This window comes from Topomyia yanbarensis, chromosome 2, assembly GCF_030247195.1.
Source record: "Topomyia yanbarensis strain Yona2022 chromosome 2, ASM3024719v1, whole genome shotgun sequence".
Taxonomy (NCBI): Eukaryota; Metazoa; Arthropoda; class Insecta; order Diptera; family Culicidae; genus Topomyia; species Topomyia yanbarensis.
This window is the reverse complement of record NC_080671.1, coordinates 146,952,577-147,024,665: the sequence shown is the minus strand read 5'-3', so window position 1 is coordinate 147,024,665 and position 72,089 is coordinate 146,952,577. Positions and strand designations below refer to the sequence as shown.

The 72,089-nt window shown below is 38.5% G+C and overlaps 3 protein-coding genes across 4 annotated transcripts; 1 reads left to right on the top strand and 2 right to left on the bottom strand.

Moving 5' to 3' along the window:
• Window positions 1-16,546: 16,546 nt before the first annotated feature.
• Window positions 16,547-51,271, bottom strand: LOC131681667 (CCR4-NOT transcription complex subunit 1). 2 transcript variants are annotated; one of them, XM_058962613.1, is made up of 12 exons: window positions 50,693-51,271; window positions 44,432-44,677; window positions 32,514-32,694; window positions 28,137-32,455; window positions 27,912-28,067; window positions 20,135-20,764; window positions 19,725-20,078; window positions 19,110-19,667; window positions 18,806-19,047; window positions 18,530-18,743; window positions 17,433-17,581; window positions 16,547-17,357 (listed from the first exon to the last, which is right to left on the bottom strand). In XM_058962613.1, exons 1-12 carry the CDS (start codon window positions 50,792-50,794, stop codon window positions 17,261-17,263), a joined length of 7,248 nt encoding a protein of 2,415 aa, XP_058818596.1. In that variant the 5' UTR covers window positions 50,795-51,271; the 3' UTR covers window positions 16,547-17,260. The 2 variants fall into 2 exon arrangements, with proteins under 2 accessions (XP_058818596.1, XP_058818597.1); XM_058962614.1 differs by having other exon boundaries at window positions 18,530-18,740.
• A 7,076-nt stretch (window positions 51,272-58,347) lies between these two features.
• LOC131681666 (exocyst complex component 3) lies at window positions 58,348-60,864 on the bottom strand. The gene is made up of 3 exons (XM_058962612.1): window positions 59,797-60,864; window positions 58,976-59,740; window positions 58,348-58,913 (listed from the first exon to the last, which is right to left on the bottom strand). Exons 1-3 carry the CDS (start codon window positions 60,766-60,768, stop codon window positions 58,437-58,439), a joined length of 2,214 nt encoding a protein of 737 aa, XP_058818595.1. The 5' UTR covers window positions 60,769-60,864; the 3' UTR covers window positions 58,348-58,436.
• A 3,486-nt stretch (window positions 60,865-64,350) lies between these two features.
• Window positions 64,351-66,081, top strand: LOC131681665 (glia maturation factor beta). The gene is made up of 3 exons (XM_058962611.1): window positions 64,351-64,549; window positions 64,641-64,734; window positions 64,879-66,081. The coding sequence occupies exons 1-3, from the start codon at window positions 64,547-64,549 to the stop codon at window positions 65,196-65,198; spliced, it is 417 nt and encodes a 138-aa protein (XP_058818594.1). The 5' UTR covers window positions 64,351-64,546; the 3' UTR covers window positions 65,199-66,081.
• The last annotated feature ends 6,008 nt before the right edge of the window (window positions 66,082-72,089 follow it).

Here is a 72,089-nt window from a genome sequence, read left to right as displayed (position 1 = left end):
TTCCATTTTATAATAAATATTTTATTGAAATTAAAATGTTGTTGCGATAAAAAAAATATGTTCAGACCAATAAGTTTATTATTTGAAGTAATAAACAATAAATCATAGTATTCAATAACACATATTTTTGGTTTAAATATGCTTAATTTTTCTGCGTGTAAAGTTGCCAATTTGGATTTTAGAATGGCGTAAAACATCTGTCTCTGGAAACAACTCATCCGAACCATTCCTAGAATAACCTTAATGATTAGGGTTTTCCGAACTTCGTTAAACCGAAAGTCGCCATTTTTAATTTTTAAATGGCGCTAAACATCAACCATCGACACTCACTCGTCAGTCATTTTTAAAAAGTCCTATACTGATCGTGCTGCAAAAAATTTTGATTAACCGGGAGTCGCCATCTTGGATTTCAAAATGGCGCTTAACATCCACCCCTGACACATCTTATACGTAGGGAACTAAAAGGACGTAAACATGCTAAATAAATACATTATGCGAAGATAATATAATTGTTTCACTGACATTAAGTCTTCTTTCTTGACAATACATACATTGCCACAATTTCACTCCACCAGGCCAGAATATAAGAGAAAAATAAAATCTTACCACCATTTTCAACCAAAATACTACACTTTTCGTGGACAATTTCATGCAACATTAACTTCTCATTTTATCTGTGCACTACTTATTGACAATAATCCTTTTGAACTAAAACTAAACAACGTTAATTCACAAAATATTTTGTGCAAAAATCTGCCACAACACCATTTACTAACAATTTATTTTTTCGCTCAAGTGAATTTGACATGAGCAACAACTGTTCTGTTTTTAACAATATTTCTGGTTGTAAAATTCAGTAAAGGTTTTTGTTATTCGCCGTGCTGAATTTTCGCAGCATATATACACAGCCCCGAAATAACAAAATAGCATTCTTTATCTATTTGGTTGAGAATGCTGTTTTCATTCCTAAATTCAACCGAAAACAAAGATGAAAATGCAAATTTTATTTTTTTGTTTTGCTGGATTGTGTCCGGGATTTTATTTAACTAAAACCTTCTCTTAAAAACAAAAACTTAATTAGAAAAATAAAAGCTGAATTTTAACTAAATCGCTTGTTATTTTTAGGAATTTGTTGTTAAATTCAACTAATTTGAAAACAGAAATAGGATTTAGCACTAGAGCTGATTTCTATCTTTCCGTGCGATGCGCAGCATAATCAGCACCCATTTCACAACGCGAGGAGAACGGTAACCTGCCTAAAACCTATGTTACATATACACAAATTAATAAAAAAATTAAAACGACTCTCCCCACTTTTTAAAATAGTAGAAAAGTAGAGTGCAATATTTTATCATGAAAACGAAACTATATTTTTATATTGGCCACCGTGAAAGTAACTGAAAGATATTACAAAGGGTCAATTCATGAAAAACCAAATTTTTAATATAACTTTTTCAACTTTAATTTATTTTCCAACCTATCCTTTAGAGATTTTAAGAGTTTTTGAAGACGAACGTTTTTCAAAATTTCAAGAGATACAAGCACTTAATATAAAAAAATAGATTTTTTGAAATCAATTCTATGAAATTTTGAAAAATGTCGCCAATTTTCGTACAATTATAACTCAAATCGCGACCTTATTTATAGTTGAAAAATATTTATCTTTTGCTTGCCCCATGAGTGATATTGTTATTTCAAAGAACCCCTTTTTTGTCGAAAAAGTACTCATAACTTTTCAGCGAAAATAGTTAGATATGTGGTGCCATGAAACAAATTATTCACCTTAAAACAATCTTAAAGTTGCCTGAAGACTACTTCAGATTTAAAGTAATACCGCAAAAGATATTTGAATAAAACAATTTTTGTAAGCAACAGTTAGAAACGCTCTAACCTTCGATTAAAATTTTGTTGTAAAATAAAAAGTATGACAAATAGAGCTTACAGGTCTTCAGCAAACTTTTCCAAAATACGTCGTTCTACAACTTTGTTGAATGTCGTTTGGATCTAGCTAGAATGATAAAAAAAATTGGATCTTGGTAAAATTAGAACCATTTTTGTTTCAACAAAAAGAATAGGTTCACAAACCACGAAAACTTATCCAAAGACTTAATAAAGCTGTTTAGTTTTAGTAAAATCTCAAAATTCCTGCTAAATTTGCATTCTGGAGTAAGCCGTATTTTTATTGAAATGTATTGTTATCCTTTCAACCAGTTATTGAGATTAACTCTTGTTGTGGGAGATTTTTTGTAAAAAATCTAGATTCTTTGTCAATTATTGATTGGACTGCTTGCTTTAGACACCCATTTAGCCCACCAATTTCACAAATGACTCCTGTTTCTATAATTTTTGCTTGATAAACTAAACATGTAATAAAAGGGTGCTATTCTATGCTGACTATAATGGTTTGAACTAAAGAGACTAGAATAACAAAGAGACGCCATGTTTCGTTTGGAATTCCAATTTTACTGTCAATGTAATTCCAAACGAACAACAGAGTTGTTAATCGTAAAGGTTTAGCATTATGTGGCATTGTGTTTAAGGAAGTATTGTTATCCAATCCATTAAAATTACTAATGTTTTAAAGATAAAAGTTACATCCTCAAACCAAATTTGTTACAATGCCATCGTGTTTAGAAACGCTAACGAGAAAATGGCATGGTTTGATGGGAGGACGAAATTCAGCATGAGGATTACGAATATCAAATGATGGAAACTTTTAAAATGAAAGTCGTTCCGTTATTGTTCTTCAACAAAACAAAGCAAAGCTCTTTTGTTACCTGCAAACTCACAAGATAGGAACAACTGTACATATGTACAATACTTCAACCACGCCTCTTTTTGTTGTGGATCCGCTTGTAATCGAAAAATTGTTCTTGTTCTAATGTGGTTTTGCTGCTGCGAAATTCCATTGCAGATAAAACCATGTTTTAGCTGGTCGAGAAACTCAGCAGACCAGAAGTCGCAGTAGATTTTTATTTTGGCTAAAAGAAACAAACGGAATAACAACAAACAAGTTTTGTGAGGCTTGCTCATTTGCAGTGTTGCTTATGACCCATAGCTTGGTTGCTAGTTGAATTGTTTTCACTGAATTAAGATGGCGTCTCTTTACTATTCTAGTATCTTTAATTTGAACCTTGAACTCTTTCGGTTTTGTAGATTTTCAGTATATTTTAAAAGTCAAGTATTGTCCTCCTCTTGTTACTAGAATTTCCTAGAAGGCAAATTGTTATCTTTTTCATACTTAGTTCACCACTACATGGGAGAAGACAAAAAGTAAGAATGCCGTGAACTAGACGAGTAGCGTGGACGTTTGAAGAGAAACTAGCTGGAGTCAGTTTCAGCAGAAAACAAGGACGAAATTTATGATGTGGGAAATATTCACTAGGGCATTGCAAAAAAAATTTTTTTTTGAATTCTCAAAGGCCCCCCCTCTCATATAGTGACAAATGTCAAAGTAAGCTCAGATGCCAAATTTCACATCATTTGGTCAATTTTAGACCCCCGCCCACTTCGCTTGAAATTTTTTGAAATTGGTACTATGGGAAAATATGGAGGAAAAATACATTAAATGCTATAACTTTTGAAGTAGCAATCAGAAAATTACAATTTATACCTCTTTTGAAAGGAAATAATCTTAGTATTTGAATGAAGATATACTTGTTTCTAGAAAAATACAGGAAAGTGGGATTTGAATGAAGATATACTTGTTTCTAGAAAAATACAGGAAAGTGGGGTACTGGGTCATTTTGGCCCCAAAATCCCCTATTTTTAATGATTTTTCTGCTCCGTGATGCAAATCATACATCTTTTGTAGTTTTTCTAATGTGAAAAAATCTCAGAAATCGAACAGAACCCTTTTGACCTTAGTCCGAATACGAGAAGTTGGGGTTATAGGGCTTTTTGTCAGTCATATTAAATTTTATCATTTTCTCATGCATATATCTCTATTATTCTTCATTCAATTTTCATAAACTATATCTTGTTGAACGTGGAAAATCCTTAAGATTATAACAAAAATAGATTCGTTACCGGTAAAATTCAGGAACATCAAATTATCTGACATATAGTGTCGATTTCACATTTTTATCGTAAAATCGCACATTTTAACTCCATTTAACAACAAAATTCTTATTTAATTTACTACTTTTAGTGTAAAATATGCTTAGGGATCACATGAGAAAAGTTTTATTCCTGGAAAAATAGGGGAAGTTGAGGTATTAGGACAAATAATGAAAAAAATGAGATTTGTAGAGTAAATATCAAAAAGTTTGATGTTTCTGAATTTTATCTTTAGCGTTTTCATTTTTGTTTTATTCCTCAGAATTTTACACGTTCAATAAGTTACATTTTATGAAAATTGATTGAAGAATAATAGAGATATATGCATGAGAAAATGATAAAATTTAATATGACTGACAGAAAGCCCTATAACCCCAACTTCTCGTATTCAGACTAAAGTCAAAAGGGTTCTGTTCGATTTCTGAGATTTTTTCACATTAGAAAAACTACAAAATATGTATGATTTGCATCACGGAGCAGCAAAATCATTAAAAATAGGGGATTTTGGGGCCAAAATGACCCAGTACCCCACTTTCCCGTATTTTTCCATAAACAAGTATATCTTCATTCAAATACTAAGATTATTTCCTTCTAAAAGAGGTATAAATTGTAATTTTCTGATTGCTACTTCAAAAGTTATAGCATTTAATGTATTTTTCCTCCATATTTTCCCATAGTACCGATTTCAAAAAATTTCAAGCGAAGTGGGCGGGGGTCTAAAATTGTCCAAATGATGTGAAATTTGGCATCTGAGCTTACTTTGACATTTGTCACAATATGAGAGGGGGGGGCCTTTGAGAATTCAAAAAAAAATTTTTTTTGCAATGCCCTAATATTCACAATCACCAGAATATATATATATATTGTTCCATTTAGAAAGTTGAGCTCTGTCGATGTAAGTAATAAATGGAGATTCTAATACGGACAATAAAGACAACACTACAGAACTGCCCATATAAGCATAAGAGTCCCTTATGGATTTTTGTCGAAAATGAGATATCTGTTGGATTGTATTCTGTATCACCACTGAATCATAATGCACAAATCAGTTTACCAGGTTTGTTCAGAAAATATCGAAAAAATACCAAAACATGGTTGTCCCATCCATAAGGCTCAATGAAAAATGTAAATCTTAAGGCTCAAGTTACCTCAAGGCTTGGTAGTATGCGTAAGAAAAATTGTGTTCAGCTTTGCCACCAGATTATCCATTTAAACCTTTTCAAAACTCTAAAAGAAGAATATCAGTCGATTTATTAGATCATCACGATTCAATTCATGCAAAATACCTGCTGGAAAAACCATCGGCTTAGCTGGATGGTGCTTTTGAAAAAGTGGCTGTGATTTTTTATCACACTACCACACCGAGCTGGGGTACGCAACACAACTGCGCAATGAAAAAACCACTGCCACTTTTTCAAAAGCACCATCCAGCTAAGCTGATGGTTTTTCCAGCAGGTATTTTGCATGAATTGAATCGTGATGATCTAATAAATCGACTGATATTCTTCTTTTAGAGTTTTAAAAAGGTTTAAATGGATAATCCGGTGGCAAAGCTGAACACAAATTTTCCTACGCACACTACTAAGCGTTCAATTCTAACACATGCTTAAAAAAGGTAACTTGAACCTTAAACAGCGTTTTTTCTCGGCTTGCTGTTTTTCAATATGGGACTCTTATGCATATATGGGCAGTGAACGTCTGAGCAAAATTTGAACATAATTCATGCAGCGAGTTGTTCGTGAACGAGTGCACTAGTTCCAAAAACCTAGTTTTCAGGAAACCGAGCTGTAAGCTTAGTGATTTGATAAAAAATATAAAAATATGAAAACGTGTTTTACCTAATAGATCGTAAGTTCAAGTATTGAATATAATCTTTGAAAGTATGAAGCCCCTATTTTTCGGAAATTCATCAGAAACATGGTTTACTTTCAGTACCGAGCATAGGAACATTTTATTGTTTCCTATTCATAGCAAACAATTCAAGAAAACAAACTATCCACCCCTCATTATGAACCATAATGCGCAGTTTAACTATTGCATAGAACGCACTGCTCGTACAAATTGAGACGCAGTTGATGGTTTGCTATGCTTCGTCATCACGCACTTAAAATATGCAGCAAGCAAGGAGATCAGTATGGCACAAAGAGACAAAGACGCACAGTGAATTAAGTGACACGAAGATATGGTACGCAATAACCTTCCCCTTCTGGTTACACGCCAATGCTCGGCCTATCCAGCGAACTGCATTCCACCAAACAAAGCACTTTTCTCCCTATTGGAAAATATGTCAGTCTTCGGCTAGGGGATTAGCTACGACTGAAGCAGTAGTTCTCAACCTTTTATTATTTCCTAAAATTAATCAAATAATTATTTAAATTTGCATTTGAGAAAAATAAAACAAATGAATGAACAGCATACTTCTTTCAACAAGAACCCCCTACAATAGTTTAGTTCACCCCTTGGAATGACTTCACCCTGGTTGAAAACCACTGGACTAGGGCATGTACGGTGCATTGAAATTTCCCCTAGTTTTGGTGCGACTATTTTCCCGGTGACAGGTTCCTTCTGACATACAAGCTTTCTAATGACCTATTTTCCTTCTAGAATAGGAAAAGTGAACCAGCAATAAGACGCATTTGATTTTCGATTTGTCCGACTCAAGGTAAATGTTAGACATCAGGATTGGTACAAATAACCTACATCCGCTATGAGAAGGGGTATAGCAATGGGGGCAGAAATATTGCGCATAGAATTATATGACTAACGTGCGGAAGGGTAATATCGATAAACACGAGTTGTACCGAGTATAAAATTTAATTGATAGACACTAGTGAATGTTTTGAGAATGATACAAATCGTGCAAGAAAGGTAATAACTACGATTCTCTAAAACAGCAAATTATCAAAACCGTAAACTGTAGAATTGAAAGCTTTCGATTGAAATTCAAGTATCCAGTAAGATTTTTTAGAGACACCCACTTTATAATATGTTCACACTACATGGGTCTTCCCCAGGGCTCATGTCTAAGTCCCTTGCTCTACAATTTTTATGTGAATGACATTGACGATTGTCTTGCCAATTCATGCACGCTAAGGCAACTTGCAGACGACGGGGTGATCTCTGTTACAGGGCCCAAAGCTGCCGACTTGCAAGGACCATTACAAGATACCTTGGACAATTTGTCTGCTTGGGCTGTTCAGCTGGATATCGAGTTCTCCACGGAGAAAACTGAGTTAGTTGTTTTTTCTAGGAAGCGTGAGCCGGCGCAACTCCAGCATCAATTAATGGGTGTAACGATCAATCAGGTCTTTACATTCAAATATCTCGGGGTCTGGTTCGACTCTAAAGGTACCTGGAGATGTCACATTAGGTATCTGAAACAGAAATGCCAACAAAGGATCAATTTTCTCCGGACAATAACTGGAACATGGTGGGGTGCTCACCCAGGAGACCTGATCAGGTTATACCAAACAACGATATTGTCCGTGATGGAGTACGGGTGTTTCTGTTTCCGCTCCGCTGCGAACATACACTTCATCAAACTGGAGAGAATCCAGTATCGTTGCTTGCGCATTGCCTTGGGTTGCATGCACTCGACACATACGATGAGTCTCGAAGTGCTGGCGGGCGTTCTTCCGCTAAAAAATCGATTTTGGAAACTCTCATATCGATTGCTCATCCGATGCGACATTCTGAACCCGTTGGTGATTGAAAATTTCGAGAGGCTCGTCGAGCTTAATTCTCAAACCCGATTTATGTCCTTGTACTTCGACTACATGGCACAGAGCATTAATCCTTCTTCGTATACTCCCAACCGTGTTCGTTTCCTAGATACTTCTGATTCTAGTATTCTTCGACACATCGATGAAGGAAGAGATTCGTGGAATCCCGGACTATATACGCCCGCAAGTAATCCCCAATGTATTTTATAATAAATTCCGAGAAGTCGACTGCGACAAAATGTTTTACACCGACGGATTAAATTTTGATGGGTCCACTGGCTTCGGTAGCTTCAATGATAATGTCACCGCTTCATTCAAGCTCGATGATCCTGCTTCAGTTTACGTCACCGAATTAGCTGCTATTCAGTATGCCCTTAGGATCATCGACACTCTGCCCATGCCCACATATCACTACTTCATGATTTCGGCCAGCCTCAGCTCTATCGAGGCTCTTCGTGCGGTTAAGTCTAAAAAGCAATTCCCGTATTCTCTGGGGAAGATACGGGAGTCCTTGTGTACGTTATCTGAAAAATATTATCAGATTACCTTTGTTTGGGTCCCCTCTCAACGCTCTATCCCGGGCAATGAAAAGGCCGACTCATTAGCAAAGGTGGGCGCATTAAATGGTGACATATACGAAAAACAAATCTGCTTCAACGAATCTTTTAGTATTTGTCGTCAGAGAACACTCAACAGTTGGCAAACCTCGTGGACCAATGGTGAACTTGGACGATGGCTACATTCGATTATCCCAAAGGTATCAACGAAGCCTTGGTTCAGGGGGATGGATGTGGGTCGGGATTTTATTCGTTTAATGTCCCGACTTATGTCCAATCACTACTCCAAGGATGCGCATTTGCGGCGTATTGGGCTAGCGGAAAGTCTAGTCTGTGCGCTTGTGACGAGGGCTATCACGACATCGAGCACGTTGAATACCATCCGCCAATCCGACCTACTATACTGAGGCGCTAATTTGTTTCGCTTATCTCCCGTTTGCCCGAAAGTTGCAAGTTTTGCTCTTCTCTCTCGGTCACCATCTACGCGTTCTCTCCCATGTCCTTGATACAACTGCTTCTACACCGAATTTGGAAATAAGCCCCCCTCTGAATATCTTGACCAAGCATAAGTCTCCGATAAAAAATCAAATTTGTATTCCGAATTCCTAATTTTAAGATAGTTGTAATTTTTACTCTTTGTTAAAACTATTGTCCCCCATCTTGTAAATAGAATTGTATCCCTAGTTTTAAAACATCTGTGAAATTTCTCATAAATACTTGTTCCTTCTTTTGTGTACCAAACTATATTGTTAGTTTCAAGATAACTGTAAAATATTTCATAAAAAACTATTACTTGAATTCCTTGCTTTAAAATTAACCATTAAAAAAATCTTTTGCCCCCTCTCTTGTAAAATTATTTAATTTAATTCTTTTTGGCTCAACTAAATCCTTGAATTTGAATCAAAGTTTCAATATATTGATGAGAATATTCCTTATTTATTTGCCAAATTTTAGAATCAAAATGCAGTTTTTTGTCATTAATGTCAATATTTTTGTACCAACAATGTTTGGTACTTGAAAAAATAATTTTTTTTCTGTTTCAACAAAATCTTCGATTTTTTTATCCCTTTATGGGCAACTAGGGCCGAGGGTGGTGGCTTGCGGGTTTCATACACCCTGGACCTGACGGACGAAGCTATGATGCCTTGAGCACAGGCAACGCAGATCCAAGGCCATCATTGAAATGATAAGTTCTGCGTTTGACATGTACTTCCCCCGGTTGCCAGACTAAAACCTGTAATTATTGCGTGTGACATTGTACGTAAAGTCCAATTACGAGTCCAGTGGTGGTGTGTGCGTGGAAGGGGCGAGTTTTAGCGTTCGAGTTCAGGGGTGCATATCTGTCTATTGGCGTGGATAGTGTGATCGCGAAGGGCTCGAGCGATTGCATGTTACCGTGTTTGTCGCTTGCGCTAGCGTGTAACTTTGCGTGCATAAATTCGATGTTATAATCGTGTGACCATTCGCATGTATTCATGAATGATTGCGCTCGGAACGTGAGTCTGATGCTTAATTTTTAGTGCTAGATTTTAGAAGAGTCAGTTTCCCCATATCACTAGAGTTCCCGTTCATGTCGCCGTGGAACGTTTTGTCTAGCGAGTATGAGAGTCATTGTTTGATTGGTCCAACTGAAGGTATGAGTCTAGGCTTCTAAAACCGAGGGTAGACTTCCGGACGTGACCGATTCATGATCGCGCGAGCGGTGGGTTTGCTTGAATATGCGTACATGATTGCAATTGCATGTTCGCGTTTGTGGCCAGGTTTGTGTTATCGCGAAGGAAACGAGCATTTGTACGTTTGGAATGGGAGAGATTGTGAGTGTATATGAGAGAATATGCAATTAATTGTATTAGTGTTAGTATGAATCTAATTTAGAATAAAGTAATAAAAGGGTTTATAACATTGTTGTTATTGTTATTGTTATTTATCAGTGTGCAACCGGGCTGTCTCAACATCCTATTTCTGCAACCTATGTGCATTATTTGTACACATACCGTCTCACCGTTGCACTTGACAGTGTGTGCAGTGCTTTATGGTCACACCTACGACCGCGCACTCGGCTTCCCATGAGCGTTTTGGCGGCTCAGAGGCTATCCTTCCATGTTGCTTAGGGATACATTGCTCCTATACACAGCCATGCATACAGGCATACATACGGGCTTACATTCATTCATACATACATACAAACTATTTGGCGCAAGTTTAGAGCGTGTAACGTCGTGTCATCTAGTCTGTCATCCTATGGAAAATCATCCAACCATCGCCTTGGGGTCAACGTCATATTGGTAAATTTCGCATTGAATCCGCTTCTGTCTCTTCCTAATCTCCTTTTTGTCTCCTAGGTTCGAAGCAGATCAATCGACTACTAATTGAAACGGTAGACATACTAGCAGTATTAGTCCTTACTCGCGAATACTTTTCCTACAACTGTACTGTTTCTTCTCTATCTTATAACATAACTCGATTATCCCTGTTCTAGTCAATATACATATTCATTAGGGCATTGCAATTTTTTTTTGTATTCTCAAAGGCCCCCCCTCTCATATTGTGACAAATGTCAAAGTAAGCTCAGATGCCAAATTTCACATCATTTGGACAATTTTAGACCAACGCCCACTTCGCTTGAATTTTTTTGAAATTGGTGCTATGGGAAAATATGGAGGAAAAATACATTAAATGCTATAACTTTTGAAGTAGCAATCAGAAAATTACAATTTATACCTCTTTTGGAAGGAAATAATCTTAGTATTTGAATGAAGATATACTTGTTTCTAGGAAAATACGGGAAAGTGGGGCACTGGGTCATTTTGGCCCCAAAATCCCCTATTTTTAATGATTTTTCTGCTCCGTGATGCAAATCATACATATTTTGTAGTTTTTCTAATGTGAAAAAATCTCAGAAATCGAACGGAACGCTTTTGACCTTAGTCCGAATACGAGAAGTTGGGGTTATAGGGCTTTTTGTCAGTCATATTAAATTTCATCATTTTCTCATGCATATATCTCTATTATTCTTCAATCAATTTTCATAAAATGTATCTTATTAAACGTAAAATTCTGAGGAATAAAACAAAAATAAAAACGTTAAAGGTAAAATTCAGAAACATCAAACTTTTTGATATTTACTCTACAAATCTCATTTTTTTCAATATTTGTCCTAATACCTCAACTTCCCCTATTTTTCCAGGAATGAAACTTTTCTCATGTGAATAAGAATTTTGTTGTTAAATGGAGATAATATGTGCGATTTTATGATAAAAATGTGAAATCGACACTATATGTCAGATAATTTGATGTTCCTGAATAGGGATCTTTAATTTGGAAAAATTGTGCCAGTTTTTCCTATGTATTGGTAGCGGGTGTCCTTACGAGTACACTCATATCATTCTTAAACCTTAATTATTCTTTTATGTTTTTTAAATTTTAAAAAACCAAATTAAATTCAACCAGCAAACTGACAGTTGTCCTACTAAATGACGTATCTGCAAATGTCTCGTTCGCCTCATTGTTAACCGGGAAGGCACCCCACACAGCATGATCTGGTACTTTGTCAATCTGCTAGCAACCTGCCATCTCAAGTTTCATCTGCAAACTATGGTAGATCTGATAAGGCAACCTACAGGGTCGTGCAAGTCGCATGGGTTTGGATGTGTTATTGTCCTAAAAGGAAACAAACTAAAAAATGTTTTTTTTCAATAGTTTCGGGCCAAAAAATTGAAAAAGGACTGAGATATCAACTCACGGTACTAATCTGCATCAGAATATGCCTTAACCCGCACACCCTAAAGATCCCTATTTTACCGGTAACGAATCTATTTTTGTTATAATCCTAAGGATTTTCTACGTTCAACAAGGTATAGTTTATGAAAATTGAGTGAAGAATAATAGAGATATATTCACGAGAAAATGATGAAGTTTAATATGAATAACAAAAGGCCATTTAACCCCAACTTCTCGTATTCGGACTAAGTTCAAAAGGGTTCCGTTCGATTTCTGAGATTTTTTCACATTAGAAAAACTACAAAATATGTATGATTTGCATCACGGAGAAGAAAAATCATTAAAAATAGGGGATTTTGGGGCCAAAATGACCCAGTACCCCACTTTCATGTATTTTCCCAGAAACAAAAATATCTCCATTCAAATACTAAGATTATTTCCTTTCAAAAGAGGTATAAATTGTAATTTTCTGATTGCTACTTCAAAAGTTATTGCATTTAATGTATTTTTCCTCCATATTTTCCCATAGTACCAATTTCAAAAAATTTCAAGCGAAGTGGTCTAAAATTGACCAAATGATGTGAAATTTGGCATCTGAGCTTACTTTGACATTTGTCACAACACGAGAGGGGGGGCCTTCGAGAACTCAAAAATTTTTTTTTTTGCAATGCCCTAATATTCATTACATTATGGACCAGGCAAACCCTTAATTTTTCTATTATTATTATCCTGAGTAGCTATACAAGTGAAGGTGTTTTAGGATTTCGCAAAAAGAATCTCTGCCAATAAAGGCGTAAGAAATATTTATCCACTATTCCCCATAAAGTTTGCTTGAACCGAATGTCCGCCTGGTTCGACTCGAATAAACCACACCGACCCGAAAGGGTTGCTTATCATTTCTGAGAGCCGGTGTACTTGGTCGAGTTTAATAATCATAAGAACAAGTCCTGAATAATTAACTGTCTCTTGGGTGCCAGTCCATAGCCTCATACTCACGATCAAAAGAGTCGACAACTAGTAGGGTCCACATGTCCTCCACCCAAGCGAATTGATCAACTTGCAAGTAGGAGCACATATCTACCAACCAACCAAAAAGACTTTCGAATAAATGAAAATCGACCATGCCAGTCGAAGGCCACAGGCCCAGCGCCATCTCGTACAGTGTCATTGTCATTGTCATTTCTCAGCTCACACCCTGGCAGACGTTCATCCGCCCATCTAGACTGTCAAGATGAGAACCTACAAAGCCTAACTGTTCGTATGTGCTAGTCCGTATAGATTTTGGTTTTCTGAAACGAAACAAGAAAAGCAAAATAAAAGCACAATAATTGTGATTAGTATCGTAGTTATAATAAATAAGTAAACTATTTCTCATCTGTTGTTTGTTTCCTTGTCCGTAGTCCTCCTTCCTGTTTCTGATCTGTTTAGGCTTTCCGTTTCCTTGGCCGTCTTTCTCTTGCACCGAGTTGCATATATTGTAGCAAGAGAAACAAATGAAAAAACAAAACAAAAAATGAAAATAAATGCGAAATGCTCTCCTTCCAGACCCCGAACATAACCCTTATTTTCCCTTTGCTTATCATTTTGGTACCAGCCAGGAATCACTTGGCCTTGTACCCACTGCTCTTCCACCATCCTCGTGGTTATCTCTATTTATCACTGGCTTCACATGTGATATTTAGGTACGGAAAATTATTTCCTGAGCAGACTGAGATTGCCAGGTAATTAGTACACTTTCTGCACCAGGTATCATATCGCATTTGTAGATACACATATTAAGTGTATCTACTATACGATATGATGGCCGGAAGGATAGATAAGCAACCCGAGCTCCCCAAAAAGGGTTTATAACATGCCATATAAAGAAATAAGAAGCAAAGAGATTAACTAGAAATGTATAAATTGGCTGATATTATTTTTGGTATACATCAGTAGCGGAAAAGCAAACTAATAGAACTACAACAAAAACAGGATTTAATCATGCTATGCTGATCGAGAATGGATGATTCACGTGCGTCGGTAAACTAATTGTACCTTAATTAATCAATCCAATCTTCCCGAATGCATAGAATTGAATGTACACATTGAACACTGGATTTACCAACTATTCTATCGTATGCGCCATTTCTACATCCATTCCCTGATCCAGCTGTCACAAATCCTCAGACGAACACACACAGATAGACAAATGGCTAGCACATAACCATTGTACACTATAGTACTAAAAACTAACTAATAGGTTTCTACTTCTACCAGCCTTATTCTGCATTACGACTGAGAATGCGAACCACATTCGTTCGAAAAAGCGATACGTCGTAATGCAGAATAAGGCTTTACGGTTGTACGACTTTCCCCCGAAAACCATTCCCCAGAAACTAAAACACCGAAGTTTTTCCCCCAGAAAGAACCATTCTCCAAAAAACCATTCCATCGAAAGTACCAATTACCAGAAAACCTTTTCCCAGAAGGTATTTTTGCCCAGAAAACCGTTACCCAGCATGAACAAATACCCAGAAGCTCATACCGCAGAAAAAACCATTTCCCAGAAATTGAGGTATTTTAACTGAAGATCATTTTTTTAGTATTAATATTCAGGTTTGGTTTTGCAATATAAGAGCTATTGATAAAATCATATCTTTTAATGTTGTACCATCTTCCTGGTCGGCAATTAAAACTTCTTTTAATTTTGTGTCTCCTGCATGTTTTTTACAGCGACGCCGGTTTATCATATCTCCTTGTAGATATCGCATATATTCCGCCGACGTTGACTGGTCTTCCTCTTTGAATTCTTTCACAACCGCATAAAATTTATGGTCACTGGTACCTTTTAAGCGTGCACTTTATTTGTTGTGATACCCTTCTATTGCGTTTGAGGTTCTGGGTATGTCATTGAGGGTGTTGTATCGCATAATTCAGGGGAAAATCTAGCCTGTGCCTGTGCGCAGTGTTTTCCAACCGTTCGCTTCCCAAAACGTATATTTTTCGATGTAATCGAAGTACGGGGCCATTTGATCCGGAGTTTAAGCACGAACAATACCCAAGCCTTCAGGCACATCTTGAGGCTTCAAAAAGTCCAAAGCCTGGGTTTGTCTGAAAGAGATCTGCATTTGCACGCTTTTCAAATAAATTCCAGATAATCCCAATTTTTGAATCCGTTTCCACCAATTTTTCGTTAGGTGGAAAAAGCAACCATATCGCACAGAATTGGGAACAATCCGTGCGATGGCGTTTATCTCATCGTTTTCGAAATCTGTCAATAAAATCGACGGATTAATTGTAATATTGTTGTTAGCTGTTATGGTTTTCATCAGTTTTAGAGCTTTTTTGTAATTGGATTTCGATTTATCTAGAAGGAGTATGTGTACTAAGGGCAAGAACGTTCGTTCAATGCTCAATGTTCCGATTGACCCGTGGATGACAATTTATGTAGCAGATGAATCAATAAGGGCATGAGCTGTGATCTACTCGCATGCCCGGTTTATTCGAACATACGAGTTGACTCCTTCTTTTAAACATGAGCAGCTCTTTGAATATGTATGCCAAATAGCCCTCGGAATGAAACTTGTTATCCACTCGTCTGACCGGTTTTCTCAAACATAGGGGTTGATTTATTCTTTCCAGCACACTATGGAATAGCTGGAGCAAAAAGTTGGATAAAATAGGTAAAAAATATACGAACTATCATATTAAAGATTTTTTATAACATTCTTCGATGTTTGTTGCATCATGTACCATCGAAATTTCAAAGAGGGCCTCTACTCTCGAGGCTTAAAATTGAGGTGTTTTTGGGAATAAATTGCGAAAGACCCATTAAAACGTTTATATTTAAGCAGAATGCGTAAATATTAAAAAAAAATTCTGTGATTAGCGAACTTATAACAAGTATTTAAGTACACACGATCTAAATGTAACGAATTGTTTATTGAGACAATAGAAGAAAAAAATTTTCGGCAGAATAATTTTCTGGGATTTGGTGCTTTCTTCGGAACAGTTTTCTGTGTTCTGGTTCTTTCTGGGTGAAAGTTTTCTGGGAATTAGTTTTCTGGGAATTGGTACTTTCTGGAATATGTGTTTCTGGGGAAAAAGCTTCGACATTTTTTCTTCAGGGGAAGGGATTTCGGGGGAATGTTATACAATCGAATTTTAATCAAAATCACAAAATATGCGTGATCATCACCGAACCTCACCTGAAGCCGGAAGTGAACATCTATGTACCAGGCTTCCGGCTTTGGAGGCTCGACCAATCGACAGTGCTGCAGGAGGGAGTACCTTAATCGTAAAACTCGGTGTAAAATAGAATAGTAAAATACATGGTACCAGCCAATCTAAATTTTCCCAAGAATTGTTCCTTTCATAGCATTCATCAGAAACTCTTCGTTAGTCAAACAATTCCTTGATTTAGCACGATCAGGCAAACGATCGTAACCTATCTAGTGTAAGCGTTCGACATATTTAGATTGGGGATTAGTTCGATACCATCAAATGACATTTTTCATTTTGTTGCTGTTTATTTATTTTTAAATTACTATAGTTACAGTATGAATTATCGATAATGGTCATATACTAACATCTAAGCCACTAAGACACAAATAATTGTTTCTTCCCGTTGAGTTTCTTTTCATATTCATCGTTTGAATAAAGCACATTAATTTGTGACATTCATTACGGAGTTTTGAACCCTTCTGCGATTACATCACTATCAAACGGGACATGCGTGTTTCAATACGCGATTATACTGTGCACTGTTTTATGTTGCTTTATTTGTTGGACCACTCGGTATATACTTACTATGTAAAGTGCAGTTCAGGGCAGTAAAGAAATTAATATAATACAAGCGTTTGCCCAATATGTTTCAATAAAAAATAAAACATTACAAAACGATGAATATTATGTACAGGACAATTATGGAGAAAAATGTGTGTTGCAGTTTAAAAGAACAGAAAATTAAGGTAATCGAAACAATCTCTTCTTAAATTCATAAAACAATCATTCACTATTTTTTGTTAGTTACAAAACACTGAAATATTCTCAATAAACGTTGTAACACACGCCTTTTGACTTTTACCGTCACGATAACAACCGATGTTTCAGTTCATCCTCATCAACTATATTCAAAACCAAATTCAGCCCTTTTCACTTATCGTTAAAACTAGTGCTATCGTTTCATTTTAATGCAAAATCACACACACTTTGCGGCAATTTCTAATTGCATTCCGCAATTTCCGACTCCACATTCGGCATCTGCTGTTGACTCTTCGATTTGACAACCATGCACGAATTGGCCACCGATTCGAATAATCTGTGAACGAAAAAAACGAAGCCGAAACAAAACAAAATTAAATCTAGTCCACTTTTAAAACTCATAAAAACATACTTTTCGATTTCCGGTGCACAGTGCACGAAATCGTGATCCCAGAACTTATACGCCGGATTTTTGATCAGCTCGATAAATGTTATCAGAAGGCCCCACGGGTGTGGACGGTTCACAATCAGTCGTTCCAGCAGAACGCGAGTAATTTGTTCCTAGAAAGGGAGAATAGCAGTTTTAACAAGGCACAAGAAGAAAGAGATGAAAGGTGTACTGGTAGCAGCTACTTTAAAAAATTCAATCTATTCGTAATTGAAATACTATGTGCGTCTATTTTGGATGCCCATATCGTGTCAGTTTATATTTTTTGTATGTGCGCTAAAAAACCGGAAAGCACCAAAATCGCGTTGATAGTGTTTCTACGTAATGTCATGTCCACGTTAATCAAACTCAATTAAAGGAAAGAATAGGCGGCGATTCGTGTTAAGAAGTATCGTATCTGAATTTATTGGGAAGAATGCTCCTAAACAATTTCCCGACATAGTACTATGCTAGAATGACTCCAAAAAGCTATTGTTCAAAGTTCGATTGTTCGGATTACAGAATGAACATTATTTTTTCTGCCAACACCCGACAAGATGAGAAATACAGGAATTATTCCAGCTTAAAATTTTACCTTCATGCCAAATCATTTTAATTCGAAGCACTATTATATGACTATTAGGAGCATTCTAACAACGTACCTCTTTCGGCAGTTGTTGAGAATCTGAGCTTTTAAACCGAAAATGGATGCAAAAAAGCAGGTAAACATTAATTTTTATAAACATTCAAAATACAATGCGGGATACCGCAATTGAACCCAAATTATGCACAGCTAGTTACGACCCTTCATTGAACCCAATAAGATTTGTTCTAGCTTGATGTGGTCACGTTAACATTTTCCATACAGCAGCCCTTACCAATATACAATTTTAACGATACTAGATGCACCGAATATTCGGTCGACCGAATATTCGGGCCGAATACCGGCCGATTTTGATTTAAGCCGAATATACGGTACGCCGAATAATTAAACATTAAATATTCGGTATCTGTGCATCTCTAAACGATACCACGTCAAAACAGCAACATTCAGCACTAACCCATCATGATGATAATCTTACCTGAATCGCCTCGGAGTTGGCCTCCACAAAGAGATACAGTATCGCGCAGCTAAAGTAATGCGTATGACTGTTCGGATATCGCAACTGGTTAGCAATTGCATTCAAGAACAGATATCGACCCTCGTTATCTAGATCCACCGCAAGATTCTGGAAAATGTCCATATGGGCGCTGTGCACAATAGTTGCCATCGTGGGACCCAGATTCTTCGAACTGCTTGGGATAGAAAAAGTTTTAAAACTATGCCCCATTCAGGTGGATGTAATGTTTCAATTTACCGAATATGGGCGATTGCCTGCGTTCCTACGTACAACACCAGAGCGTTCATCAGCGGGATGTTGTACCGGGAACCGGGCTCGTTGGAAATTTGTAAATTACTACGCAATTCCGAGAGGAACGTCACCGGTGAACGTGCCTTCAGATACGAATCCAGATCTTTTTTAAAACTGTTGGGAGTTATTGCAGCGGCATAGTTGGTGAAAATTCGAGGTGCTCCACCGATGTCGGTCAACATATCAACCTGAAGAAAGCAAACGCTTAAGTGAAAGCGAATCGTGATTAAAGTTAGTAAACAGTACATACCTTCAAATTCGGTGTGAATGGATCCGGTAGACGCATGTTCCTAGGATACGCCGACAGGATCAGATTCCTCATCTGGATACAGTTCGGAGGAATAACATCGCAAAATCCAAAATGATAATCGCACAGAAACTCGGGGAAATCATGCAACAACACTAGCAATACTCGCAATGTTCCTTTATAAAGATGCTGAACCGGCTTGGCAAGTTCTGCATTACGGAGGAACGGAGCGAGATATTTAAACAGATCAATCAGCAGTTGTGAATACATGGACCATCCCTTCTGTTGAGGAATCGAAGCCAGAATGCGACCGATAAAAACACGGTGCGAGATGAGTTCCAACCAGGAGTAGCAGAACCCTGGTGCTAGCGATGGTCTTAGAATGTGGAACGTGTGACAGAAAGCTGTAATTACACTGAGGCTGATATTTTCCAGTACTGGATCATGCGCACTTAGCTCGAGGAACAGCATTATGAAGATTCGGTGGTAGCCCAGCTGTTGGAAAGCTGTACCATGCACTTCCTGATCTTGCAGCAGAATTCCTACTACAATTCCCAACACCTAGATAGATAACAAATGATTAGTTTATTCTTTAAATACTGCAATGAAAATATTTACCTTATTCAGTAGATTGAGCTTAGTACTCGAATTGCCACTCTCTCCGGAGTGCTTCACAAGCAAAGCAATCAAGCGCACGTAAGCGTCAATCCATTGGAATATTTTCGATTTCGAGCTTGGATCGTTCATGTTCCGATAAGTCAAATCAATGCAACATTGGGTTGCATGACGGAAAAATCTTGTAAGCGGTTCGTCACCCTTTAATATCCCGTACACATTCATTTTGTTCACGAAGATACTGAAAGCCTTAATTGGATCTCGGCCGGCAGCCTGAGTGTGATAGATGGTAATCCAATCCTTCAACAGATACTCCGTTCGATCGGCGAAACCTGGTGGGTCTTCGATATCGGTAGCCTAAAAACAGTGGAAATTGATTATGCTGAACACATACCTGGCACAGTAATACCAACCCTAGCCTGAATGATGCCTGAGTGGATGTACGACGTCGGTCCAGCGAGTGCACGATCCACCAAGAACGTGTTGGGGTCATGGTTCGAGCGAAGCATTTCAATTAAATGTGCCAAACCTTCAGGAGCTCTTGAATGAACGGCCAATCTAGCCAGCAGATCAATCGTGTTCAACAGATCGTTTTCCGTAATAACCGAGTTGGGGCGTTCGTCGATGAAGTAGGTTTGTACCAGTTGCATAGCAAACACAACTGCCACATAGTTATTTCCGTTGTCCATAAGCTGCATCAGCATCATGTCGTACTGGGGCATGTTGACAAAATTTGATGAAATCAACAGGTCAACAGCTTCCACGTTGTAACGAACGTCTTCGCGACATTCGAGCATGTAACGAGTGATCGCCTTATTAGTCCAAACTGGCCCGAATGCACGTGGGTCCTGTAGCAACCGCATCACCCGAAGATGAATGTCTCTGTATAGTTTGATCTGATCGATATGGTCGGGAATGTTCATCAGACCTTCCATTATACCTTCGACGGCTTTGTTCAGCAGGTTACAAGCGGTTAGGTTTTCCCGGGACCGACGCGAAATGATCAGACACTCCAGCAGTGTGTGCATATTGTTGACGTGTACCTAAAAAGTTGGAATTGATCGTTAGTAAGCCAATATAAATCACTGTGTATGTTATTGTAGAAGATGAACAAAAATATCTGGGTTATTCTACGTCAGATGTACAACCCATTTTCAAATTTTTTCGATGAGTTGTTCACACACTCTCTAGTTTTTTTGTCTTTTCAATGATACTTTTTGTTCAGGTTATGACGCCAACGACGCCAGCTGAAATGTGCGCAGACAAACTGAAAATTATCGTGGAGGATCTTTTCCCAAAGCACGACCCAACCTATGGTCGCCTAAACCCTACGTTAATGCAGACGGTAGAAATGTGATGCGATCCTTATGGTGGCAAAAGGGCTAAAAGCTAAGAAAGGTCCGGTCCGTATCCCCAACGTGGCACTGAAAACCGCAATCCTGGCGTTTCAACACGTATTCAGGATAGTACTACAGAAATGCCTAGGCAAAGGATACTTTGCGGATAAATAGAAAATCCAGAAGTTTGTGTTACCCCAGCATCGTATCGATCTATATGCCTGCTGAATACTCTTGGTAAACTTCTGGAAAAGGTCATATTCAACAGGCTGACCAACTACGCTGAAAGTGAGTGAGAACGAACTATCGCAGAGGCATTTCGGATTCCAGAAAGGGATCTCGACAATGGACACCATCCACACAGTCATCGCGAGCACGGAGAGAGCATCGCAGCAAAGGAGAAGGGGTACTGCGCCATCATAATGATCGACATGAAGAACACGTTCAACAGCGCCAGCTGGGTGGCTATTACCGTAGAGCTGTAAAGAATGCGGGTCCCGGATTATTTCTGCAAGATTTTGAAGTTACTTTCAGAACTGGCCTACGAGACGAACATAGGGCAGATGTCAATTAATCAGCTCCATACTGGGGGCTCCCTGGAATACAATGTACAACGGCATGTTAACACTGGAACTGACCACGGGAGTTGAGATCCCTTGAGGAAGTGGAGATGTTGACCTCAGAGACAATAGGTACCGTGAAGACCTGGATGGCTGATGTCAAGTTACAGCTGACTCACCACAAAACGGGGGTAGTGCTCGTCAGCAACCGAAAAAAAATCCAGCGTCGGTGGACACTCAATTCATTCGAAGCGTATGCTACAGCACCCGAGTGTGATGATCGAAGATCGGATAAATTAAAACAGTCATGACGGCTACGAGGACCAACTAACGCATTGGCAAGGATCATGCCGAACATCAGGGGAGCGAGATGCAGACACCGGAACACGTAGTCTTCAAATGTCTTAGGTTCAAAGAATTTCGAAGAGGTAAGCCCGGCGTGATCATCGAAGAGATGTGCCACGATGAGCATATCTGGGCTGCTGTCAACAAAATAGTAACTGTAGGGGAAGTCGCGAAGGGACCTACAAAGTAGTGCTGCTGACTAGAAAGCCGCCGTGAAGCAACGATATGGGTTCAGGAGTAATTCCGCCGCGGGGGAACTATTCGCTGGAGTAGACCCTGCCGGATAGCTCGTGAGTAGGCTAAACCATCGCCGGGGACTAGTGCTCGTAGATCGCGTCGAACAGCCTACAGTGGGTCGTTGGGGTCGCAGTGAACCGGGAGTTACGCTCGGCACCTACTGGCAGGCCTGTTGAGTAGACTAGGTCCACCGCCAAGGACTAGATCAAGCAGATCGGGATGAAGCGGGAAGCTTAAGGGTCACGATAACGAGCAACGGCATCGCGAGAAATCCATCACCGGAGAATTTACAAAGGGTAGATTCATTGTCGTGGACTATTAGACTACATCCTGATAAAACTGGAAGTAATTGGCTCACGAAACAGACATCGGTACCGAGAGGTAGTCTGCCGCCAAGTAACTCTCAGTCGGTGTAGGATAGTTTCACCGCCGGAGAATATCTGAATAGATCGCGATAAAGCTGGAAACTAAATGGTTCAAGGAACCGGGTACCGGTTTTGGAAGAAATTCCTCCGCCGAGGAACTCTCAGTCAAGGTAGCGTACGTTCACCGGCGCTCGGAACTTAATGGCTCACGGGAAATGGCGCTAGATTGCTCAAGGGATCAGGAGCTATACGGCTCACTGAGACGAGAGCTAGTTGGCGGCGTTATAGATGAAGACGGAAAGCAAGAGAAGCGTCGAGAGTTAAATGGCTCAATGATCAATCAAATTAGGTTTCGACCTGCGGAAAACTCATGAGCAAAAGGAAAAGGTGAGACGAAAGCGCAGCAAGTCCCCCCGAGATAATACCTTTATATAGTTCCGTGGGGAAGAAGGACGACAAAAGGAGTAAGATGTATTTTAGTAATTAGGCACGCAAGTGGGTCACACACAATGGCAGTACAGTACAAGCCAGACTTTTGAAACTTTTTAAACCGTACTGTAAATATATTCCTTGTTTGGACGTGAGTCGTTGTTTTTTCCTTTCTTGAGGATTTTTTATGAATGTGTCCACTAGAAAACAGACAGAGAAAGAATGACCGGAACGGTGAGAATGAAGAAATGGTGAAAACTCACCTTTATTCGAAACACTGAGAAAAGATATGTCCTCAAGCAGGAATCTAACCTGCGATCTCCCAGTCTCTAGTTGGGTGCGTTAACCACTCCGCCATCGAGGAACTGTGATGATGCCATCACACGTTCCCAACAGTTTTTGTGATCACCGCTGCAGCCTCCAATATCTCCTAATTGACTCATCGACCCCCAATGTCTCCTATAAGCAGATAGTCACATCTCCCTCTAACCGATCGGGCCAAATCTCCCTCGTTATCTATTTATAGGTCCAGTGGACTGCGCTCAAGGCTTGAGATATTTATTATCACTGTTTGCCCCAGTTCCCAACTCAGTGTAAAGACACATGGAAGCAGCTAGGAGTTCAGGTACCACCATCACCCCCTCCCCCCGCAGACCTACTATGAGTTGGGGAGTCATGCTTAGCGGTAGATGGGATTGGACATTACGCTATGTTAAACCTCCATAAAAACCTATATAAATCCAAAGGCTGCTCTGTCGAAGCACGTTCGCGGCGCTCTTGCCAAGATTTAAAATTTTAGCATCAGGCCCAACATTCGGATCGATACCAGTTAGATCCTAATTATGATATACTAACGGTAGAACACGGAAGTAAACAAGGATTTCATCAAAATTGAACCACGGACTAATAGCCACGCTATTCCACTACCCTAGTACGGATGGGTGATATCTCCCTGAATCGGCGAGTGAAGTAACGGTACTGGCTGCCCCTGTCCTGTTAAAAGTTTGGTTTGATCTCCAAGTACATCCGAAGCCCAACACCCTAGCCGGTGGAAGTAGGCTCAGTTGAACGTTCCTGACTAGCGCCGATCGAACTCTAAACGCGGTACCCCATGAAGTACCGCGTCAATCACTGCTTGAAAAGCTAACCATGAGATCATATAAATGCTACTATTTACAACGGGGGTAGATAGCGACTTGAAGTTGAGACCCAACAAGTAAGGAAGAAGACAAAAACAACAAACATATAAAAATGCAAGTGTGTTGAATCCGTTCGCCAAACCTAGGCTGGCAAGGTCGCCTACCTAGCAAAACCACTACAAGTCGCAACAGCGGCAGCTGCGAGAAAAGCTCAGGGAGGCAATATCAAACACAAGCGACAATCCTATAGGACGTCAAGGAGAGCATTACTCAAGATGATCAGCAGTCTGGTTTGCCTAAAATGATGAAGCTAAAACTCGGAGAGCTCAACGAGTTCTTGAAAAGCAAGGGCGAAATGAACGAAGAAATCAGGAATCTACTGAATAGAATACCATCCACCGTAGTGGCCGCCGAATGCGACCAGATGGCGTTGATAAAGAGCTGAAAAAGCTCACGGAGGCAGCAAAAGCAAATGCCCATGAGATGCCGAAAGGTGACCGGTATTCCCGTTCTGTACAAAGTGTGAGGGACTCGAGCATTCCAAGACGGTAAGGATCTCGGAGTTATCATGGATTCGGGCACTAACGTTCAAACCATACATTTCATACATCGTGGATAAGGTATCCAGACGTCTTCCGAATAGCGAAAAACTTTAGGCACGTATATTATCAAAAATCGCTTTATTGCAGCTTGGTTCGCTCAACACTAGAATACTGTTGTGTTGTTTGGAACCCGTACCACCAGAACGAGGTTACCAGAATCGAGGCTGCCCAGCGCCGGTTCTTATGCTTTGCCCTTCGATATCTTCCTTGGCGAAATAGATTTTAGCTGTCGAGTTACGAAAACCGCTATCAGTTAACACAGTTGGACACTGTAGGTGTTCAGAGGGACTGCTCTCGAGCCCTGTTTATCGCGGATTAACTGTCTACCAGGATGGATTGCTTTACAATCCTCGGTCGCTTGGACGGCCCGCATTTGAGCTCTACGTAAAAACTCTCTCGCGTGATTACCTTTCAAGAGAACCAACTATGGTCGTCAGAGCGCTATTAACGGACTTCAGTGAAATTTCGGAAACTGCAAAAGCCTGGACAGATCTGTGCACAAAATGTGGCGAAAAGAAACATATTGATAGGGACAGCATAAAGCAACCGAAGTGCATGTTCTGCACAAAGGAGGACGGGAAGGACCACATGACGAAAGGTTTAATACTTATATTTTCTTACTGTCGATCAACAACCTGGATAACGGTAATTTGGCATAACTTCTTATTTTGCGTAACGTAACCCAACAAACAACGAAAGCTGAACGCGCTATTATAACGAGGGAATAAGCTGAACAGCAACTGTTCAAGCCATTATGCAGCTAAATTGTTTGTTGGGAAGTGATCACGCTGGAGGTCATTTGCCATGTTTTTATCTACAAGGACAGTTATAATTTTAGACTGCGAGAAGTAAGGTCATTCGGCACAATTTCGAGCTGAAGGCCCAAAATATTTAGTTTATTCGTCTTTACGCCACATTGCTTCAAGTCGTGTGCTGTCCAATATCACTATCGCTCCGACGAACCTAAATTAATTCATAGCCCCAATGTTTGAGTAATCCACGTATATGGATGGGGAATCCCATAGAACAAGGGACTGACTTACGATTATGGGCAGTAGAGCAGTGTAACAACCGATGATTCAATATATGTAAGTTCATTCAAAAAATCGTCGTTTGGAGAACATGGCGATATTCAGAAATGATAAAGTTAACTATCGTCAGGATCGAACTGTATATAATTCGAAAGAGCAGCTCATGGTATAAATAAGGATAAAAAGGATAATTTTAATTATTAAAACGTTGTATATTGGGATGGTCGAGAGGTACCCATAATTGACCGAGTAGATAGAGAAATCTTGCTGGTGAGGCGCGATATTTGCTGATTATTGTTGGATAACTCGACCTTAAGTTCAGCACAGACATCGTTCGTTTTCACAGCAATAGCCGTGATAGCCTACCCAAGAGAAGCAACGGTGTCACGAAAACGAGCAAATTTCATCAGCACGATACTTGCAATAAATTTAGATTTTTCACGAGAATTCTCAAGAATTACTTGTTGAGTTGTTTGCCACTCTACATATTGCAATATTTTTATGAAAGCCCAAGTACTTGATGAAGTCGTCGTCCGATTTGAACAATGGCCGCATGCAATTACCATAGTGCTCGCGAAATTGAGAATGCCAACAATCAAATTTAGAATTATTCACTGCAGTCGGCAGGGTTAAGTTGCGCCCTTCGCTTATTTTTTTTACAATACAATAGCAAACAGGAAACAATTTGAAACATCACATACTATATCAACGGTTCCATGAGGTAAAAAACAACTAATCGTAAATATACCGAACCAAAAAAGCGTTTAGCGTACGGACTATCAACATGTACGTTCAACCGAATCACAACATTTAACTTAAAACTTTCCTTAAGATTGTAAAACTTACATCCTTTAAGTTTAGGGTAAGGTGGGGCAAATCCCACCTAGTAAATGGTTTTGACTGTAACATGCTCATTTTACATAGGATCAAGTCATTTTATATACCAAATTATAGGTTAGACTTTTGGGCAACTTTCTACCTGTATTATTATACTCGCATCTTAAAAAAATTGAGATGCAAGCGTTTTACGAAAACGTTCATTTTTGCTGTTTTCAAAAATGTTGGGGTAAACCCGACCGCCCACGATTTTGATTGATTTAGTACAGATATTACCCAAATTTTATGGCTTTTCAATAATAAATCAATGAATGTTATGTTATTAAATTTTAAGATGAAGAAAATGAAATTCAAAGTCAATCTTGTAATGCCAGAATCACGAGCAGTAGCGCGTAAAGATATTCCCAATCAGAAATATCCTGTAGTCAATGATGCACAAAAATCAAATCAAAGTTGTAAAAGCACACTTACTGTCGGTTGAGCATCTCAATTTAGACTAATAAAATGCTGTCATACCACCATTATGATTATTTTCGATGCTCTACACGACAACATTGATATTAGTTCGCGCAGTGCTTCCGATTTTCGATAACAGAGGGGGTCGGGTTTACCCAAGAGTCGGATTTGCCTCACCTTATCCTACAGGATATTCCGGAAGCTTGTGAAACTTGTTTGCTTGTTGGTTCTTCTTAAAACTTCCCTGAATGACGAACAGGGTTTTTAAATCTGTATATTCCTGTTTCAGTGTTCTCTACTGTTTGGTAAAAGTCGAGTTTAGGCGGAGTTACTACGAATCGCTCAAGTCTACCAACATGTCTCACGGCATAGGGAGTCCATAAAAATTTCTTCAAAATACTAAGGATTATCTGAGTTTTGGAAAACTTTTCCAATTTGCACAATATTACTGGATTCTGAGCAACATTATTGAATCGTCGCTCCTGGAAGCTCAGCGCACATAGACAAAAACCCCACAAAAATCCACATTTGGAGCGCTGTCCTGAATAATGCAGAAGAATCTTAGGACCATACATAAAGCATACAGAATTTTTGTATTCATTGCATTAAAAAAATCTGAATTCCATACAACTTATTTGAAATTTGACTGTTTTTATTAATGTGACTTTAAAATAATTTTTTTCGTCGCGTATGAAATTTGGCATTATTCGCTTTGAGCTCACCATCGGCGCTCATGTTAAAATTTACCGACCGTGGCGGCGCACTTGTCTATTCAAGAGCAAGTTCAATTTGGTAAAATTTACCCAAAACTACATATTCCCTGGCAGAAATTTTGATAAGAAAACGACTCACCTGCAACTGTGGCATATTGACCGCACTATTCAGGAACGCTTCCATCTTGCTCGCTAGTTCATCATACAGCACACCAATCTCATCTGGAGTTACAGCGGCAACAGCGGCGGCTGCAGCTGCGAACTGCGGAACCTGTTGCTGCTGTGGAATCGGATCCTAATAATAAGCGGAAAAAAAGACAATTAGCAAACCTATCAAAACCAGCGATAAACACGCGCTACTCACCACTACCAACTTCGGTGCAAACAGCGCATTATCTCGATCGGTAATTGGTTGGAAGCCGGGAATATTTCTTGCAAACTCCTCGTACACCGCCAGTTGGCTTAGCGAGACTCCTCCAACGCTCAACCGAATCCGTTCCGGCATTCGCTCAGCCTGGTAAGTCAATACACTGGCGTCGCAGTATCTGCGGCCTTCCTGGCGAGCAATTTTACGCATATCGTATTCCGTTGCGAGCAGTTTATCCATTTCGGGAACAACTTTCTCAATAGCAGTTTTCTGTATGAACGCCGATACCAGCTCCATGTTGTCTGCAGCTAACTGGTTCGCTGCAGCTTCCGCCACGTCCTTCTGCGCCGGGCTGAGTGTCGTCATGAAGGCGGTTTTAATGTTGGTCTGAATGTTTTGCATCAGCTGATCGCGGCAGGTGATCATCGCCATACCAGCTGCCAGATTGCGTGCCAAATTATGGGATGCTGTTCGCATGCGTTGCTCGTCCGAATCGAGAGCAAAGTCTTTTTTGATGATCTGCTCACAAGTTTTAGACGCGATTTTGACGCTTCTCTCCACAACCGGAGTAATCCAATCGGTGATGGTTCGTTCCAAGGCTGTTTTGACGATTTGTTTTAGATGAGGGTGAGTATGCAGGAGTGTGATGTTTGGCGAGTAGGTCACATGTTGATTGATACAAGCAAAACTGGCGATGTTGATATCGGAGTAATGGAAGCGTGGTTCAGGGGGACCAGTAACGGCTAGTGATGGGTCCATAACAGGAATGGCCGGAGATCCAGAAGGTCCGGCAGACACCATTTCCTCGGCAACCTGCTGCATAACAGGTATCGGTTGCATTTCCTTAACCAATTTCGGCTGGGAAAGCTGATACTCAATATTTTGGGCACGTTCCGGATCCTTCAAGTACACCGCTGGCTTCAAATCTGTAACATCAATGTTCAGGTTCTTGCATAGAACCTCAATCTCGAATTTTAGATTTAATTTAAGATCCTGCTCTTGATGTAGCTCTGCCAATACATTCATGATGGCCATCGTCCATGGATTTGGAGGCTTGAACACCTTACTTTTTGCGCAAGATTCAAGCACTTTGGCCACAAATGGAACCACATACAGAAGCTCTTGCTGACCCTTATTGTATGCTTCCACCAGGAGTGATTTCATATCAATATCTAACTGCAGAATCGGTTTGTTACGTCCCAATGTCATCATTCCGAGCCAGTGACCCAGGTTCTTAAGCAAACTTCTGTCGGAAAAGTTGGCAATTCCTTTATCGGAACGTAGAAGTACTTTGATGTTCCGAAAAGTTTCCTTTGTCACCAGTTTGTTGATTTCTGAAATTTTAAGGGCATCCAGAAAGTTGGAGTACAACACGTGGAAATTAACTTCTATTGAAGCTCGTTTCAGCACCAGGTACTGAGCCAACCATGCATGGTAGTCCTTTTGAATGATATCTTTAATTTCTTCGCACTTTTGTTGAAGATTGATTTGACTCAAATTGTTGAAGATGAAGGCAGTTTTGTCCTGCATGGCGTCTGGTGGAGTGATGATCTTCTCTTCTCCATCCTGAGTGGCTACCAGCAGGGTATCGATGTTAGTCGCATTAGCAATGGACTTAACACGCGGTGGTTGGGAACTGGTAGTTAGCTGTGTTCCCAGATTAACCTTTGCTGGTGCCGGAGCTGCTGCTGCTGTCAGGTTGCTAGTTCCTGTTACAGAATTACTACGGTAAAGCGGATTTCCACCGGCTACTACAGATGGCCCCGGTAAAAGTTGGGTGATGGATGCAGGTAGTGGTCCTGGTCCAAGTGTTTTGTTCGGTGGTTCTAGGCCTTGTGCTCCAAATTCGATGTACTCAATCAAGTGCGGTGGGAACTGATCGAAGTGCGGAATTGAATGAACGTATTCGCAGTACTTTGGGTACAGGTGCAGTTTGTTTTTGAAACGGTCCAATGCTGTGATGCCAAAATAATACATCTTGGATCCTTCTTGCTTCTTCAGAGCATCAAGAACACAACGAAGTGCTAGACCCAGGGCAACATAGGTAGTAACCAGGTTTCTTTCGACCATGCCTCCAAAAAGCTGCGCCGTGATCTGCAGTTCCTTGTCCGGATACTGAGGGAAAAACTTGTATTCCTCGAACAAGTTGCGCAGCATACATTGATATACGTCACATTCTCGACGAATCGGCGAATCTTTGAAGCGCTGTAGCATATCTAACACTTCATCGATAGACAAATTATTGTGCGGTGGATGATTGTATATCCGCTGGAAGTAGCTGTTAGCTTCATCTTCGACTTCTTTCGATACCTGCTGACAACCGATCTCTGGGAAGGAAGTTTGACCTGCATTGGGTAATGTCAACTTGTCTCCTGTGGGAGTTTGCGGCAAGCGTCCGATATTCCCAACTGGTGCCGTTGGCGGCATTGACATCAACGGGAAAGGACTGTTTGATGGACCAGCTAGCAGCCTAGACGGAGATGCTGGAGTCGATACAAGATTTCCGAGGGCACTTCCGAAACTAAAAGCACTATTCCCTGGAGCACCCAGGTTCAAACCAGCCATATTGCCAGCCAATCCGGAAAGTGGCTCAACAGATGGCCCTGGGAAGATCTGTCCTCCCAAAGCTGAAGCATTGAAGGGGGTTTCCAAACCACGGTGCGGTCTTAGAACACCAGGCGGCGGAGGTTGTTGCTGTTGAGGTGCCTGTTGGGCGCGAGTTTTACTGGTCAACAGCAGATTATATTGAGCCATTCCCATAATAATTTCCGCTACTTCTTGGCTAACATTACCAACACATGCTTGCAAACAAGTCAAAATCGTACTCAACGTCTCCGGTGGTAGCTGAGCTGATTTAGGAATTTGTTCGTCAGCAAATTTTCCGACCATGATCTGTGGACAGCGTCGTTGAAGAAATTTGATGATGGTCTTCACAAACGGTTCCCCGTGTTCACGTATTTTGTCGGCCAGCCACTTTTCCAATTTCAAATACTCACGCCGTGAGGCCAAACAAGCCAAATCAATTATGAAAATAAATGATCTAACGTTCAACAAATTTGAAAGTGCCTTCAGATCTTGGGCTACATCCAGTATGCGAGACAGGCGCGATTGATCGTTCTCTCCACGAAGATACCACTCACTCATCGAATGTAAAATAATGTGTCTCAATGAGGGATTGAAATTGGTATTGTTCCAGGCGTGATGTAAAATGGTTCCAGAATTTGGATGATTTCCTAGAAATATAGGAATCAGTGTCGTGAACAGCTCCTGACGCGAGACAGAGACCGGTGGATTGATCTGCAAGAGTGCCATAAAAATTATATCTGGGCACAGTTGAATCGGAATTTTGAATAGCTCCATAGCTTGGGCGTAGAATCCATTGTCAGCGATATACAGCAGAACGTCAACCAGATGAAGAGACATCCACGAAGCTACCTCTTTATTATCCGTTTCCGGTGGCGTTTTCAGTAAGTCGACCGAAACGCTCGTGTAGATATGATCAGCAAATGAGTACAAATCTGGACACTTCAAAATCATTGTAATCAACGACAGCTGGCCTTCCACGTTTGTCCAGCGCTGATAGACACACTCTACGGGGAAATGCTGTCCCAAACCACTAGATTGGACTCCCATTTTTACAATCGATAACAGCAATGAAAGCCCTGCTCTATCCTTGATAAGAAATTCCGGATGATCTAGCGCCAAACAGACATCCTTCCAATTCAAACCTGGTATTACTTCCTTCAGAGCCTGCACAAAAATCTCCGGCTTCCAGGTGCTGTTCTCTCCTCCGGAACCCCCACCTTGACTATCCTTTCCTTTCCCTCCAGGATCATTTCCTTGCGGCCAAAAGCTACTGGGTGTCGGTAAATTGATACTACTCTCCGAAAGAGACGCATGCGTTAAACACATAGACGATATTATCTTGGCAACATCTTGCGCCGAAATCTCCCTTCCACCGACCTTGAGCAGATGATTTTTACAGTCCTCCAACGAGGTCGTAAAAGTATAACCAATCTCCATCACTAGACTGCCCCAAGCCGTGTCCATCACAGACGAACGCAGCAGGGCTTGCGAATTCAGTTTGACCGATTCGGCCGAAATTTCCGAGTCTTCTGGGTAAAGTAATGGAGCTAGTATCAAGGGTACTCGATCCCGCGGAAAATCGCGACACAGCTGCTGCACAAACTTGACGTAGGTTGTATCCGACAGACCAAGCACTCGATGTTTGTCGTGGGAGATGAGCGAAAGAATGTGCTGCAAGACTTCAGGCGAAACGTCGTTTAGACTTCCTTCCTGGTTCGGTTGACTGGGTTCTGAAACGAAGCATCCGAAATGTAAACAAACCAATTCATAAAACGTACAAATACTCACCTAAATCGATGTAAGACTGAATAAGTTCACCCAAACAGCTACGACCGAGAGCTTCCGCGCTGAGTACAGTGTCCGGATGTGCGGAGTGGAGTAGGGCCAACGAAAGGGCGGCTTCCTGAATCAGCGAACAGTTGAGGGTTCTCGCAATTTGCGTCGCAAGGTTGACCGATGGTACAAGAGTCTTCGATGGGTAAACGAGACAAATTAGCAAATGTATTCGATGTTTCAATTAAATTATGACACTCATACGCTGCCCATACTCGTATAACAGTCCCATATGCATTTTCATCACATTTAGTTAACTTCATGAATAACGTTTAATTGTATGTACTATACTTCAATAAGTCACAATAAAGAGAAAACTAACGACTGTTGGTGGAATTCTTTTTATAGGGGTTATGTTCGGCTTCCAGTCTTTGAACTATTTAACAAACGGAATATTTACTTATCATCCGACGTTTCGGCTACATGTATTGCGCCTTTCTCAAGGAATCTACAAAACGTTACACTCAGTCAAAATTACATTACAAGAAACATTGATTAACCTAAACACTTACTAAGCTAGTTACCGTGTTATCGTCAAGCACACCTTCGTGTATTGGTGCAATTGTCATATTTAGCTGTTCTGAGGGTGAAATGTGTAAGAAATGTATGATTATCGGCGCGATGCCTTTTGAATTTGAAAATGTTACTTTTGCGTATTGCCACTGACTCACGTATGTGGCGGTTTAATAATTATCCGAAAACGGTCCGTAAACGAAGAAAACTATTTGTGTTTGCTGTTTCTGTATCACTTCTGTTTTGATCACAGCGGTACTCATGATCAGTGATCGTACCCCTCTCTAGGTGGGATCCGTGTGTGTATTTTCGAGATTTGTTTTTCTTCTCTCTCCTCTCTGTGTTGTTAAGTTTTTGACTGTGTGTAAAACCCCTGCATACGTGTTACTCAAATTGTCTGTGTCAGTGCGTTTATTGACTGTGTGTGGTGTGTTTACAATGTGGCATGTTTCGAGTATAGCTAAATTTTGTCTCTTCCATGTGCTGTCCAATACCTCTACCCGATTGAAGTCAAAGTAAACACACCACACACAGTCAATAAACGCACTGACACAGACAATTTGAGTAACACGTATGCAGGGGTTTTACACACAGTCAAAAACTTAACAACACAGAGAGAAGAGAGAAGAAAAACAAATCTCGAAAATACACACACGGATCCCACCTAGAGAGGGGTACGATCACTGATCATGAGTACCGCTGTGATCAAAACAGAAGTGATACAGAAACAGCAAACACAAATAGTTTTCTTCGTTTACGGACCGTTTTCGGATAATTATTAAACCGCCACATACGTGAGTCAGTGGCAATACGCAAAAGTAACATTTTCAAATTCAAAAGGCATCGCGCCGATAATCATACATTTCTTGCACATTTCACCCTCAGAACAGCTAAATATAACAATTGCACCAATATACGAAGGTGTGCTTGACGATAACACGGTAACTAGCTTAGTAAGTGTTTAGGTTAATCAATGTTTCTTGTAATGTAATTTTGACTGAGTGTAACGTTTTGTAGATTCCTTGAGAAAGGCGCAATACACGTAGCCGAAACGTCGGATGATAAGTAAATATTCCGTTTGTTAAATAGTTCAAAGACTGGAAGCCGAACATAACCCCTATAAAAAGAGTCACAATAAAAATCACGAGTTTTCACCGTGAAATACAAAAAAATACCAAACCATGTTTGTCCCATATGAAAAGTACCCGCATATCAGTCTCATATGTTATCCCCAACGCAGATAAGAAATTTTTCTTCTGCTATGATGTTTTAATGTAGCATAGTTATTTTTTTACCAGCGGGATGTTACTGTAAAGTAAAAGAACAAATTAAAACCATACATTGTACTGAAAAGAAGAGAAAAGCAGTTGGTACTGATATGCGAGTACGTTTGCGTTTGTAGACAAAAGTACTCGCATGTGCGTCCCATATAGCTTTTTTCATCGGATTTACACAAAAAATAGGATTTTTAATTATATTTACATAATACAGAAATGTTTATGTAGTAATTTTGTGAAACATTATCGGCATTTATAATTTTTCTAAACCCTGAAAACAAAAGAAAAACAAAAATATAAATCGCTTTTTTTCCTCAACTTGGTGATTTTTCATATGGGACTGATATGCGAGTACCGGCGTGGACGGGAATTTAATTATTTGGAATGTAACTAAAAGTGTCCATGTGTTGCAAGTCCCACAGACTAAAATACTATGGATTTTCATCAAATATCGAACCTGTCAGAGATTTGCTGAACATTCAACAATCTTTGCCAACTACTTGATACAGTGTACTAATGGCTTTTACAACGCAGTTTTGTCACGGAACTTCGATGTTATGGTGGCGACCTTTCCCAGTCAGGTAAAGTTAAGGAGGGTATATGTCCTCCGGAAGCTACTCGAGATGCACTGCACTATTGCAGGCTGCGGTTCACTAGGAGGTTGATAACAGTCTATTATCTTTCTCCGGACAAAACCAGCGTAGGCCGTGTGGCGTCCGGCGGGTTGAAGTATCGACTGAAAACATGATTCCTCAAGTCAAGGTGTTTCTCCGTGCCGAGGACTGAACGGCTGGCATGACTAAAATATGCCAGTCGTGCACGGAGTGTCGTGCGTCTTACCTTTGCTGTGTTACGCGAGTCTCTGAAACAGTGGGCATTTGTTTCTTCGAAAATCGTGGGATTCAAATGATGGTCATGTCCCTAATACCCATGTTGGGGTTCGCTATAGGCGATTATAAGCCAACATGTTTGAATCTTCTAGTTGATGTACAACAAGTCCTGATAGTGAAATGTGTAGTGCTGTAATCGAATATGGTTAGAGTAGCAAAAATTAATCTGCGAATTTATCCAGCCTAGTGTAGAAAGGAAAAGCTTCCTTAGATTTGGTTCAAGAACCGTATTTCCATAAAGGAAACATCTATGTTGGAAAGCTACTTAACACAACTCTTTCGAATCCATTTTAGAAGCGGCACGAGAAATAAGGAAACTGAGTGTCTGCGGATATCCTCAAAGTGGTGTGATGTCACCACTTCTATGGAACCTTATCACCGATGGCTTGTTGAGGAAACTTAATGAGCTTGGGTTTCCGACATATGGTTCCGCCGATGATTATCAAATAAAGATCACCGACATTTGCATTAACACACTTTTTGATTTGATGCAACAAGCCTTACGTGTTGTTGGGCAATGTATTCGTGTTGGACTATCAGTTAATCTAAATAAAACATCAACGGTACTTTTCACGCAACGAAGGACTACAACCGGAGCTCGCCATAGCAGTTCTTTGACTCTGAAATTATTATTGCAGATCAAGTTAAGTACGTTGGGATAATTCTTGACTTAAAACTTATTTGGACAGCTCACATCTATTTCAGGATCAAGAAAGCTTGCATGGCCTTCGGCTAATGTAGGCGGGCTTTCGGCAAATCTTGGGGACTCAAACCCAAGTACATTCAGTGAACCTACACAACAATTGTTAGACCAATACTGGCATGCGGGTGCCAGTATTGCCTTCTGCCATGAAGGGAGAAGTCATGATAATCCAATGAAAGTTAAACCATCTTCAGAGAATGATGGCTATGACTGGTGCGTTCTCGACAACACCTACTGCTGCTCTAGAGGCACTCTTGAACATAAAACCAGTATATGTGTTTCTGAAATAAGAAGCACTTTCTTGTGCATACCGTCTTAAGGTTACTGGAAGCTGGAACAGTAACCCAATAGATCGTGCAGCTAGCCGCACAAGACTGTGGCCCTAAATGGTTACTTGGGATGAGTCTACACTTGCACCCAGTGACCTTACCTTCACATGTAGTTTTCCTTTTAGTACTTTCAATGTCAGAATTCCTCTTCGCGAGGAATGGCTGTCTGTCTGAATGGCTGAGTTTGTTATACTGACGGTTCTTTGTTGGAGGGCCGAGCCGGTGCTGGTGTCTATTGTCATGAAATGAGATTAAACCAATCTCATTGGCTTGGTAAATACTGTACCGTATTCCAAGCAAGTATCTTTGCGATTCAGTGTGGCGCACAATCAGCACTTCAACAGGGAATTTGCGGCAAAAGAAACTATTTTTGCTCTGACAGTCAGGTTGTCCTGATCTCAAATCGAAGAACTTAGCATTTCAAATGCTAGCTACCTTCTATGGGTACCCGGTCATTCCGGTATTACTGGAAATGAATGGGCGGACGAATTGGCTAGAGCTGGCGCTATGATTGATTTCGTTGGTCCAGAACCAGTTCTACCACTGTCGATAAACTGGATAAAGCACAAGATTCGCTTATGGGCTGCATCCGAACTGGACTGGACATTGCAAACTCAATTATCACATTACCACTATTCAGCGCGCTGCGTATTACCCATGTGATCTTTGTGAATCCGATTACGGAACATCATATCATTTGATATGCAAATGCCCTATAGTAATGCAATTATGAATCCCGATTTTTAGTTCTCCATACATAGATGAACCTATGTACAAAGAGCTGAAACTGAAGATTATGCTATTGTTCCTAACCCAGTGTGGTGAAGAGCTATAGTTTTAGCCGTATTTGAATGACAGTGGTTCTTCGGGGGTGTTGATATATCCGCTCACTGCATAAATCAAAATTCTAGCTTCAAAATTCAAAATTCCATCCGGGGGCTTGGAAATTTAACTCCTTCGGGGGTGCAGAAAGCTCTGTTTTAATTGGTCTGTGTTGTTATTTTCCTTACCCCTAACCTTACCACTTCCCCAACCCTTCCCATCAGAGAATTGATGAAAGGACGATTTTTGGCGAAGCAAAAATCTGCGATCAACTTGGGGAAAGTCCCCTTTGATCCAGACGCTACTGATTTCTGATTGATATACTATTGCAGCCTGCCAACATACGAAATCAGGTCGATTTCGTCACCGACACCCATCCGTCTACCACAGAACTTGAAGCTGAAGGATACAACATGAAATAACAACTCTCTAAACAAGTCAGACCAACTCGAAGGGCATGGAACCCCTATATCCGTGTACTTAGGTAAACACAATGGATGTATACACACAGAAAAAAATATTGGTAAAAGTAAGAGTATTGCACTCTTAGCAAAAAACAACCAACGCCTACTTTTGAGTTAAAAATAAAACTATTAAATTAATCAATAATAATAATCAAAATAAAAGTTTTCCTTTTGATAGAAGAATAATAATCAAAATAAAAATTTGATTTTCAAACTAAGAGTATGTGTTGGTTGTTTTTTGCTAAGAGCGAAAAACTCCTATTTTTTCTGTGTGTATGTTCTTTCGAAGTAGGAAATACAGATGCTACACCCGTTGAAAACCTACCGCAATTACAAGCGTTTGCTCACTACTCGATCTACCACCGTTCAACCGTCAGGAGGCAACTTGCAAGGATATCTTTAAATCTACTAGCAGAACGTGAGAGGACTACGCTCAAAAATTGATATGCTATTCGTCGCTTCTTCAGATGTCGATCATGATGTTATTGTTCTGACCGAAACGTGGCTGAATGATCAAATCAACTCGCTTCAATTATTTAGCTCAAGGTACTCGTTATATCGCAACGATCGCGATCCTAATAGTGCAGGGAAGAAACGAGTTGATGATACGCTCATTGCAGTCTCTAACCGATTCTCATCCAAACAAAAATATGATACAATCGCGAACAACTCTGGGTAAATGCTTGTTGCTCCTATACTAATTTCTGTGTGGATTTAGTATATATTCCTCCCGATTCCGCAAGTGATTATTCAGGGGCACATAGACTCCGCACTTGACATCGCAACTTCAGTTAAACCTAGCATGGCACATCTACTTCTATGGAAGAGTAGCCCCTCCAGGTACACCTTCCAAATCCTTTTGAATCAACCTTTTGAGAGCGAGTACTATCTTACTGGACAAAATGTCTGTACTGAACATGCAACAAATGTTTACAGTTAATAATAGGCGAAATCGAACCCTGGTCCTCCTGTTTATAAATGAAGAAGCTTCAATAAACTGCACCGTTTCAGAAGCACTTGAGCCATTAGTTGCTGTAGACGCACGTCATTCTCTACTTCTAGTAAGGCAGATTTGTTCACAGCTGGTTCTTCGTGACGAGATGGAGGATGTCAGAGAGTTCAACTTTTCGAAGACCGACTTCATAACTCACCAGGGATACCAGGTATCTTTTTCAAATGTCTTCACATTTTATAAAAAATGTCTTCATTTGTCTTCAACGGCCAGGATTCTGAATCCATTATTGATTTTCAGCCAGAATTCTGCCAGAAATCAGTCAGACATCCGAATAAATTTGTCTTCAAAATGAAAAACACGTTTTCACAACATTTCAAATGTCTTCAAAATGAAAACCAAATCTTCAAATCTGGCATCTCTGTAACTCACTACAGGCAATCGATTAGACTTTCTTGAACTTCGCGATCGATGTAGATGTCGCCGTAGAAAAACTCACTGGGGCGAAAATAGCGCTAGCGTATTGTGTACACCTCTACGACTAATCATAAACCAATCACTGTCGCAATCAGTGTTTCTCCTGTTAGAAAATATCAGTAGTTTCCCGTTTTTTAAAAGTAAAGTGATAAGCAAAATGTTGCGAACGTTCGTGGCATAGCCTCGCTCTGTTATGCTCTTTCATGAGACCAAAGCATACATATTGAAGGGCCAACATGGCTTTTTGCAGGCCCATCTAGCCCAATTTACTTCGCACTGCAATGAAAACATCGAAGATGGATCACAAGTAGACATTATATACATTGATCATAAAGCTGCTTTCGATCGTGTAGACCACTCTCTTCTGGTCTACACTCCAGATCGAGTGTCTGGACGCTCAAATTTTACAGGCTTGAATCATATCTCGTAGATCGTACTCTGTCTATGAAATTAGGAAGAAACGTGTCATGTAACTTCATCAACTTTTCAGGTGTACCGCAAGAGAGCAATCTCGGACCGTTGCTTTTTTTTCTTGATTCTTCTATGACGTTTGCTATGTTATACCCCCAGAGTGCAAACTTATACTGATTTCGTTTTTGGAATCGAGTCGCTTGTATGGATTTTGCAAATATTAGAGCGAACCTAGAGCGACACTAATCTAATTCCGAAATCAACATTATATACGCTGATGATCTCAAACTCTTTCTCATTGTGCGGTCAATAGAAGAGTTTATCGACTTGTTGGGTGAAAGCATGTCCAAATGCTCTATAATATACTTCACACGCAGAAAAAGTCCAATTCTCCGGAGCCACAACATCGCCGGCCACTCGCTAGAGAGAGTGTCAGTTATTGGAGACCTTGATGTTCTGGACCTGCTACTGACATTCAGAAACCATTACTCTCATGCTATAGCACAGTCAAATAGAAATTTTGGCTTCATAATAAGAATCGCCGACGAGTTTACTGATCCATATTGTCTGCGGGAACTGTATTTTTCACTTATTCGGTTCTGTCCTGTAAGCTTCAACAGCCATTAGGCGTCCTTACACCAACATTTGAACTAACAGAATCGAAGCAGTGCAAGCAAGATACCTCCGCTTTGCTCTTAGAACTTTGCCGTGGTGTAACCCAAAAGAGCATACATCGATCGCTGTCGTCTGCTCAATACGGAAACTCTGTCAAAAAGGCGAAATACATTCAGAGCGGTATCTGTTGGGAAAATATTGACTGACCAGACCAAATGGATGCCCCAGATATTCTCTCACAAATCAATATCAATGTACCCCCCAAAAACCTTAGATCTCGTAACATTTTAAAACTCGACTTTCAGCGCAGCGAGTACGGTCAGAACGAACCACTAAGGACTATGTGTAATGTTTTCAATATTGTGTAGGACCATTTTGTATCTAGTGTTGTTTTCAAGAATAGACCTAGGAGATTTACATAGCTTATAAGATTAAGTTAAAATAATTATTGTAATTCTTAATACTAGATATGTGATTTTGTTAATTCGTAATGAGATAGTAACTAGGTAAAAAACGTACGAAAAGATGATGGGTTTTTACGCGCATTCGAAATCCATTTCTGAGGTGAACCTTGAAATGGGCTTTTCCGATACAACAATAACATTAAATTTCATGTCGACCAACACGAGTTAGACGGAAAATGAGAAAAATGAATACAAAAAAAAATTTCGCATGCCAGGAAAAGGCGTAGACTAATCACTTACACAGACACACAATATTTATAAAAGCTCGAAAAAACCTGAATTGGATCTACGAGTTTTCTGTCAGTAGCTGCAGATTTCCTACCAACTCATATAATTGCATGCAGGTTCATCGTAAAGCCTAAGTTTTTTTCGAGAGTTATCCTACTGGAGCTGTAAAGCTAGCTGTAGCTCCCCATCAGAATCACACATTACACTTTCAGACGAGACAGGCAATGTCGCCCACTAATACACTGCTAAGGCCAATTGCAGCGAGCCGTAATTCCGAATGTGATAGATTGTACGGTTCAGATATGTGCGGGCGTAGAGACTTCGCGATCGCGTGTATCATCGCGAAGGGCTCGAGCATTTGTTAACGTTAACGTGTTCAATCGCGTGTCCGTTTGTATGTCACGTGTAATAACGTATGAAGACTTTTTCAATAGGTCCAATCTTCAAAAGAGAGCCACTCTTTGTTTACTTTCTCTTCCGCGAATTACTCGATCACCTTTCTGATTTCCCTTTGATTGTTCGCGTAATAAGCTGGTAGAAACATTGGTCTTTCGAAACATACTGATAAATGCTCGAAAAGTTTTGTGGTGTTGCAGATTGGACCTAGTGAAACCTTGGTATATGTCACTTCGCGTGTATACATTCTGTTTTATAACCGTGTGCCTATCGCATATTCGCGTGTGTTCTTGGATAACTTGTGCGGACTGTGAATCTGATACTTTATTTTTAGTGTACGGTTCAGATTCTAGAAGAAAATGGGTTCTTCCATATCACTAGAGTTCCCTCATGTCGTCATGGAAGGTGTTGTCTAGTTTTTTTTATTCGTCCAACTGAATGTATGGTCCTAAGTTGCTACGACGGGGGATAATGATTTCCGGATGTAACCGACTCATGATCACGCGCATACAGACGTTTACAGGTTCGCGTTCGAGACCGCGTTTGTCACTTCGTAACATTACCGGAGCATTATCAATTTTGCGCGATCGCTGGCGTAGGTGTGCATAGATGATAGCGACAGGCTTAAGCCTTCCTATGTTGTAGTGATTGTCGCGTGTATTTAACTTCGCGTGAATAAATTCGATGTTATGACCCAGTGGCCGTTTACCGCCATTCTGATATTTAGTTTTCGGTGCACAAGGGATTGAGTTACCCCATATCACTAAAGTCATGTCGCCATGAAGTGTTGTTCAGTGGATATGAGAGCTTTCTTTTTCAATTGTTGCATGAACCTAGACTGCTGGAACCGAGAATAGAGGCTTCCGGAAGTGACCGATTCATGATACCGCGAGCAAAGGAGTTTATAGGTTCACGCTTGAGACCGTGTTTAAATGGGTATAAGTGCTGAGATGTTCATATTATCACCGGGATGTTATCAAGTCTGCAAGAACGTGGATGTAGGTTGCATGGATGATCGCAAATGGTTCAAACATTTGTATGTAAACGTGTTTGCCGCGTGTAGGTATAAATTCGATTTATATACCCATGGAACGTGTTGTTTAGCGGATATGAGCGTCATCTTCTTGTTTGATCTATCTGAAGATATTGGACCCATGCTATGAGGAAAGGCACTTCCGGACGTAATCGATTCATGACTCGAGCATTTGTATATTGACGTTTTTGTCGCGAATACAAGCGTGTATTACATTATTTTATATAAGCTAGAAGACAGTGAGTTCTCCCATTTCAGTTGAGTTCCAGTCATGTAGCCATGAAACATGTTATCTAATATTTTTTTTCTATTGGTCCAACTGAAGGCATGAGTTTGGGCTGCTTGGATCAAGGGTAGAAACTTACGGACGATATCGATTCATGATTGCGCAAGCAGTGAGTTGATGCTTGAGACTGCATTTGTAAATTTATATGTGCTAAAACGTTCACTTAATTACCGAAGTGTTTGAACGTTTGCAAGATCGCATGCGTTCGCGTTTGTGGATTACACTCCCTTGTTCAATTGCAATAACTTCAGTTCTACGAATAGTAGGTACTTGTAACAGTTAGTGCTCAAAATTTAATGTAATAGCCCCAGTTAATAGCCTTACTTACGTTTGTGAGAGAATCCTGCCTAAACTAAAAATTCAGCTATTTTAAAGTGTGGTTTATAAACAACATGGGCATGAAGGGGTTAAATGAGTAACTAATGCAGTTTTGACAACTCTGTACAATGTATATCTAGCCCAATACTTAAAATGGGCCTAACTGCAAAATGTAAACAAATCGAATTTTCATGTTTTCCATTAAAAATATCTAACCGAACACCTTCATAACGTAACAATTGATTGTGAAGAATTTTGATTTTATCACATCACACATCACAGTGCAACACATACTTGATGAATTAATCGAAACTACAACTGTTTTTTTACAGAGGTTCTAACCTTACGAGGGTCATTCGCTTCTTTTCGGGTTAGAGAAATCTCTTTGGAAAAATCTCTAACCCTATGTGCGGAGTTCGTAATCGAACACCCAGATCAGCTGCGTACAAGGCAATCAATTTACCAACTACGCTATGCCCGTCCCCTGAAACTACAACCAACGCTACAACTGCTCTAAGCCCTACTTTACCATAATTTACATATAGGGCCAATCTGATTTTATGATGTTCAATGGGTCCAACCTGACGATCTATTTCACTTCACTTTTAACTTTCGGTGTAATATCAGACCTGAAAAATTATTTTTTTGTGTGAAATATAAAAGTAGGAGCAATATGCGCAATCAATCGAAATAAAATAGTAACAATTTTCTAAATAGGATTATAATCAATTTGAGCATGCCTTCTTTTGCAATTTTCTTCACACTGAGAAACAAAAATATGCATAGTTAGCATACTTTCTATTCCAGGACAATTTCTTCTGCTGTGATTTTTATGCATTTTCATGCATACATTTCTAGTAAACATTCAATGAGTGGATGATAGACTGAATATGTCCAATGCATAAAATTTATAGCAGAAACGAGAGGCAGATAGAAAAGTATGCTATCGATGCATAAATAAAATTCTGCATCCGCAGAACTTTTTTATGCATCTATAGCATAATTTTCTATCTACCTCTCGTTTCTTCTGCTGTAAATTTTATGCACTGCACGTATTCGGTCTATCCACTTATTGAATGCTTACTAGAAATTTATGCTAGAAAATGCATAAAAATCACAGCAGAATAATAGAGACGGGAATGAGAAGTGTGCTAGCTATGCATATTTTTGTTTCTCACACGGTTAAATAAAACAACCTGCAGAAAAGTTCTTTTAACTTACTTTTGAGTTGTGCGTCGCTTTCGCACTTATTAGTGTTGTCAAAAACAAAAAGAGAGATTCGACTCAGTCGAGGTCTTCCGTGGAGGAAGGTACTTTTGAGTTGTTTGGGGTGAACTCAAAATTAGGTAAATTCAACTTAAATTTGAGTATAAAAAACCTATCAATGAGTTGTAATTTTTGCCGTGGTTAAATGGAAACTACCTTCAACACGGTTTACCTAATTTTAAGTTCCCAAACGATACCACGAGATTGAGTCAAAGGAACTCAATTTTAGGTAGTTTTTCGTTTCCGTGCAGTGCATACATGTTTACGTTTTGCATATAGGCCCTTTTCAAATGTTTGGGTAGAAATCATTTTTCTGCACAAAAAAGAGGTTATGTGACAAACGAAACCAGAAGTAAAACAAGAAAATATGGATTCACACACACAAACGTACACAGAATTACCCGGAATGAAACAGTGAAGAGATCTTACCCTTTGATGCGGTAGCGGATCGTCCACCGCTTGGCAAATGTTCCCGACCAGCTGCGGTTTGTCCAGCAATCCAACGAGCTCCTGCGATAGCAGACGAGCCTGCAGAGGCGAACTATTATTATTGCTATTGCTGCTCCGGGAGGATCCTACTGAAGCGTCTCCAGCGGCAGCACCGGGGAAGTCTATGGCAGAGAACAAACAACGCAGCAGATGACGATCGGCTTCCAATCCAAAGTCTTTCACAAACTGTAACCAACAGTAGTTGGTAGAGGAAAAAAATGAACGGGAAATTCAACACCGAAAAATACCCGTCGCGTTCGACCGGAAAAAATGGGCGAGAAGAAAAAACGAAAGGTAAACTTTAATAGATGTTATCGCGCACTGTAATAGCACTGAAATCACTGTTTTGAACGACACAAATGTACTCTCTCAAAGGATTTTCCATGATGCTTTCACACGAACGGAATTAACACGGCTTTTCGACCAGCAAACACGATAGAATATCACGACAGCCAGTGTAGATTAGATCGTTTGCTGCGGTCTTTCACTTTCGATCAAACATGGCCGAATGAATGGTAGAGCAAGAGAAACGATGGATGACGGACAGAGACCGTTAGCATCAGCTATTTTATCCAGCAGCAGTAAATAAACACACCCAAGACAGCTGACGGTGGTTTGTTTTTTTGTTGCATTGCACTTCGGTGAACTTTGGGTGCACGCATGTGCTTATATGGTCAGAAATGTTTGGTACGCGCAGAAAAAAAATCAGTAAAAATTAACAAACTTTGGTTTAAAATTACAATTTTTCCGTTTGATATAGTGATAAACAAGATTTAGGTTTAATGCAATCAATATAGCTGGTTGAATCTACCAACAAATTCATTTGTTGACTTTTCAATAGTTTCAACAAATATTTCGTTTGAAACAACAAAATCATGATAAGTTTAACCGAACAAACAAGTTCGAAGAAACAAAAAAAAATCTTTACTATTAATCAAAAGAGAGAACAATTAAAATTTAGTTGAAATCAAACAAGATTCCATTGGTTTTTAACAAAAAGATCAGTTCGATCTAAAAAAATATTTTGTTTCAGCAATGTTTCTATTTAAAATACAAACAAAAGTATTTGTTGAACTAAACCAGATCAGAGCAGCAAATTTTCAACAGTTTGTTTTGAACTTGAAGGAGGAAAAATTCTCAAATCATGCCCTACTATGTTCAATTCGCAGTTGTTCGTTTCCATTATTCATTCAAACAGCCGACCTGCTCAATCATTTTCCATTCATTTTCAGTTTCATTGACCCTGTGAATATCTCTTTACTGGGGTATTGACTAGGTTTTTCAAGCAAAACTACTCTGAACATAGTTCTTACTGTCCATGTAAGCTTTAAAACGCAAAACATGACGACATTTAACCTAAACTGGCCTCTACAGAGCAGATGACAGCTTTGGTTGGTGAATGAAAAAGCATCAATTTGAAATCAAGACGTACGATTCAGTTATGAAAATCCCGCCAACTTGAAAGTGAATGATTGAGGGAGGCTTTGAATTTGAATCATGGTTGGGTTTGATTGAACTGAAAGTTGGCATTTGAAAATGAAAATTTGCACCACTGAACCAGATACATGCTTTCGAGAAACGCCCATTTCAGTTTAAACCAGTCATTCGTCAAATTTTAGATTCAATTTAACCTTTTGTTGACTCAAAAAGGTCAGATTCTTCTGCGTGTACTTATATAATTGGGTTTACACTCGATTATTTGGGTTTAATCGCCTTTGTTTGAATGCTTGTGATATTTTTAACATTGAGCCTTTAAATTTCAATATTAGCTTTGTGAAGGAACTCATAAAATTTGTAAAGAAACTTTTCTTTTGATAATTTCCCTTAAGTTGCTATAATTTCAACGCAGAAAACATTTGAAATTGATTCTACGAAGAGTAAAGATATGTAATAACCTGCATTTTCATGAAGTTTCACTCTGCAGCGGAATAATGAGCGAAACAAGTTTGTTTACAAAAACCATTTTAGCCCTTTTGAATAGGGAAAAGTGAGGCAATATGAGCACCCTAAGGTTGAAGGCAAATATATCTGCAACAAAACATACAAATAATCACAAATTGCTCTCTACTGGTACAGTAAAACATATTCTTCACTCGCAGTTACTGATCATGCTTAAGAAAATTAAAAATCTTTGAAAATAATCGTTTTTTGTAATGATCTATTTTTGGCTTGGTAAAAAGCTTGTGGGGCAATATGAGCAATCTTAAGGGGAAATATGATCATATCGCAAAATATTATATTTTATTACAAAATTTCAAATTTATTTCACTTATCATTATAAAGAATCATATTTTTCATTGATTTAGTGACATTTAGTTGCCTATGAAATTCATCTTATAGTTTTAAACATCATTTTCGTAACTATTAGAATCAAATGTGCATTTTGTTTAAATCATATTGTTGCGAGTAATTTTCTCAAGCAAATCTTATTATTCATCGTTCGTAGTAGCTTCAGGTATAAAACGTTTACATATGGATAACTTTTCGGAATTTAATGCATGAACTCATAAGATTTTTGTGCTGCTCATTTTGCCCCATGCCGTAGGGCTATTTTCGCATTTTTTTGAGGGAACTACAAAGTCTTGTTAAATCATTTTTATGTTTGAAATACTTAGAAAGACGTTAAATATTCCGAAGATGTTTGCATTTTTCAATTACCGCACACATACTTCATGCGAATGCTTATTTCATATAGCTTGAATCTTATAACATTTTCAGTTCATTGACGTCTCATCAGATATGATGATGTATTTTTCGTGCTTTAGGATTTGTTTTTGTCGCAATTGAAGTATTACATCATCTAATGGTGATTGACGGAGCATTCGTGCAAACAAAAAAATCGAAAATTGTTCATAGATTTTCGGAAAACGGGGATGCTTAACTCGCCCAACATGGCGATATTACCTCACTTTCCCCTAAATATTTCTAGAGAAAATTTTCAATAGGACGTAAGTAACATTGAGAGCCTCTCTTTGTTTACTTTCTCTTTCGTTTATTTCGACGTCATTACAACACTTTGTACTAATTTTCCAGTACATATCGAAAGTCGACGATTTTTACTACAATATTATGCAAAGAGTAGGGTAGTAAATGTCGAAATGACCAAGTAATGAACAGAAGAGAAAGACCTCAAAGAGAATCTCTCATTGTTACTTACGTCCTATTGAAAATTTTCTCTAGATTTGTTCGGTCGCTGTCAGTCCGATATAATCCCTCTTTGTTTTGCCAACCTAGCTAACCTTCGTTGAGCTAAGTGATTTATTATTACGCTTTATTGTTTTGAGAACCTGGTAGTAACGTAGTTATAAAAGAATATATGAAATAGAATGAAATGATAGAAAAAATCATCGAATTTAATTGTATTCGCTATGCCCGCCCCGAAAAGAAATGTACAGTAACGAAACCATGATTTTCACTGTGACAGTACAGTAATTTTACAATAATTTACCGCAAGTTCCAGTGTTATGCTACAATACAAAAACAATAAACTTTAACGTTTCTACAGTTAATTTCAATGTAAAATTGACTTTTACAGTGAAAAAGGGGGGTGGTTATGTATCTTAACATTTAAAAAATCGATTTTTCTCCATACATTTTTTTCTCGAAAACAACAAAATTTAATGTGAATTTACTGCATCAGTTTTTTCCTGAAGAGTAAAATTGAATGTTACATGAAATTTTATTGTAAATCTACTGCGAGAACTCAGCGACGAACAATATTGAAACAGTAATAACTATAATATTTATTGTTTTAAGATTGTTTGTAGGGTAAATGCTATTGTAAAATTCTATTCGGGGCCCCAATAAAATATAGTAAATATTACAACAAAATGTGTATTGAGCTTTTTTTTAAAGATTTACTATGTTCAACAACAATTTTGCAAAAAAGGGAACCCCTTTGTTGCCAAAAATGGAGCATGCCAAAAACGTAACGTACCAAAACGGAATCTCACTGTATTTAAAACATCTGGTTACGTTACAGTTTTCTTTTTTTATTGTACCACATTTCTCCAGTACATTAATCTGTAAACCTAAGCGGGCCAACTCCATATGGTTGTCGAATGGGAACAAATGAACCGTTATATACGCTAGAACAAAAATTTTAGGGTGCGCAATTGCGAACAATGCGACTAGCAATAAAAATTTTAGTTTGTAAAGAATGTATTGTATGAAAATTGAATAACCTTAAGATTAATGCTTCTGTAATCAAAGTTTTGTTTTGACTGAGATTGACATTGGTTTGGGCACTGTAGTCCAGAAACAGTGCAAGATATTTTTCGCCTGGATAAATAAAACTATCACAAGGTACCGTCACAAACGAATGGACTGAGAAATTGAACATAGAACATGGGACTGATAAATTTGATAAATTTGGCGTATGAATTCTTTGGTTTATGAGGAATGAGTGCACTATACTGGATTCTCATACTGGAGATTGTATTCTTTATTGGGGCTTCAACCTCGATGGGATGGGTCATTCACCCTTAATACTGGATATTATTGAACTCGGGCCATCGAAAGCTTCTTATAAAGAAGGTATTATCCATCAAATATTTAATCTTTCACGAATCACGAATTTATTAAGTTACAGTTACAATGTTAATGAAAAACTGACTACTGGTCAGAGATAACTTCTCGATATTACAGCCAACTTGCAGCAGGGATTAAGAATTGTATAGGAAAAATAAGCCAAAAACAATGGCACAGCAATCTCATTGCCGCCTTCTGTATCAATTTATGAAATTCTGCACAAAGAAACCAATTTCTGGACAAAGAAACCAATACTTTCTCACTGATACTGTTTTTCAACTAGTAAAGTTATATCGTTCGTATGTCCGGAAATATCGACATAGATTTTTCATTAGGGCTTAAATCGCAAATGTAAACAAACTGCGTTTTCGCTATTACGACATTATGCAACAAAAATACTACAAGATTGAGGTGAAAATTAGTTAAAATGGTTTTTAGTTCGATGTATAATTAAAGAAAACAAAACGGCGAAACATGCATTTTCTTCATGCATACCTTTTCATGTCTACTCGATAGTTGTTGCACATAAACATTCGAATATTTCGATATTTTCATGAAATTTGAAGAAAAGATTCACGCGCCCTTTCTTTTACATTGGGTTTCTATGCGCCCATTTGCTGAGCCCTATTAAAAAGTATACTGTCAAGCTCGCCCATTTACCCAGCCCTACCCAGCAAGACAGAGTCAGTTTAGCGGTAAATGCCGCGCCCTTCTGAAAATTATGTACACGGTTTAGCCCTTCCGCAAATGGTGGTTGCTGAAGAGCGAAATCACGACTGGGATGCAAATTGGGCGTAAGCATTTTTTTAGTTTCTACCCACTAAAAGCACATAGGAATTAAATTCTTTGTTATATTGTCATAAGGTTTAACGAAAAATGCTTCCGGAAAAACACGGTCATAAAGTAATTTATACCTACAATAAAAACTACATTTAGAAAATCTTCGCCGAATATTGAAACTGATTTTTCTCCATTTGAGTACATTGCGACTTAGGCCCTAATGAAAGATCTGTGTCGATATATGCATCGTTCTTGTTCCAATGAAAAAAGAAGAGAATATCAACTCATACAAAAATTATAAGATATTTCCCAGAACCGGATTAAGTTTAGCCGATGCACTCCAATAATTTTGGGTAAAATATTTTTCTCTCTATCGTTTTCTGCCAGCGAAATAATTACAAATTTTAATTACCTAGTAATAGGTTATGAAACTTATACGATTTTCGATTGATTGACACCGGTGTAGTGGATTGCACTGGTTTTGCACTTTCTAGCAGAAGTGTCAATGGAACATACCCAGTTTTCTGCACTTCTGCTAGAAAGTGCAAAAACGGTGCAGTTTCAGTGCACTCCACTACACCGGTGTCAATCAATCGAAAACCACATTAGGTGTGTACAGTAAACATAAAGAACCGAGTTACCATCCTCTCGTTCTGCAGCATCAATGGAAAATCCTTCAGCTTTAAATTTGTTAGCCTTGCAGTAGATGGAGTTAATAATGAGACACAATGATAACATGATATATTTTGATTTGTTCTCTTCAATTCACTTCATGAATACGATACACGGCCATTAGTAGTGAAAAGAACTTTTCCGATGAATGATTATGATTTTCACACAAAACCGTAACACAGACATTTTTCAAAACCTTTGTTTTGCACCATAGCTCACCTGTGCTAACTGTCGACTACTCGACGCTAAGTTCTTCTTATTCAAGTTCGAAACGAGGTAAGTGATCTGCGTGAGGGCGTTTGAGCAGGGCTCTTGGTTCATAATTCCATCTAACGGGGCACACGAGCGCTTCCAACGCTGCCGCGGTTGAAGCTCTCTTCAATTGTTGCCACCAACTTGATCCGATTAACAACAATACTGTGAAACGGCGACAAATCCACGGGGCGTTTGATTGTTTTGCTTTGCAATACACGATAGCACCAGCTATTTTCTTCGCGGATGACGTTTCGATTTTTCTTTTTCTTCTTGCTGTTACTACTTTTCTTATGGTGCTGCTGGGGATGGAGGAAGAAAATTTCGTCCGAGGAAGGAAACGTTTTGACTGCAATTCTTCCGTGTTTGGCCCACATTGGGGCAAACTTAACGTTATCTACCACTTGAGGTGCACTCCTAGGAACACTTTGCAATTAGTTACAAATGTAATGAAGCCAAAATTTAAAAGAAAAATCACAAAATTATGCACGCGCGAACCGATTTGCAACCACTTCCTCGTAATAGTTGGTGAACATTGACGTCGCGAGGATTTTCACTTTTTGTCGTGATATTTTCTTATGGCAGCAGTCTGTTTTTGACGGCAGAACGGTCAGTTGGGGCACGTTCGTAGTTGTTTCATACACACTACTGAAAAATATCTCGCACGGGCAAATAAAACAACCCGCAGAATAAGTTCTTTTAACCCTTTAATGCATACTGTTGCCATTTGGCAACATACCGAATTCTGTGATAAATACAAAGCCTCAACAAGAGGTGAATATTGCATCCACACCGAAAAATCAGTACCAAAGAAAAATGAGTTTCATGCAATTAAGGGTTAACTTATTGCACAGCTCACGCCAAATCGAACTGCGCAGTTTGAAAGTGTGATGAATCAAAACTGTGATCAAAAGTGCAACTCCTTTGACCCGACAGATTTTTGACATTGGAAAGTGTCAGAAACAGACTTCTTAAGAAGTCTGTTTCTGACACTTTCCAATGTCAAAAATTCTTACTTTTACCACAATTCTCGACAAACATATGATTACGGCCTAAAAGCCAACTGTCAAAATCCACTTTGAATGGAAATTCCGGACAAACCGTTACACGCCAATCACAGATGTTGGTAGTAAATGAAAGAGAAAAGTTTTATCTTTCATAAACTGTTGTGAACTGTGTTCGACTAGTAACGGTTTGTCTAGAATTTCCATTCAAAGTGGATTTTGACAGTTGGCTTTTAGGCCGTAATCATATGTTTGTCGAGAATTCTTACTTTTACCACAGACAAACAGACGTAACACGAGATGAATTTTCATCGCCCACAGAAAAAACGGTCGATTTGAACTATGAAAAATGCGCCACCTCACCGAGCGTGGCGCTTGTGAAGCGATTTTGACACATTGAGTTCTTTGCGACCGGTCTCACGAACACTAATGAAGTATCCTGGTTGAAAACAATCCCATTTACTTTTGCCGTCTTTGTTTATTATTTTCCACCAGCTTGTGATGTAGTATTTGTGTCATGTGCCGTGTACGTACATGAACCGTAGAAAAGTCTATTGACTAATCTATGTGGAGTGGTGTTAGTGCGAGATTGAGGTTAAATCGGGTAGTTTTTTTGCCAAATGAGGTTAAATCAGATGGCGAATTGAAAACATAGCGTTATATGTATGTTGTCTATACACATTGCAACTGTGTTGGTGTCCTAGACGTCAAATAAGTCAATAGCCATAATGCGTCACTTCGTTACCGCAAGCACCCGAAAACCAAGATGAAGGGAAAGAAAGGTGGGAGCATTCGTCACTTTTGAATGTATTAGTTTTATTCACGTCAAATTGAACGTGGCGTCCGCGATCCAAAAAATAAATAAACATAAAGATCCGAACAAGCATCCTGATTCTTTTGCGCACGTTGAAGAATAGACTGAACTTCACCACGGATCTTCCGATTCGAACACTTAGTGATACTTTTTTATCTCTTTTATCTACCGATAAAAATAATTATGACTGAACCGAATCAAAACCTCTGGCCACAGAAAAGCCCACCACGTTATTTGTTTATGTTTTTCTTCTTCAATTTCGTTTGTTTATAGGAGAAAAATGACAAAAATGGTCCAGAAATGTGAAATGTATTCCTGTCGAAGTGTCCAATGCAAGAATTGTTCAAAAACATCGTAGTTTCCTGCACGATGTCGATCGGTGAGCAGATACATTTTAAGATCTTGCAAATTCAACTGGTTCGGTGAGTAGATACAGAACACTAGATTAGGAGTGTCGCTGGCATCAGTGGTAGGAACATCATTGTTTTGATTCCGGGATATACCTGTCAAATGGGCCAAATAAAAAAAGCAAAAAAATAATCCTCTATCGTCGTTTCATAGCGACTAATCATTTTTGTTTCTTTTAACCAGCAAATCAATGGCCATTCTTGGCTAATGTGTTTTCACTAATTAGAATGCACAAATTGTCTAAACTTGTACTGAATTTTGATAAATTTTAATTTCCTTGTGCGGCATATACAAACTCTTTCATTTCATAACAATAACAGTCGAAAATTTACACCGAGAAAATTCGTTATATTGAATATATTGATTTCACACATATTTTTTTGCAATTTGTAGTAGCAGATAAAAATTACCTGTCACGCATAGATATCATGGGAAAAGTAATGAAATTATAATAGTATGCCACATAGAAATTTGTTACATAGTAGCTATCACATCATTTTTCTGTTGGCCTCTCGTTTATTCTGTTGCAAATTTTATGCATTGGACGTTTCGGTCTTGAATGCATAAAAATCACAGCAGAATAAACGAGACTGAAATGAAAAATAGGCAAACTCAATTTGAAGTTCAACTAAACGGTTTGTGGTTAAAAGCAGGCCATATTTTTCTGCGTGTACCAAAAGCGCGGACCAAAGACTTTTACTAGAGAGACTTTCGATACCTTGATATATATATATATATATATATATATATATATATATATATATATATATATATATATATATATATATATATATATATATATATATATATATATATATATATATATATATATATATATATATATATATATATATATATATATATATATATATATATATATATATATATATATATATATATATATATATATATATATATATATATATATATATATATATATATATATATATATATATATATATATATATATATATATATATATATATATATATATATATATATATATATATATATATATTAGAGTGGGACATGGTTATATGAAAAAAATAAAATTTCGCTCCGAGTAACTTTTTGGGTCCCATTTAGCTCCCAGAACAACTCTGCAAATTTTTAGTTCGATCGGTGAAACTATATTTTTGCGCCCACGGTTTAAAGTTTACATGGGATTTCGTATGGGGAAAACGTCTTTTGCAAATTAATTCTTCCAAGAGTCACCCGTTACCTCCTAAAAATAAATGGATATCTGATTTTCATAGGAAATTTGTCATGGAAATGAAGTCTAGAAGACTGCAAAACAATCTGATGCTTGTGGAAAAAGTTATTAAGCAAAAACCGATTGATGCCCTGAAGAATGATGAAAATTTTACTTTTCATAGCATCACTGCTGCTGATGGTCGAATTATATACAAAATTTTTAATTTTCTCTTTTTATATACAAAAGAAGACTCAATTTATCCCTCAAAACTCTTGCGAAGTGCCCAAACAGTATGGGAAAATGATTTAGACACATTAAGAGAATATCAAAACACAATTGCATACAATTGGACAACCAACAACAGTGGTGCTAGAAAAAATGAATATTTTATCAATCGTCAGAGCATCAATTGGTTTCAGCTTAATAACTTTTTTCTTAAGCATCAGATTGTTTCGCAGTTTTCGAGACTTTGTTTCTGTGTTAAATTTCCTACAAAAGCCACATAACGGTTTATTTTTAGGAAGCAATGGGCGACTCCTGGAGGAATTATTTTGTGAAAGTTAATTTTCCCATATAAAATCCCATGTAAACTTTGAACAGTGGGCGCAAAAATATAGTTTCAGGGATCAAGCTAAGAATTTGCACAGGTGTTCTAGGACCCAAATGGTACCCAAAAAGTTGCTCGGAGCTGGAATCTATTTTTTGTCCCACCCTAATATATATATATATATATATATATATATATATATATATATATATATATATATATATATATATATATATATATATATATATATATATATATATATATATATATATATATATATATATATATATATATATATATATCGAAAGCAAAACAAACATGTTCCGAGACGAAAACAATGGGAACACCAGCGACAATCCTAATCTAGTGTTCTGTATCTACTGTTCGGTGTAACGAAACTACCCGGATGTATGCAATAGATTCGAATTTGTCGGTCCCCGGAACTAACGGAGAATTTCAACGTTGGCGGGGTGCAGGAGCTATAGAAACTAATGATACGCTGAGACCATATTCAATCTAGATATATTTAATGATCAGTCGCAACCCAACAAGCGATAAAACATCAAGTCGTGGGATTATTATGAATGATAATAACTACATATTTAGGTTCCGTACAAGACCAACACATCGAGCATAGTTTGCACTTAATAGAAAGATCAAAGATTTCGTTGAAAGGGGAAGTAGTGTCATGTACTCATATGCAGAATCATCGTGGCGAACCATCAGTTTAGAATTTTATAAAATTAAATTCTCCCATAGCCTACATAGTGAGTTTTCATTTACGGAAAACTAAAAATGAAATCGTTGATGCGAATTGATCTTGATATTGGCAAGAAAATTTTAGGGATTGTGTCTGCGATCTTGATCCAATGACCTCGATAACATAGCTTTTTAAAAATAGGCTACATAGCCTTGCTTTTATAGTAAAAGTAAACGCCAGTTTCAAAAATAAAAAAAAGAGTTCCTTATGTCTCCGAGATTCCAAAAGAGCGACGGCAAAGAAAAGTAAATAGAGACAAAAATCAATCATACGACTAATTAACGGTAAGAATTGATTTCTTTACACGAAAAGAAAAACAATTTTGGTGTTGCCTAATTTCCCGTAACAATAAATGGTTGAGTTGGATTTTAAAAATGCAGACGTAGCTCTGCATTCTTTAAATTTGTCAATTGTAATTATTATGCTATGGAAATTAAGTACGTGACATAGGCTATTTGTCTCTTTCGCTCTTCAAATTTAACAACTGCAACAATGTTCCTACCATTCATCTACTATCTTGCAGTTGACAAGCGGTGTAAGCATTGTTGTCAGGACTTCGGTTGAAAAAAATTATTTCCCATGGTTGCCAGAATCACATTTTGTGCAATGTGTTCAACAGATGTCGCTAGTATAACGTGGGCGATAATTTTTTTTGGAATTTTCTTCGAGCTGTTACGTCTGTTTGTCTGTGCTTTTACTATCTGGAAGATTAGTATGACTGTCAGTCTCGCTGTTTTTATAATATATTAACTATCTAACCAAATTTTAATGAAAAAAAGTATTTTTTTTGTTGATTTCCTATCATTTCATTTGGCAACCATGAAAAAGTGTGATAGAGAAGTGCATCAAAAATCCAACTTTTAAATCAATAAACAATAATGGGCTTAGCATATCAGCACTGAGAACTGACACATAAGTGAAGTTTTAAAGTTGTGTAAGAAATAAAAAAGTCGCTTTGAAATGACAACAGCAAGTAGCAACTTGCCACTGGCCGGCGCTGCGATCGGTCAGCAATCGCTATACGGCACTTGTTTGCAAACTTGGATACAATGGTGACTCACGCATGCGAACCTGTATGCGATGGTGATTATCAACGTATTTTCTTTTAAATGTTTACACAGGTTTTTCGAGAAACTTTGTTCTAGCTTACATGTCTGTTCTCTGTGATATCAGTGTGAACAGTGGCGCTTTAACCTTTAGTAGTTATCTCAATCTTTTACGATAACCTTACATTCGTGGAGTACCTTTCATACCATTTCGGAAGGTTTTCCAAAAAAAGTAGCATAAAGCGCTATTTAACCGCACTTTTCAGAAAATGACTTAAAACGAGAAGCTTAGGCAGCTCACTCTTATACGAACCTTTGAATAATGGGTTGCATGTTTTACATGAATTTACCTTTCCATCTGAAATCGCCATGCGGAAACGTACATGAGAACGAACGACAAAAATGTGGCGTGTCAAAGTTTTTTTTTTAAATTCAGAACAAATTCCAATTGCCTTGGTTCTCCACTTCATAAAAAAAGTGGGCTGGGGCACATTTTTTCAAAATATTTTTTTAATCTAAAGATTTATTTGAAACGGCTCAATGCGTTAGCACAACTGAGCCGTGGGTCTTTCATATTTTTACAATAAGTAAAAATAAAAAAAAAAATGCTAAGAATGTCGGTCTGCCAAATCCTGTTGACGCAGTTTGCTGCTGCGTGTTGAGATCTTTTTCCTTGGCGGTGAGGCCGCTTGGGGGTCATTCAGTCTGCCTTCTCTCGCGTTCTCGTTCCCCTCCATGTCATCATCGGTACTACTTTCTTGCTGTTCACGATCAGAGGTTCTTATTTGTTTCTTGTTCTTACGGGTCGCTGTTGTAAATCCGTCTTCATCGGTATTTTCTTCTTTATTGGTGATGCTAGTTGTTGGTTTGGGGCGGTTGTCGTGGTCGTTGTACCTGCATTATTGGTTAATTGGATCGTTGTTTTTGGTTTATCTGAAGGTGTCGGTGGCTGCTTGTTAGAGTTGGCTGTAGTAAACGACTTTTGACTAGTTGCTTCGGCGCATGTTTTTCCGTAGTGGGCTGTATGGTTACGGAATTGGCATGTTGGTGTCTGCCCGGGATATGTGATTAGCGTTGTTTGCTTATAGGTCGCTTCATCCTTCGGAGATTTGCATTCGATAGTCATGTAAGAAGGTATTGGTTAGTCACTCGCATCCTCACAATACGAACGCCGTTGGGAATGCCGGTGAAAAAATTTCGCCAGGTGTCATTCGTAATAGATTTTACTTCTCCATATTGCGACATGATTCGTTTGATCTTTCTTAGTGCGCGGGGCCAAATCATGGATACGCACGTCCACCATGTCGTTTTCCATATGCACCGGGATCTTGATTCTGGTGTTATTAAACTCGATCTCGTGTTGCATGTTGTTCTTTTCAATGAAGTTTTCTGCCTGTGCTAAACTTCTAAACGTGATAAAAACACAGTTTTTAACGTGATGTAGCTGAATGTACGTAACTTCAGCGAGATTAAGCTCCATTTTAATTTTAACTAATTGCTCCACCTCCTAAACTACGGGGCCAACACAAGTTTTATTAAAGTTGATCGAAATCGTGTTATCCCGTAGCACGGGCACTTTTGTTACATTTGGCAAACTCATCTCACTCCGCAGCCGGGGGAAACAATACAGTATTGTTTGTGTACTGATATGATATGGACTGCTTGTGCGATAGGACCCGATCGGCTTGTAGGTAGAATTAACTGTTTCACTTATGCGTGACGATTTTTAGCTTCTGCTCAGGGCGAGATGTGAAGACAAACTGGTTTTTAAAATATTTGTAATGTCCTAATTAGTTAAAAAATAGTTCTCCCTAAGGAATGTGGTAAAAAATGTTCTAGGCTTTCAAATAAAGTAACTATTGAATGCTTTATTTATGTGTGTTCTAATCAACGTAATTATAACCGTATTCTAAAATTTACCATCTTCCTTTATGGTTTCACCATAGCTTGTCGGCAAATAAAATCTCTTTAAAGATGCTGTCCTGCTTGTCGTGACTTACGGTAGTCTTTTTCGACACGATAGCATCATGAACCTTCTCCTTTACCTCGCTGGCCTTGAAATCGCTTCTCATGTAAAACAACCGCACCACATGATCCTCCGTAAGCGAAGGATAGCTGGAGAGCAATGTGTGAAGATCAAGCACCAGCATTTCCGCGTCACAGGTCAAGAGATTAGCCAGATTGGAAATAACGTCAATGGGGGTGTCATTTCGGGAGACATTTGGGGCAACTTTCTCGAAAAACGTCTTGATTTGTTTGGCTTCTTTGTTAATTTTTTTCGCAAGAATGTCGCATTCTTGACGGGTTTTGCTCAACCGCTTCGAAAGCATAGCTTTTATGTAGCGCTTGGCTACCAACCGTTGTGCTTCACTAATCACGTATTCGAAGTTTATTGAGCGAAGGTGATTATAATCCTAAAAAGGAACATAGATTTTAAGAATACCGATAACAAAGATTCATCTGTAACATAAACCACCTGAAAATAATCCTCAAGGGTAACGCAAATTGTATCAACAGAAACCGTTGAACCGACCCATTTTGCAGTGAACAGATCATTAAAATGAATTTCCAGATCTAGAAATGCTTCTTCCAGCAGAAATAACCCAGCTTCATCTCGTAGCGTTTGATAGGTCATCAATAAACGGCCAAACTCCTCGTAATGTTGTGGTTTTGATTTAGGCCAGTATAGCTGTTTCATCTGTTGGGCAAGCTCTATCATTTGTGCACAGTTATTCACGATCGTAATAATATGTTGAGTAAAGAATGGTGCAAGGCTTCGGTCTCGAAAATGTCGCTCTTTATATTCGATAATTGCGCCACGATAGTTATGACCGTATTTGATAACTTGCTGGATGCTTAAAATCAAAGCGTGGAACGTTAGATCAGAATGTATTGTGTTTGTCACCTGCAGATTTTGATCAATCATCTGAAAGATGATAACTGGTGCTGATGTGTGATAGAACTGATCAGCCGAATCGACCGGGACGCCGTTGATCCAATCAGCCTTCTCCGTTTCCAATGTCTTCGTCATCCAGTCCTGATAGTTTCTTTCCATTGTTTTCAAATAAGCAGTTTCCATCCCCTTTAGGACTTGCTCGTTAACCAAAGGCCCTGCGTTGGATAAATCAATTTGCAAATCGGGATGTTGCATCATTTCTCGACCAGGGTAAGTATTCATGATCCAGGATAAGATTGTAACAAACTCGTTTCCTTCCAAACCCATTTGAATTAATTCTTCAAGCTGAAATAAATAGGTGGTCAATTTGCTCAACTAGCTTCTAATAATTTCTAACTTACATATCTTGATAACGCATTATGATACATGCTGACGTATTCCCTTAAAATATTATAATGCGGCGGAAAGCAGGGCACACACAGTGACTTGACAACTCGCAAATCTTCCAGAATAAACTGGCGAGTCAGTTCCAAGTCTCGAACCAACCATAACTTATTATCCGACCTTTCCTCCAACTTGGATCCCTCAATTCGCTGGATAACCGCCTCATTAAGAACCTGAATTGCTTTCTTGCGCCACTCTTTCGGCCGTCCAGGAGGGATAAAGCCTGTTTGTTTCTGCTGTTGTAGCGCAAAAGCATCAGCTTTTTCCTCTCGTTCAATAATCCTCAGAGCGGTCACAATTACGGTGGGTTCCTTTCGCACCGTGTTCAGCGTCCGCTGAAGAATTAATCGAATCTTCTTCTCCAGTGTAGCTGATACCATTTCCACCTTTTCGAAGTATCGCTTTAGCGTAATCTTATCGTGTGCATTCTGCTTCGGAAGCTTATGCAATTCGAACAGCAAGTCATCTCTCGAGTTTTCCAAGTCCGACAAACATTGGTGGGCGTGCAGCAGCTTATCCTCCTCAATCCATTGCATTGTTTTGGCCACGCTAGACTGCACCGTAAATATATGTTTCAAATTTTCCATAGCCGTCATGTATTGCGAGTGTTTTGCGTTCTCATCCCGGACGGCCTCCAGAGCTTCGTAAATTGCAGGAACATCGGTAAGCTGCGAAACCGCGCCCTTAGTCTGCTGGTCAATCTCCCCAATATCTTCCAGGGCAGATTGAAGCTTTTTGACACCGATTTTCACGTCGTCTGTTTGATTCTGCATGCAAGTCTTTAGCATCGATTCAATCGAAACTTTTTTTCGGTAGACACGATGTCGATATTGATCCACCTTTTCCAATTGACCCGGGCGTTGGAACATATTTTTTATTTCCTTAATAGCAGCCTGTCGGGCTTCCTCATCGATCTGCTTTAGATCCATTGCAATATGCTGGGGATTTAAACAGTGGACGATTATTATATGTTAAGAACAAATGAGACGTATCTTCAATTTTCACAACTTTTTTAAATAACTGTAATATCGACATAGATCTTTCATTAGGGCTTAAATCGCAAATGTAAACAAACTGCGTTTTCGCTATTATGACATTATGCGACAAAAATACTACAAGATTGAGGTGAAAATTAGTTAAAATGGTTTTTAGTTCGATTTATAATTAAAGAAAACAAAACGGCGAAACATGCATTTTCTTCGAGATTTCGACTTAGGCCCTTCTTCTCATATGGAATATAAAGGCTAAACTTACATTTTTTGACAGAACCGGGCGTACGGTTATTATTCACAAAATTACTCTTTAAACGGCGGTTCTATTATATAAATGATAAGCAATATCTACTAGGATCATGTCTACTCGATAGTTGTTGCACATAAACATTCGAATATTTCGATATTTTCATGAAATTCGAAGAAAAGAGGCACGCGCCCTATCATTTACATTGGGTTTCTATGCGCCCATTTGCTGAGCCCTATTAAAAAGTATACTGTCAAGCTCGCCCATTTACCCAGCCCTACCCAGCAAGACAGAGTCAGTTTAGCCCTTTTACCGCGCCCTTATGAAAATTATGTACACCGTTTAGCCCTTCCGCAAATGGTGGTTGCTGAAGGGCGAAATCACGACTGGGATGCAAATTGGGCGTAAGCATTTTTTTAGTTTCTACCCACTAAAAGCACATAGGAATTAAATTCTTTGTTATATTGTCATAAGGTTTAACCATAGATGCTTCCGGAAAAACATGGTCATAAAGTAATTTATACCTACAATAAAAACTACATTTAGAAAAGCATCGCCGTATATTGAAACTGATTTTTCTCCATTTCGACACAGATCTTTCAATAGGGCCAAAGTCGCAATGTACTCAAATGGAGAAAAATCAGTTTCAATATACGGCGATGCTTTTCTAAATGTAGTTTTTATTGTAGGTATAAATTACTTTATGACCATGTTTTTCCGGAAGCATCTATGGTTAAACCTTATGACAATATAACAAAGAATTTAATTCCTATGTGCTTTTAGTGGGTAGAAACTAAAAAAATGCTTACGCCCAATTTGCATCCCAGTCGTGATTTCGCCCTTCAGCAACCACCATTTGCGGAAGGGCTAAACGGTGTACATAATTTTCATAAGGGCGCGGTAAAAGGGCTAAACTGACTCTGTCTTGCTGGGTAGGGCTGGGTAAATGGGCGAGCTTGACAGTATACTTTTTAATAGGGCTCAGCAAATGGGCGCATAGAAACCCAATGTAAATGATAGGGCGCGTGCCTCTTTTCTTCGAATTTCATGAAAATATCGAAATATTCGAATGTTTATGTGCAACAACTATCGAGTAGACATGATCCTAGTAGATATTGCTTATCATTTATATAATAGAACCGCCGTTTAAAGAGTAATTTTGTGAATAATAACCGTACGCCCGGTTCTGTCAAAAAATGTAAGTTTAGCCTTTATATTCCATATGAGAAGAAGGGCCTAAGTCGAAATCTCGAAGAAAATGCATGTTTCGCCGTTTTGTTTTCTTTAATTATAAATCGAACTAAAAACCATTTTAACTAATTTTCACCTCAATCTTGTAGTATTTTTGTCGCATAATGTCATAATAGCGAAAACGCAGTTTGTTTACATTTGCGATTTAAGCCCTAATGAAAGATCTATGTCGATTTGAGTACATTGCGACTTTGGCCCTATTGAAAGATCTGTGTCGATATGCAACATATCCGTCATAACACTAAAAAAACACTAAACAGAATGGAACACGTTCTCAAGTGCTATTATTTACGCAAGTACACGGATAAAATTTGCAATTACATTTAATGTAATACTTATGCATTCTAAACATCCTTACACTGTAAAGAAAATTTTAGTAGGTGGTATTATTTCCTAAGTTTATTGTAAAAACTTTCTCGAATCGAAATGAAGAGTACTGGAACCATAATTTTATTAATAACTTACATTTACATTTGCTTCTTTTCACATGAATCTTTATTGTACAGCACAGATACAAATCTGTGTGTGGATCACGATCTCACCCCAACTAACGAATATATTGGCAAGTTGGGTCGATTGATAAATGCCAAAAGAAGGCGATTGAAATGTAGAATGCAACTGTTTACATCTTTAGCTATTACCTGCTTTATTGTCGTAATAAATTTGATATAAGATTTTGACATTCACTTGCCTTTTTTTAATTGGGTCATTAAGCCATATGCTGTTTTTGATTTTTTCCGATGTAACTGAAGTAACATATACGATATAGAACTTTTTTTTCGCTTTTTTATAAGCAAAATAACAAATGCAACATATTTTTAAAATTTAATTTTTACGACCACACTTTCCCTTGAACTACATTGATCCCTATTAGGTTTTACACCAACGGACATAACCCCGCAAAACTAGCCGGATGAACTTCGTTTGACAATTCTCGGTGGTTTGTTTACATGGGAATTATGTGAGCTTGAATGTAACAGATGAGCAACTGTTGCACTCGTACTCACGCAGCTGACGAAGTAAACAAACCACCGAGAATTGTCAAACATGAACTTCATTCATCTTGAGTTCATTCGTGTCGTCATCTTGTAGAACTCAATCCTTTTGCTGAGATAACTGTCTGAAATGCAAAATTGGCAAAATTCACTATCAAGGAAAACCAATAGTATCAAACGAGGATGTGTTTACATTTTCGTAGAAAATCAGTTTAAAATTATTCTGAAGTTTTAAGGGTTGAACATATAAATTGTTATATTTAGAAAGATGAGCTCTATCGGTTTATGAAATTAAAGAGGAATTTTATTCTACACTTAATAACCCAATTGGGGTGTGACTGAATTAGCGAACACGAACGAACAATTACTAATGAATTTGCGCTATAGATCTACTTGAAGAAATATGCGTCTATTAATATGGAAACTGCAATAACCAACTCAGGTGATTCGCATTTCAAATGCCAAAATTTCCCGACAAAAGAGATTATAACTACTAGAGGTCGCATATCGCTGCTAACACTGAAAATTTATCATCTCGCTCTCACATATGCTAGGCCCATTAGTTTGACACCTATTGCCCCGGGTACACATATGTCAAAGTAAAGGGATACAACATGCTAGAGCGAGACCACATGTTTCAGTCCGTGAATACATGGAGACAGTAGCGATTTGCTCCCTCTGGTAGTTGTGATCTCTTTTAACCTGACTCCTGCGGTAGTAGACAAAAGGTTAAGTCGTCGGGAAACTGTAAGCTTGCTCATATGGCCCTATTTCACGCTTTTCTAAACTTTCTTCCTTCAACTCTTTCCTCTCTTTTGAGTACTATGGCTCTTAATGTTGAAAAATATTTCACACTTTCAAGTCCCTTGGTAAATAAATATCATTACAACATTAAAATTATGGATTTATCAGAACAATAATTTCAGTGTACGCACTCTAAAATGAAGAAACATTAAATTTTAATGTGCTCACCTGTATTCTATACATCATGACTGTAATTGACAGCTAAGCACACGCACACACAGCCCGTCTTCCTGCTTGCAGTCTGTGCACAAAGCGATGAGCATAAAGAGGCGAGGCGAACACAGAAAACAATAATCGTGCATATTCTTATCGTTTTAGCATTACTTTTCCATTGCATTTTATTATTAATTGCAAATCTTTTAAACAATCCCACCTATCACAGGATCAATAGTTCTAATTTGTTTGGAACACATCAAACATGGTAAGGTTGATCAAGTTTTAATAATTTGCAGCTCTCATCCCATACGAAAAGCCTAAAATGATGCTATTAAACATTTTCATTTTTCCTCTAGTCTGAAGCGCAGATCTGTGACATTAGCTCGGAAGTTAAGGAGGAAATCAGCAAGTTTCGTTTTCGTCGGAATGCGGCCAACACTGCATTAATTTGTGAGTGGCTATCGATTTGATTACTCATTACCTTATCCATCTCACATTGACTAGATTAGCAATGTTATTCGGTGATGATTCAGTTCATTTCTTCTCTTCGTGCATTTAATTCCCATACAACACTCAATCGACTTCCTATTTCAGTAAAAATCGACCGCGAGAAGCAACTGGTAACGGTTGACGAACTGCTGGACGACATCTCTGTAGAGGAACTGCAGGAGCAACTACCGAGCCATCAGCCGCGATACATCATCTATAGTTACAAGATGGTCCATGACGATTCGCGGATATCGTACCCGATGTGTTTCATCTTCTACACTCCAAGGGACAGCCAGATGGAACTGTGTATGCTGTATGCTAAAACACGCATGGCTTTGCAACGAGAAGCTGATCTTACTAGATTCTACGAAATTCGGGAACTCGACGATATGACTGAAGATTGGTTGAAAGAGAAATTAAGATAGAACTAGCGGATTCGAAACAGATCGCCGTAGCCAAACGTCGCCAAGCGTGTACTAACTATAGGGTTTTATTTAGCTATGCCTTGAAAACTTTGAATGATAGGTTTTAGATTGTGGCTCCAAAATGTACAAAGTACCGCTGCTTTCGATTAGTAGATATTGCATTTTTGCTTTCTCGGCGTACCGTATATGATGAAAGCATTTTATTCCTGTAGCGCAATGTGTTTCACATTTCCGCAATATCGTTTAGAAACGACACTAGTATAACCATATCGATTTGTAGTAACATAGACGAAAATATCGGATGTAATTCCATTTTTAGTGTATTACGCTAAAATTAATATTTCAAAATTCCAGTCATGCATACGCAGACAAAAGCATTTCTCGGAAACGCACCGCTATTTTAGTTCTAACGGAAAAGATTTTCTTACCTTCAAAAATAATCATACTAAGGATAATTCCATTCCTTTGCTGTTTTAATCATTTCAGTTTGTAGTCTGTCGTATTCTACAGAGTACAACAAGACTTATTGCTGCGTATTATTTTTATTCGGAACAATCATTCAAATTTATGGTATAATAGATATGTAGAAATAGTGTTTTAGAAGTAGATAATTTTGCCAAAATCGGCTTAACATGAACGAATTAAAGTTTGGTCGATATTGTGTAAAACAATTTGTTTGGCACTTCGCGGTATAAAAGTTAGGTAAGCTGTATTTCCTACGCTTCCACATTAGATGTAATCGAATCGGATACAGGATAATATTGTGTAAATCTTTTAAAGAAGTACAAGATAGTACATACATAAAATTATTTAGAAGCGGTTATGAAATAATAACCAGAATAGCAATCGTATACAGCATAATAAAAGCTGCAGTAGCTCTAATGTGACATATTTTTGATTAGAAATGTCCGAAATATTTGATTCATATTTATCGTTTACCGTTATTTTCGGAATTAGCATTTGGCTTTGCACAAATCTTTTTTTTCGGTTGGTAGCTGTCCCCTTCAATGTCAGCTTCTTTATCCGTTCAGCCTAGATAAGCCATGTAGTGTCAGTAGTGGTTGTTTCAACGGACTAAGAATTACACTAGGGATCGCCTGTTCCGGTAGTAAAAAACACGAAATAGAGAACCCCAACGTCGACTGCAAACAAAAGTAACTAAGTCAAGCTGTAGTTCCGTGTCGAGGGTTTGATGGCTGGCAAAACCTATGCACTAATGTCTCTAGTCTGAACGAGGCTAGGTAAATAAAATTCCCTCAACATCGGAAGATTTTCAGCTGAACTCTTTGAAAATCAGAGATGCTCTTTATGTGACGGACGAAAAGGATGTTGTCTAATCGGCTCACACTTTCCAGGTTGTATCAAACCGGAACTGGACAATGTGCACAGATTTCATTCTGGTGACTCAGACTTGTGGGCCCAAGTGGACAGTTGACAGCTTTGTTCCATGCAAATCCCCTCGGGAATATGAAATCTTTTCCGTGCTGCTGCAAAAGGGATTTAATATTCTCAAACATGTCTTGAAAAAGATTATGCTTTCCAGTCTTGCTACCGGGTGTATCCCGAAAGCATGGCGAGAAATAACTGTAGGGAACTGTGGGTAAGACGGACAGGTGGGGTAAGACGGACACATGGTTATTTTAGGGATATAACATTAAAACTTCAATTGTATTGTATGCGTACTCTATCATTATGAGTAACCTTGAATTATGAAACACTTAGTAGGCCTTGAATACTGATAAACGTGTACAATTTAAGCAAATATTGATAATCAGTAGTGCAGTTTCGTGCTGATGTAATTTTCAAGTTTTCGATTTTAAGGTTTATCGACGAAGAAGTCAATTCTTTCGCGGATTTTTTCCTTTATTTCGATAAAGTAACTCTTCAGTGACATCTTCGTGGTAAATAACAGGTAATTTGATTTATGTGTGAATAAGTATAAACGTTTAAAAAATATGTGTACTGGTGGGGCAAGACGGACAGTCCTGATTAATTCTATTGATTCGTCCTTATATGAATGTCTCGCGTGTAGAAACGAAATTCTAGCAATTAAACGTGGAGAACCATCCAGTTATCTGATGTCTCACATGCAGTAGACTGCAGGATGTACGTTAATGTGACCGAGGCTAAGTACCGAATTCCTAGAACCTGGAAATGTAACACGATTTTGTGAAGGTTCCATACTATGGCTGTGTGTAATCGATATTTTCAATTCTGCATTTAATATATAATCGTATAAGTAATTGTAACTGATCATTGGAACGGCATAAACGATATTAGAAAATACATCATTTGCTTCAACTCTAAATCGAACCCCAAAACGTTATTTTTCACCTCGAGTTGAACGTATATATTAAAAAGTACCACAATCTATTCAAAACCTTTGCTAGAAACAGTAAATTTTAATATTTTGTATTGTGATCATCCTTTCTGCAACATGTTCGTCTTACCCTCACCATATGTCCGTTTCACCCGCAGTCTAGAAAAAGTGCAGATATTTCTTCGTTTTTTCAGTTCTTTAAAAAATTAAACTTATTGATTTTTGTAACACAATCCCTCTAGACACTCGAAAGCCAACATAAGAAGCTACAACATAGAGTATTACATGTAGACAAAAACATTCTTTTTCTGCGTTATATTTCAGTCTATCCTTAATATGTCCGTTTTACCCCCAGTTCCCACAATATCCAATATCCACTGCACAAAATGCAACATGCATATCCGTATGGAAAATGCACGATCACTATTTTCGGAATGGTCTTGAAGAGTAGGTGCCAGAAATTGATATTTGACGCCATTTTGAAATCCAAGATGGCGACTTCCGGTTTAGCGAAATTCGCTATAACTCAATCAATCTGGATATTTTCGGTATGGTCTTGACGAGTAGGTGCCAGAAATTGATTAAAATGGCGTCAAAAATCAATTTCTGGTACTTTTAAACAATAAACAAATTATTTGTTTCACGTTTACCACCACAACAAATTTTGCTTTCGGCGAGTAACATGTGTTCTTCGAATTGTTTCCCAATTTCATGGTTTGTTTTAAATGAGAATGATTTGTAATATTCTTGAAATTTTTGAGCTAATTAAAAATGTTTCACACTTTTCCGTTAGAAGTAATTCCATTTACCACGTGTGTGATCTATCGACTCATATTAAGGTTGCACAGAGAATGCGCAAAATTCGCAAACGAAAAAAGCAGTTTTTTCCACAGCGTATGTCAGATCTTCATAAAAATCAATCAGCAGTACTGTAACAACATTCTACATACGCTGATTGATTTTTATGAAGATCTGACATACGGTGTGGAAAAAAACTGCTTTTTTCGTTTGCGAATTTTGCGCATTCTCTGTGCAACCTTAAGTAAGTGGTCTCATCGATGGAACCGCTTAATTTTACAAATATCAGATTATCCATTAGGCAAAGCTTATCGCTTCATCTCGCACATGTAAACATCGTTAAAAATGCAAGAGCTTCGCCTAGGCATTACGCACCTTCATAACCTGATCCTCAGTTTCGACTAGTGACAGCTCTTCGAACGCCATCCGTAGAATATGCTTTCAAAGTCAAATTAGCCATATTCCTGAGAGGTCCATTTTTGTGAATAAATTATTATGAAATCGTCACTCGGTTTATCTGAACAACGAATGGCACAGATCCTCAACAGGTCGTCAACGCTGACTGACGACAATTTGATGAGGCTGCGTGGCAATGGTATGGTCTTGACGTTGTCGTTGCTGTCGTCGATGCTGATTAGAAGCAAAAAGCGATATTTCCTACAGCCTTCAATTACTCAAATCTCACCTCCCTCTACGCTGACAATGTATGTATTGTATGGTATACACCTTTATTATTATTCATAGCTTAGTTCTCAATCAAGCAGTTTAGACCAAGGAGTAACGATGCATCCATCCAGTAGCAGCCGCAGCAGCAGCGGTAAGGAGATGATAGATGATTATCGCGGAGATGTCGTCGTAGTTGTCGCCAGAACCATGTGCAGAAAAGTGGCTATATTCATGAATGATGATGACTGGGAAATCACTTCACATAGGTGACATCAGCCCCCGAATCGTGGGTCTCAAACGTGTTGGTCGAATTATTCACACTAAATGTTTGCCTAAGTTCGGTCAGATGGTTTGCAAACATACGAGTCTCGAGACTCGACAGCAGCGTCTCCTCACCGTAAATGGCGTTACATGCGAGCAGAGCTTATTTGTCTAATGTATCGGTGTGTGGTGGGAGAAGGAATATTAATTTTGACCGTAACAATAATAAGTAAATAAGTATAGATATGATATCAAGTGTTAGAACATTAGGGGAGAATCCAGCAACTAAAAATAAACTGGTAATTCAAATAATCAATATGATGTTACCGGTTTTATTGAGGATATGTTAATGATACACCAATTGAAATCCAAACACGAATTTAAACTACCTGACAGTACAATAAGTAGGCGATGTTCAAAGAGTCTCAGTGCTCAACCATAGAATGAAATATACGCATTGTAATATTTTAAAACAAATCAATTTTCCAAAAAAATATTTTTCGGAAATCCGTTTTATGAAAAATAGTGCCTTTCGCGTTAATTTTGGCGTTTTTCAAAACTTTCACAAAGCCCAATATTCAAAACATTTTTTTTTCTTGGACCTCAAAAGACAAAGTGTACATAAAGTTTTAATTTGTGCAATATTAATTCCTAAAAGGGACAATTGGATTAAAACAATTTGCGCACAAAATTTAACATGAATTAAGTTTAATTTTTTGAGTTTCGAATTCATCTCGTCAGTAACTAAGTTACGTTTTGTGCCCTTAATGCGTAAATTGGTTTAATCCAATTTTCCTTTAGGGAATTTATATTACATAATGGCAGGCGTTTGGCTCCCTAGCCATAAGACAAGAATTCGTTTTTGCTTTCTCGTCAGCAAACCAGAGCTTCTGCATTTGGTTCCCGGGATATCACTCGGGACAAATGAGATTATAACTACTAGAGGAAGCAAAGCGCTACTGTCTCCATGTATTCACGGACTGAAACATGGGGTCTCGCTCTAGCATATTGTATCCCATTACTTTGACATGTGTGTACCCGGGGCAATATGTGTCAAACTAATTGGCCTAGCATATGTAAGAGCGAGATGATAAATTTTCAGTGTTAACAGCGACATGCGACCTCTAGTAGTTATAATCTCTTTTCTCGGGACAAGTCAGTTGCTTTTGATGTTCACATATGTCGCGTGGATTGCTTGGAATTTTTTGTGTCTAACTAGTGCGAATTTGGGTACTAGTTTAGATACCTCATCTAACTAGACACTTAGATGGTGCTAGTCAGGCCCGTGCGCAGAAAATTCTCAAGGGGGGGTTGGGGTTTGGTTTTTTAACGTTAATTTTAAAAGAAACGTACAGAAACCCTCAAACTTTGTAGATTTTTTCAAAGGCCTGGACCTAGTCTTGTGAACCAGACAATTCTGCTCAACAAATTGGGTAAATGTTTGTTATCGAGAAGGAGTAATCAAAAGACACCGCTGCATAGTGGTCGGAAACCCCAAAAACGTGAATTTAATTCACTAGAGGCCAAACCATCAAATATATTCGCAAGGTATCTTTGGACAAATTGGTCGTAAGAATATTCCCCACAACCTGATAAAAATTAAAATTAGGCATGGCTTACTACGATCAAATTAAAGAAAAACTTTTTATGCTGATGAGGTAGAAAGTTGGTGTCTTCGACAAAGTTTTAGAAATGCTCGTAATAAAGAATTTTGTTGAACTAGTTGAACTTGTAGGATTTAATGTTATCGATTTATAAAGCGTTTTCAATGGTAACACTCTCAAATTTAGTTTTTTTTAATATAACTTTTTCCACTGTGACTTTTCGTGCAAACCGTGCTTCAGACAAAAGTGGAGGCATTAAAACCACGTAATATTGTTGAAGACTGTAAGTAAAAATATCCAAGTAAAAAAACATTACAAAATCAGCTTAAAACCTTCTTACCTTTATTATGCGTAGTCCGGGCATTGAAAATAGTGCCTGCTCGTCCATCTTGGATTGCACCTTTCTCTCTTATCCGCAGTTGAACTTGGTGTAAAAAACTTTAAAATTCTGCAATAACTCTAAAACGAATGAGTATTTTTACAAGAAGTGTGCGCTGCCGATTTCAGGCAAAATTTTTATATGCAGTTTTCAACAATATTTTTACATGCAGTCTTCAACAATAATTTAATTTTTACATGCAGTCTTCAACAATATTATGTGGTTTTAATACCTCAACATTTGTCTGGAACATCGTTTGCACGAAAAGTCACAGCGAAAAAAGCTATATTAAAAAGCTAAATTTAAGGAGTTTGCCCTAGAAAACGCTTTATAAATCGATAACATTGAGTCCTACAAGCTCAAGTTGTTCAACAAATTTCTTCATTATGAGACTTCCTAAAACTTTGTCGAAGGCACCAACTTTCTACCTCATCAGTATAAAAAGTTAATTTTTCTAGTTCAATCATAGTATGCCATGCCTCAATTTAATTTTTATCAGATTGTGGGGAATATTCATACGAAGAATTCCTCCAAAGATACCCTATGAATATATTCAATGGTTTGGCCTCTAGTGACGTTTTTGGCATTTCCGACCACTGTGCGTTGCCTGCTGGCTCGTGGTGGATTCGGATTGGTTTGTAGTAGTTGTTAAGCCATCCAACTAAACTCAAACCTCTCGTATCTCGTAATCCTTATCCATCCGGGGTAACCGTTAAGTACTGCTTTAAAGGGCGAACACGAAATTATTGCGACACATTCAACAGGGCATAACTTTTTTACCATTGGGTAAAAATCAACCAAATTTTGCACACTTTCTTATTGATGTGTATTGTTTACATGCTGTCAAACTCGAAGTCGTGTTT

Excerpts from the sequence above, each read along its gene's own strand:
- LOC131681667 (XM_058962613.1), bottom strand. The coding sequence starts at position 50,794 with ATGAACCAAGAGCCCTGCTCAAACGCCCTCACGCAGATCACTTACCTC. Across the intron at positions 32,695-44,431 it reads ATCCGCTACCGCATCAAAGG|ACTCTTGTACCATCGGTCAA; the intron begins GTAAGATCTCTT and ends TACCCATCGAAG. Across the intron at positions 19,048-19,109 it reads CATTCACACCGAATTTGAAG|GTTGATATGTTGACCGACAT; the intron begins GTATGTACTGTT and ends TGCTTTCTTCAG.
- LOC131681666 (XM_058962612.1), bottom strand. The coding sequence starts at position 60,768 with ATGGATCTAAAGCAGATCGATGAGGAAGCCCGACAGGCTGCTATTAAG. Across the intron at positions 59,741-59,796 it reads ATAATGCGTTATCAAGATAT|CTTGAAGAATTAATTCAAAT; the intron begins GTAAGTTAGAAA and ends TATTTATTTCAG. Across the intron at positions 58,914-58,975 it reads CCCTTGAGGATTATTTTCAG|GATTATAATCACCTTCGCTC; the intron begins GTGGTTTATGTT and ends GTTCCTTTTTAG.
- LOC131681665 (XM_058962611.1), top strand. Across the intron at positions 64,735-64,878 it reads GGCCAACACTGCATTAATTT|TAAAAATCGACCGCGAGAAG; the intron begins GTGAGTGGCTAT and ends TTCCTATTTCAG.